General features: G+C 45.1%; 1 protein-coding gene and 1 long non-coding RNA gene across 3 annotated transcripts; both read right to left on the minus strand.

The window, feature by feature from the left end:
* Nucleotides 1-13,364: 13,364 nt before the first annotated feature.
* Nucleotides 13,365-39,820, minus strand: Rpia (ribose 5-phosphate isomerase A). The gene is made up of 9 exons (NM_009075.2): nt 39,531-39,820; nt 33,190-33,250; nt 31,206-31,261; nt 24,997-25,056; nt 22,754-22,818; nt 21,896-21,964; nt 21,075-21,216; nt 18,639-18,738; nt 13,365-14,293 (listed from the first exon to the last, which is right to left on the minus strand). Exons 1-9 carry the CDS (start codon nt 39,792-39,794, stop codon nt 14,199-14,201), a joined length of 912 nt encoding a protein of 303 aa, NP_033101.2. The 5' UTR covers nt 39,795-39,820; the 3' UTR covers nt 13,365-14,198.
* Nucleotides 39,821-54,635: 14,815 nt separating this feature from the next.
* Nucleotides 54,636-62,436, minus strand: Gm30331. 2 transcript variants are annotated; one of them, XR_869164.2, is made up of 5 exons: nt 62,155-62,436; nt 57,015-57,210; nt 56,755-56,881; nt 56,446-56,628; nt 54,636-55,405 (listed from the first exon to the last, which is right to left on the minus strand). It is a non-coding gene; the product is annotated as a predicted gene, 30331 (long non-coding RNA). The 2 variants fall into 2 exon arrangements; XR_377754.2 differs by lacking the exon at nt 62,155-62,436 and adding an exon at nt 58,869-58,960.
* Between the last annotated feature and the right edge of the window lie 9,653 nt (nt 62,437-72,089).

The following is a 72,089-nucleotide window of genomic DNA, read 5'->3' on the forward strand; positions in this document are numbered from 1 at the left end:
CACGTTCCTTTAGCCACGCATAACCAGGAGAGTGGGGCTCTCTGATCAATCAGTGAGCAAGTGCCAAACACTCCAACAGGACCCGGAAGAAACCGTGAGGTCCGGTGATGTTCAGCTTAGCTTTCTAAAGGACCATGACAATAACTTTCCCAAAGAGGAAGGACTGTTGAAATGAAAACAGAGATAATAAGCCTTTAAGGACAGTAACTGATAAGGCCATGTCTCCCAAATAGCCCACTCTGCTGTGGTCACAGAAATCCCAGCCTCTGCCTGGCCTTGGAGGTTTTGACGTGCTGGGCTGGAGCGCTCCCTTCTGGCCACTGCCTTGAGTGACACCAAGTTCTGAGGCCAGAGTCTCTCGGGTGACTTATCTAAAATTATCATTTTAAAGGCTTATTATTTAAAAGGCTTATTATTTAGATAATGACTTATCTAAAATGTCACCTTTTTGCCCTAGATTTCCTGGATGTTTTGGATTAGGAATTTGTGTCAACGTGTTCTAAGGTATCTTCTACACCTGAGATTCTCTCTTCTGTCTCTTGTATTCTGTTGGTGATGCTTGCATCTGTAATTCCTGACCTCTTTCTTTAAAAAAAAAAGGGGGGGGAGGGGAATAGGAGGTAGCTATCAATCCATCAAAGACTATTTTTAACATCATTTGATACATATTATTTTTACATAGTTGAGATCATGCTATGCAGTAGCCATTTTCCATCTGCTTCCGGTTTCACTCCCTACCCCTGGCCCCTGTCAAACTGGCTTCCACTATCCCACTAGACTGGCAAGTGTAAAGCGTAGAAGGGTCAAGCCAGGATATTTGCTCACCAGCCCTGCCTGGGGAAGGAATTTTCCAGTAGCCACCACTCTTGCACCCACCAAGTGGGAAATTTCTAGGCCGTGAGAGCTCTTGCAACCCTGACATTGCTCAGCTCCAGGTCCCTTCAGCTTAATGATGGGTTCTCTGCTATTTGTCACCTACAAAGTAGGTCCCACTATGACATTGTTTGGAATACCCAGAGTGGTATATGTTCCTAATCATGACAAGATCAATGTGTATATTCATTTAAAATTATTCCACATGGGTTGTCAAATATAGTACTTTACAGATGGTGTTATCTTGGTTTGTTGTTGTTTTATTTTGTTTGAGACAAGGTCTGACAAAGCGATGGCCAAGGGTGACCTTAAACTCCTGATCTTCCTGCCTCTACTTCCTGAGTGCTGGAATTACAGCCTGTATCAGCATACAAGGGTTTAATGTGGTGCTGGAGATCAAACCTAGAGGCACTCTCCCACTGAGAGACACACAACCCCAGTGAACAAACTCGATCTTAAAAGACTGAATAATAATTCACATCATTTAGGTTTCCATATTTGCTAAAATATTACCTTGGTACAAACATCTTCATATCTAAATTAGTATCCACCCTGCAATGTACTTGTACAGGACTGTTTCCTACAAGTAACTAAAAATGAATGGGACATTTTCTGTTTCTTGGTACATATTGCCAAAAAATATCTAGTAAGAAAAGTCAGAAGAGTTTACAACCCCACCGGCAAGCTGGGAAAGCCGTCTCGCCATCTCCACACCCCTGTTTATATTATTGTTGCTGAGACAGTAAGAAGGGCACCCTGATGCTGCTGCTGCTGCTGTTTAATTTAGGTGTTTTGTCTTCAATGTTAGCGAGGCAGAACGTTTTTTCAGGTGTTTCCTCTTTGGTAAACTCTCCTGCCTCTTACTAGAGTTCTCACTAGCTCTCTTAGAGATTAAGGTTATCATCAAATCCTTAGGTACATAGACACTGGCTGTGGTGGCATTAAACAGAGGGGAATTGTTAAAAGCATAGCACGGGATTCTACGTGCTAGAAAATTAGAATCAAGAGAGCCTGACAATTGGCAAACAGCCAGGTTCCCACTCTAAAGCACCTTTACAATCTGGCACTGCTGGCCGCGCTGCCCTGACTCGGGTAACTGGCATCGCTGCCCCTCCCACCAGCCAAATGCACAGTAACCATCCTTACATCTTTGTCATCCCCTGTATCAACATGGAAAGGCATTAATGGGCGGGTAGAGTCGGTTTTCCAGCTCCTTTACCTGTGAAGAGTACACTATGTAGGTGTGACGTTGTATACTTTGAGAAAGGCCCGTGAGTTCCATAACCACTTTCCTGCTATGGATCTGTTAAATATCCGCCAAAGGCCAAGGTGGAAGAATCCGTGGGAAGTGAAGCCTAGTGGGACATGGCCTTGAAGGAAATATTGGGATGCCCCAGCCCTCTCCTCTCCCCACTTCCTGGCCTCCATGAAGTGAACAGCTTCCTCATTCTTTGGTTCCTGTCAGGCCCAAAAACAACCCAGGGGCAAATGACAAAGAACTGAACCCTCTGGTCAAAACAAACCTTTCTTCTATGTTGATTATCTCAGGTAATTTGTCACAGCGCTAGAAAGCTAACTCTTTTGAGTCCATCTGCTCCATGCTGTGAGGAAGCCCAAGATGGCCCATGGAGAGCAGGAGGCCCAGGCAACCTCCACAGGCCCCAGCCCCTGCTTCATTTGAAGGACTGTTAGCAAATGGAAGTGCTCTAAGCAGTTGGTTTGGCGCGCTCCGGCGCTCCGGGGCATCACGGTAGAGCTGAGATACTCCCTTAGGACTCAAGCCCTGGGTAGGAGCAGCTGGACACACCCCGCTACTGCCAGGAAGCAGGGAGGATGGATATTTCAGCTTCAGTGGAGAGAGGAGATCTGTCCTTCCTTGAGTGAGTCCCCATTGCAAGGAAAACCAACAGAAGCTGGAGTTCCGACACTAAAACAACAAAACAATCCAAAATTCCTGTCGCCAAAGTAACTAGTGACACTGTGAGATGGCCCCCCCACCCCGGAAAAGTGCCACACAAGAGAAGAGTCCCTAACAGCAGAGCGTCTCTCACAACCCAGCATTCTGTGCTTTGAAAGTAGAAAGTTAGAATAAGCTAGGACCCCCTTCCTGAACCACTCACCTACCTGCCAGGAGCAACCATAGATTAAAAAACCATAGATGTAAAGAAATGAAGAAGGAAAATTTCAATATTGTAAATTGCAAATTTACACATAACATACATTACATGTGTACACAAATAAACCAAAGACAGCAAAAATCCAAACACAGAAAACCTGTACAACCAGGACCCTGTATTCACAATATCCAAAAGTATGCTCACAGTCAGCTATTGGATGGATCACAGGGCCCCCAATGGAGGAGCTAGAGAAAGTACCCAAGGAGCTAAAGGGATCTGCAACCCTATAGGTAGAACAACATTATGAACTAACCAGTACCCCGGAGCTCTTGACTCTAGCTGCATATGTATCAAAAGATGGCCTAGTTGGCCATCACTGGAAAGAGAGGCCCATTGGTCAGGCAAACTTTATATGCCCCAGTACAGGGGAACACCAGGGCCAAAAAGGAGGAGTGGGTGGGTAGGGAAGTGGGGGGAGGGTATGGGGGACTTTGGGGATAGCATTGGAAATGTAATTGAGGAAAATACCTAATAAAACAATTAAATAAATAAATAAATAAATAAATAAATAAAAGCTAATGGTTCAACAATTTATCTAAAAAATATATACATGAAAGAATATATATATACATACATATATATGTATATATATATATATATATATATATATCCAACAAAAAAAATGAACATGGGTAACTCTTAAATATGCTACAGAGGTTCCCAGAGGACTGGACATTTTGCTATTTAAAGGAATCACAGATGACGAGGCTTCTGCAAGCAGACATGACACATTTTATTAGATGCGTAGGAAAACCATCTCAGACGGTGCTGTCTTGCTTTTGTAAGCATATCGCACATATTCACAGAAGCTGAATTCTCAGAAGGTAAGACTGGTGCTTGCACAGTCGCATAAGTCTTTCCTCCTTGGACCAATTCCTGCAAAAGCCAGCATTGGGGACTAGCAGCCAGCTACAGAGACCCTGGTGATGGTTTCCTGCTGCCCACACACACATTTCTCTGAAATCAGCAGAGAGGGAAGATATGAATTTCTCCTTACAGCAATAGCTCTGGTGTCACATTTAATTCTAATTTTTAATGCACAATTCTAGTTGAATGTGGAAGAGAGAGAAAAGAGGGAGTGTTCATGCTTTTAACCCACTCACGTAGAATCCCGCATCTTCTACATCCTTCCTGAGGTCCCTAGCATTCTGACTTCTGCCCTTCCATGAGAGTGTTGAAGCAGGGTACTCACCCTAGGCAGAATTTTCCCTAACGAGCTGTTTTGTTTTCTTGGGAATTTCTGGGGTTCAAGGAACTGCTCTGCATGTTGTGTCTAGTCGGTATGCTTTTCCATCTCAGTACAAGCAGGAAGAATTCACTGTGTATCATCTCTGCCGTCCTTACAGGAGTGGTTTTCACTCCTGGCTCTCACTGGAGCTATCTGTATATGACATTTTCATGTGGGTTTGGCAGACCCTTTGGGTCTAATTCTGTGAGCTTACCTGAGCCCTCAGAGATCACATCTTCATCCCTTCCCTTTTTTCCCAGCTAACTTTAAAGCTCTGAAGTATAAACCCCAGGACAGTTTTCTGTACATGTTAGAGAACTTTATCGTTCAGGTTGCATGACGATTGCTTAAGGAAGTCTGCTAGACATGGCTGTCTCTCCTGGACCAGGCCAATGACATTTATGACGTACTCTGGTTCCACATCAAGAGTGAGTGATTTGTCCCCATAACCCTGTGACCCTTTTCAGGCTCCTTTGTGTGTGCGGTTGCAGATTTCCCTTTGCACTGTATTACGCTGACAGGTATGATTTGAATCAGATTTAAAAGGAGTCTAGGAAAAAAACATATTTCAGTTGAAGAAAACAAAATTATACTAAATAAAAACAACACTATACAAGAGGCCATTGACCATAGTATCGCAGTGTTGCGCGCGCTCAACTGGCCAGGAAGAACGACGCTGCTACAGGATCCTTCTGCACATGTTTATTCAGTCCTGATTCTTCTTGTTTATATCTCTCTTGTTTATATCTCCCCTGTTTATATCTCCCTTGTTTATATCCCCCTTGTTTATATCTCCCCCGAACCCTGGGCCTCTCACTCTTTTATACTCTCAGTTCCCATCCATGCACAGCAGGCCACGCCACCTCACCAGGCACGCAGCTTCAGCTAATCAGGGCAGCAGGGGCAAATCTCCAAATTGGATTCACCTGTATCCTGGTACACCTGCGCAGCACTCAAGATGTTTGTGTCTTATATGAGGAAGTCAGGTGCAAGTCATATGACTTAGCTGCAGTCCCTGGCGCCTTTGGGACTGCCGCCACACCCGCTCCCCACAATTCCCCCTTTTTTTCTTTTTTGGCAGAGAGAATGTCTGTAGATAGCCCCTCGCAGCCATGCCCCTTACCCGTCCTTGGGTGACAAACAGCATTGGTTTGATCCCTGTCTTAGGTTGGTGACATGCCCAGGGAGTCTTATCACTGACTACCTCTCTATTATGCCAAGCCACTCCTGGGGAGATTGTGTTTTGCTTGCGGCAGGTGCATCAAAAGGCCAGGATGTTACTTAACCTATGGCCAGATCTTAATTGCTGCAAGCAAGCCTCATGGGTGAAGGTAGAGGTCTGATCCCCAGTGTGCAAGCATAGGGGCCCTACACAAAACCATCCCTTAGGCTCATCACCCAGAGAGGTCTTGGCCAGCTCCCGTGTCGTTTTTCCTGGGGGAAGGGAACTAGGACACTGAACCTTCATGCAATCAGACGTGCCTTCCACAGGATGCCTACAGCAAGCTATCCTCTGTGCAGTGCTTAGCCTCGCACCCCACGGCATAACGCAGCATAATTTCTTTTAGAGCGGCAAACCGAATCTGAGGAGATTGTCCCGCCTCCACTGCAGCAAAAGCCTACGCTACCATGGCGAAAGTGCGGGCCGCACACTCTGCATCTAACACATGTGCCAAACACAAAACACACACACACTATAACAAGCATACATCCCAGGGCTCTCATCCCCGCTCATCTTCCCTGAAGCAAGGGATAGATAGCCAGAGGGGCTATCTCTTTAAGGGGAATTCAGGGATCAAAAAGCGTGGAAAATTTTGAATGTCATGTCGAGCTGGTATCGGCTTCTGGAATACCGAAAGGATCTCTCATCTTGGCTCCATTGTTTGTGCTTGTGGGAATATCCACCACATCCACAGGGGCAACTGGATCAGGAGCCTCATTCTTGCAGCGTCTCACCAATCTCTCCAGCACCCAAAGAGGTTCCATCTGGTCCTGTGGAAACACACAAACAGACCCTCTCGCCCACGTCAACACCTGATCTACTCGATCCTCTCCAAATCTCCAGACAGAAGGTCCACCTACAGGTGGCTGCTGAGGAGGCATAGGGAGGCGGCACAAAAGCTAATTCGCCTTCCTCCTCCACCTCGGCTCTTTTGTTTCGTCCTTCCTGACCACCTGATAACACTGTGTCTCCTTTCTTTTTCCTTTTTCTTTTTAAGCCCTTCTCTTCCTCCGACATACTTTCTTGTTGCTCTATAAGGATTTTCTGACCTGTCTTGACTGTCTCTACACACAGTTTCAAACAGTAACAGAGTCCATATATCAGAACAAACAAGAACAAAACTATCAGACCTACCCACAAAGGGTCAACGGGAGAAAAAAGCATAACTACACAGCGAGGATCTATTGATCACTACACTGAGTTTATCATAGTTCCTTAACTTGTCCCCAAGCCGGGAACCTTTTGTTACCTTGTGCCTGCTTCCTGGCAACTTTATGCTCGCCTCTATTTTATCCGAGGTCCTTCCCAAACTCCTGGGTTACTTTGTGCCTACTTCTTGGCAACTTTATGCTCACCTCTATTTTATCCGAGGTCCTTCCTAAACTCCTGGGGTCGCAAGTTTCACTCACCGTGAACTTACCCTGCCAGCAACCACTGACTGCTGAAAGTTCTGAACTCGGCGGGGGAGTCGGTTCCCAGTACGGGCCACCAATTGTCGCGTCCGCTCTCGACCAGCAAGAACGACATGACCACCAGTCCTTCTAACAGCAGTTTATTCAGTCTTCATCTTTCTTCTTTCTCTTCATCAGTACCATTCCCCAGCTGAAGAGTTCTGAATCCACGCTGGATCCTTCTCAACAGTCTGTTTTACGGGAACCTTTATCAACCCCTTCTTCCCCGTTATGCAGTTCTGAATCCTCCCTGTAGCAGGGGGTCTTCGCTTGTGCCTGAAGATGTTTCTTTTCCCGGGTTTCTCGTCCCGTCCCGGGTTTCGGCACCAACTGTTGCGCGCGCTCAACTGGCCAGGAAGAACGACGCTGCTACAGGATCCTTCTGCACATGTTTATTCAGTCCTGATTCTTCTTGTTTATATCTCTCTTGTTTATATCTCCCCTGTTTATATCTCCCTTGTTTATATCCCCCTTGTTTATATCTCCCCCGAACCCTGGGCCTCTCACTCTTTTATACTCTCAGTTCCCATCCATGCACAGCAGGCCACGCCACCTCACCAGGCACGCAGCTTCAGCTAATCAGGGCAGCAGGGGCAAATCTCCAAATTGGATTCACCTGTATCCTGGTACACCTGCGCAGCACTCAAGATGTTTGTGTCTTATATGAGGAAGTCAGGTGCAAGTCATATGACTTAGCTGCAGTCCCTGGCGCCTTTGGGACTGCCGCCACACCCGCTCCCCACATCGCAGTTCTATACAGAAATCCCAGTTCTGTGAACCACCCAGAGGAGTCAGAGCTGTAGACAGTGAATCCAGGTTGCCTGGAGCTTGAATGACAGGCAAGAAACTAAGGGAGAGCAGGGAGAAACCGCTACGAGGCACGGGGTCTCTTTGGAGTAATGAAAACCGTGTTAGTAACTGTGGTGATGGATGACAGATTGTGAGTATTTTTCAAACTCATTGAATTGCATAGCTTAAATAGGTGAGTTGTATAGTGTAGGATTTATCTCACTAAAGCTATAGTACATTAAAGATGCAATCCTTAATATCTAACACCAAAAAAATGATACAAAGACACAGATAATAGCCTCTAAACAGTGGAGGGACGGAGGGAGGGAGGGAGAGAGGAAAGGAAGGAGAGAGACAGACAGACAGACAGACAGACAGACAGACAGACAGAGAGAATGATGGTGATGAAGAGCTGGCTACACAGTTAAGAGCACTTTCTGCTCTTTCAAAGGACTGTTTTGGTTCCCAGCACCCACATCCTCACAGCTGCTATAAACCCAGTCCCAGGGGATCTAATATTCTCTCTTGGCTCCTCAGGTATCCACATGCTTGTACACATCCACACATAAAGCCATCAATAAATAATTTTTAAACAGAAAGCAGTGGACCACCAGGTACAACTCAGCCCAAAGTTTCCTCTCCCACTGTCCAGCCTTGTACACTGCCACCTTAATCCCCAGTCCCAGGTACTCAGGGTGAAATGGTTCAATAGCTACCGACACTCACTCAGAACTCTGTGTGTCACTAACTGCTCTAAGCTCTCTGTGCAGTCCAGCGAACCCTCAAACAACCCTAGAAGGGCATTTCAGGTAAAAGTAACTGGCCCAAAGGCTAGAAAATGGAGGGGAAAATGGGACGCAAACTTAGCTAAATATCTTCATCATACCTTCTGCCTCTCTTAGAAAAATAAGAGCTCCCAACTAGAGGGATCACTTGACTTAGAAGCTCGAAGAATGAAGCCTTCTCACCCAGAGTGAAGGTGTGTGTCGTCTCTTTGTCAGCTCTCCTCTCTCTGCCAGACTCCTCTCTCTGCCAGAAACACCATAAGGCCACAGGGGAATCCTGGGCTTATTCCAAGAACTCGGAGAAGTCCTTTGTAAGCCTCTGGAGGAGCCATGTCCACTGACACTCCTTAAGCTTCTAGAGGAGCCATGTCCATTGACACTCCTTAAGAGCTCTATGTGGCATTGTAGATCTCTACTCTCCAATACTATAGCCTGTCACCATGTGGCTAATGAGCCCTTGGGATGTGACCAGTCCAGAAAAAAAAAAACAAAGTAAGGGCTGGAGAGATGGCTCACCAGTTAAGAGCACTGACTGCTCTTCAGAAGGTCCTGAGTTCAAATCCCAGCAACCATATGGTAGCTCACAACCATCTGTAATGAGATCAGATACTTTCTTCTGGTGTGTCTGAAGACAACTACAGTGTACTTACATATAATAAATAAAATTTATACATTGTTTAATTCTGGAAATCTCCCTAAAATATTAAAAAACAAAGTAATATATAGAAGATGTAATAATAATTTTTGAAGGGCTGGAGAGATGGCTTAGTGGTTAAGAGCACCAACTGTTCTTCCAAAAGTCCCGAGTTCAAATCCCAGCAACCACATGGTGGCTCACAACCATCTGTAATGGGATCTGACTCCCTCTTCTAGAGTGTCTGAAGACAGCTACAGTGTACTTACATATAATAAATCAATAAATCTAAAAATAATAATAATTTTTTTAAAAGAATGTTAAGATACTTTGTTAAAATAGTTACCTTAGACATTTACAATTAACTATTTTAAAATTGGTCTCACCCCTCTTAGTGTGGTGAATAGAACATTATAAATAATGTGATTGACATTTCCATGGGGTGATGTCGTTGGCACTTGGAGCAGCCCTGGCATCCTGTGGGAGCTTGCTCTGTGTATGCTCCTCACAGGTTGGCAAAGACACCGGAGGGAGGAAGCATCCTCAGTACTGAGGAACATGGACCCATGTACAGCTAAATTCAGGGATCACACCTTGGGAACTCGGGGTCTCATCAGTGACAGGAGACCGGCCTCACTCTCCATTAAGACCAAAATGAGGATTAACACACTTGCCTCTTTGAAATACACGTGGAGATGCCAAACTATGGGTAGGGGAGCAGGGAGGACGGAGGGTATAGGGAACTTTCAGGGTAGCATTTGAAATGTATATAAAGAAAATATCTAATAAATTAAAAAAAAAAAAAAAGAATGTAGCTCTGTCTTCAGAGGACATTTCTGAGTCTGACTGCCAATGGACTGAGCCTGACAAGAGATGCCACCAGCCAGGGATTCAATCCCCTGAGACAGCTCTATCCTTTCCCTTCTTCCTGCTAAGTCAAAGTTTCCAGTGACCCAATATAAGAGGGTTTCAACCGGAATTTACTGTATTCTTCAATCTGCATCGCACACTGTCCAGGAAACAGTGGAATCGCCTTTAGAAGGAGCACCTCCATGCATGGAGTATGCCTCCATCTAAGCCCAGCTAAGCACAGTTTCATCTCTCAAAGCATGGCTGCATGTTTACTGCTGAGGCCCACTTGTGTCTGCCGCATTGCTATGCTATACTGACTGTTTTGCAATCCTGTGATTCAACCGAGTTACTAAACACACAATAACACTGTACCCAAACATCTGCCTACTGGGTTAGCAGAGCGAAGGCTGGTGCAATCCAAAATCTGGCTGCGTCAGCTGCTGAGTTTGACAGGAAGTAAGCAGTCAGGCATCTGAGGGCACAGGAAATTGTTAAGGCATAACATAGGGTATCTGAGACCCCACATCATCCACCCCAGGGCCCGGTTCACAGCAAGTGCACAATGCCAGTCCATCACAGGTATGAAGAATTGCTAACTCAAGGACCAGGCCCTCTGGATCTCAAGAAAAAGGAATGGATCTCAGCTAGCACAACTGGTCCGGCTCTGTCAGGCCTTGGAGTAAGCTACCAGCCAGCCTGATGTCTACCCACAACTAAGCCCTGGTCCCTTCCGGTGAACATAAACAATCCCAGTGGCCATGAGGCAAGGCCACTTTTTGATCATGACCAGACAAGCAAAAACCCCTCACATTCATATTTGGACACTCGTGAAACAGGAACTCCACCCAAGTCATACAAAGCACCAGGCAACAGCCCCTGATCCTGGCTAGTCATGGCTGCTTTCCTACAGTGGCAGCAGCTTCTAGCCTCCCTCCAGTCTTCTTCCCATGTTCGTAAGAATTTTAAGATGTCTGCCCAAAGATTCATTCCTGCTTCCTATCAGCTCTTGGTCCTGGGCAAGTCCTTACAGACTGTGACCAAGCACAAGAACAGACCCTCTGAGACTTAACACCAAAACATCTCAACAACGACCCCAGCAAGCCTTCATGTGGTGGGTCCATGACTTGACTTTGGCTAAAGGGAACTCTCAACCTCCTTTCCTGGGTTGTGTCTGTGGTGGCCCCAATTCATGGAAAACTCAGAGTGGAGAGACAGAGAGAAGCCATGGAGAAACAGTGGTTATGCATCACTTCTGTGACTGACAGACTAACCAAGGGACACTCTCTAACCAGATTACATGCAATATTCTATTCCCTTCTTCCAAAAAAAAAAAAAAAGCTCAACAATGCAGAAATAAACAGAATTATCCTATCCATGAGCACACAGGCACACACATGTGCAAACAGCCATTCGCTAACATGAGGCCTTGTAACTCACTACAACTAATAGGTACTATCAAGGGACATAAGTTAGGCAAAACCCTACAGTCACACAGACGTACAAGCAAGGCCAGGAACCAGAATTCTGCTCTGCTTTCCTGGATGTGACTGGAACAAGGTACTTACACTGAGCCCCTGGAAAGCAGGGCACACAAGGAGCTGCGGATGGTGGCAATGTTACATGGCAGTGCCTGGCAACAGGACACATTCCAAGAGAAACCCACTTTCCTTCCTCACTGTGGGCTCTGACTGAAGCCATCCCTGAGTCGGTTCTACCCAAGTCCCCATGATTTCCCCCACGGCATCCTGCCATGACTACAAACCTTTCCCAAAAGCCAGACTCAAGGCCTTAGAGATGGCTCAGGGGTATGCACTGTTCTTGCAGCGGGCCCAAGTTTGGTTCCCACATCCTAACACCCATACCACCCAGCTCACAACTACCTGCAACTCCAGGCCAGTCTCCAATACCCTTTTCTGACTTCTGCAGGCACCAACATTCATGTGTACATATTCATACACAGAAACACAAATACAATTTTTATTTTGTTTTGTTTTTTGACAGTATCTGTGTAGCTCTAGCTCTCCTGAAACTCACTAGGCTTAAACTCAAGAGATCTGCCTGCCTCTGCCTCTCAGTGTTGGGATTAAAGGAGTGTGCCACCATACCTAAGATATATAAATATAGCTTAAATATATTAAATAGTTTTAAGCCAAACTCCAACTTGTCCTATGTGCCCAAGATAAAGCAAAGATACTAACTGAAACTGGCTTAGCTCATTCGTCACTTAAAAGATCACATTTAGTAATCTAGTGGAAAAATCTTTCATTTTAATTCACTCTTTCATCAAAATGTATCTCTAGGCTGCCCATTGGTGCCTACCAGGTATTTTGTTTTTCTCTATCAGAAGAAAAACTTCACATTGGCATTCAAATACCCTAGTTCCGGCACAGGTGTCAAAGCCTGTGAAACCAACAGGAAATGTGTATGTGAAGTGGAGCAAACAGGTGTTTCTGAAATTGTTTATCCACACCACACTAATTGTTTGTTTTGAAAACTGACTATCGAATTTCTTATCTCATTCTGCACAAAAGTTGCTGACAAACCGATTAAAAAATAATAACTCCTAATACCAACAGCCGAGGGAGAATGCCTTTCTTCCTTTGCTTGCTTGTTTGTTTTTTAGACAGGGTTTCCCTGTATAGCCCTGGCTAACCTGGAATTCACTGAGACCAGGCTAGCCTAGAACTAATAGATACACCTGCCTAGGCTGTGATTAAAGGCATGTACCAGCACACTGGGCTGGATAATGTCCGTTTAAACCTCAGACCTGGCTAGCTTTTATTCCGAGACTTGATTAAGCAAGAATCTGGACACCAACACATGTATGTAACAGAGTTCCAACTTCAAAGCAGAAGGTAAACTGAAAAGCTAGCTGACTGCTAAGTATCGTGCAGTTAGCATGGGAGGAACCAGGGCTCACTGCACCGGGATGTGTGACAGGATGGACTCGTAAGGCCTTGTCAACCATCACTGAACTGGCCACGGCCTGCCATCCTCTGGGAAGTTTTTTCTAGGCACTCAGCTCTTTACTAGGCAGTTTATCTAAACTAGAGACTCGGGGAAGCGAGAAAATTCCAGTCTCTTCTAATGCTTAATTCCCATACAACCCAACAGAGCAGCTGGGAGTGAACAGGCCTGTGCTCAGCAATACTGCCCTCACCCAGACAGAGAAAACTAACTCCGCAGCAAAGGTAGGACACGCGAGACCTTGTTCACTAAAGGAGATCGTCTGTCAGAAACAGCAGGAGCGTTTGCCTAGGCTGTCTCGGGTTCCTGGAAGGATCCCACGCATCGAACATAAACTGAGCAAAACTGATTCCCATGAGTGCAAACTCGGCAGAGAAGACAAAGGATCCAAATGGCACAGTAACGTTTATTTCAACCTTCGAACAGCACAAAGTGACAGCTTCTGATACCAAATCATACAAGGGTCATCGGAGGAACAAAACGATATTCACATAAAGAAAACATTCAAACAACAAAAAGTAAGTGCTTCACATCTCAGACAGTGCTGTGCACTGCCAGCAGGCGCTTCCGCTTCCACCGGGGGCTTCCAACAGCAGCAGGAGCAAAGCCAAGCCAGGATCCAAGAGAAGGTGCATTCTCGCTCACCTGGAGTTTGTACCCACGTCACTACAGCCCCGCTGCTCCATTCACAATTCCCTACACCTGATCTTAAAATGTAACTAAGATTTGGGAGTGGTAACAATGAAAACACAAGAGTGTCACAAGAAAGTAAACAGTAAACAAGGTTTCCCATAAGGCATCAGGAGACCTGCACCAGCTTAGAAAAACGTTCTTTCTCAGCAAACCCAAAACTTCAGAAGGTTAACCAGCAGGTCCAGTCAAAGCTTTCAGAGACAGTCCTGATCTCTTATTTTTATTTATACGTTTTTTTTGTTTTTGGTAAGGTTTCATATAAAACATAAAATCAAGTTCTATTTTATAAAAAAACTGAATATTTTAATAGTAAAAATATATATATATTTAAATTTCTTTTTAAAAAGACACATAGCAATACTTCATAAGACTGGATTTGACTACCCCCACCCACCCACCCATGCCAGCCGTCCACTCTGGCACTGTGGACAGCTACATGAAGGTACATTAAGGCAAAGGCTCCTGGTGAGGCGTGTCCACTGTGCCTGGGCTGGAGACTCAAGGTGAGGACCCTGCTCCTCTCAGGGCTAGAAGGGCTTCTCCCGCACGTTCACTGAGCCATCCTGCATCCCAAAGTAGACTCTCTCTGCCATGTTGATGAAAAGGCCTGTGTCCACCACGCCTGTAGAATGAAGAATAGGTGCGTTAAAGTCCAGCTTCCCAGAACAAAGCAAGCATCAAGTGTTCCCAGGAGCAAATATCACAAGCCAGCAGCGGACAAAACACAATCTGAAAGAAACCGGGGTTTTCTTTGTTCCTTGCTGGCAGCTCTTCCGTCTACTACATCATGGCTTGCTCTGTGTTCCCAAATGTGCCAGCTTCATCCCAGCCCAGACCCTCTGCTCACGCTGCTCCCCTCGCCTGCGGCTCATCCTCCTCAGTGTCAAGGTCGGCTCCTCTTCATCCCCCCATGTGCCTGCTATAGAGACCCTCCAAGGCTATATCACTCCTCCCAGGTATGGTCAGTCAACTGCCATCCTTGAAAGGCTTCCTCCAAGTGGGAGATGTTCACAAAGCATACACCTGACAAAGGAGTCACATCAGAATACAGTTCCTAAGCCACTAAGTAAGTGACAACAGAAAAAGGAGCACAAGACCTAAACAAGTACTTCTTAAAAAAAGCAAAGCATTGAAGCTCACTAGTGACAGGGATGAACGACTGACACTCAGTCACCACGATGAGTAAGGGCAGGCGACCAGAATGTGGAGGCACAGACAGGAATATCCCTGAAGCCTGCTGGCCATCGCCCAGCTCCTGGTTCAATGAGAGACTCTGACTCAAAGAAGAGAGGACACATCTGGCTTCTGCACATACATACATGGGTGTACACACATGTGCTTGCATGCACTCATGTACACATGCACACACACGGTAGCATGACTATATCACCATGCTGTTTGCACACACATACTAACAGTGGAATGCTTAGCAATGAGAATTAACTAACTATATAAGGCCTTCACCAAAAATGTTCACATATACACATACATTACAGTGAGTTAACACTGGCCAACTATCAAAGAAAATGGGAGTGAACCTAGTATGGAGGGACAATGACCACTAACAGGGATCTGGCTAAGTAAACTGTTACTCTGCCACAAAATTGGAATATCACTGTTATTTTTTTAATTAATTAATTTATTTTATGTGCATGAGTACACTGTAGCTGTTTCAGACACTCCAGAAGAGGGCATCTGATCCCAATACAGATGGCTGTAACTACCATGTGGTTGCTGAGAATTGAACTCAGGACCTCTGGAAGCGCAGTCAGTGCTCTTAACCACTAGCCATCTCTCCAATTCTCATCCTTTTTCTTTTTAAGTAGGGTTAGGGGCTGGAGAAATAGCTTACCAGTTGAGGGACTGACTGCTCTTCCAGAGGACCCAAGTTCAAATCCCAGCACCCACATGGCAGTTCACAACTGTCCATAACTCCAAGATCTGACACCTTTACAGACATGCATGCAGGTAAAAACACCAATGCACATTAAAAGAATTTTTAAAAAAAGGTATCATTATCTCTTGTAAGTCAATATGTAAAAAGCTAAGGAGAGGGCAGAACACAACCTAATTATGCTGTTATTGGAGTTAAAGGAGTGAGGCAGGGGAGTTTCAACTTGTGTTTTTGTGGAAGATCATCTCAGAACAAGCCATACAATTCCTTTAGTAACACTAGCTGTCTCCAGACAGGGTAACTAGCTGCCTGATTGGGTGTCAGGGAGCGGAGGGTGGCATTTGCCACTGTTTACCCATAATGTTGAACAAAGGTATAAAGGATATAAGGTATGAAGGAACAAAGGATAAATTAAAACATCTGTGGACAGCCCTCAATCCACAAGCGAAATGAGAGCTGAGTCCCTGAAGTATGAAGGTCCTGGCACAACGCGCCTCACAGCTAGAGTTTTCTGAGGACGGACAAAGCAGTGCTCAACACTCATCCTGATCCACGCCTTTGTAGCGCAGCCCAGACGCTTCAATCTGGCCCCAGAGAAAGTCAAACCCACCTCAAAAGCTATAAAGAAATAGCAGAGCAGCAGTCTGAGGCATGATTCTAGAGCCTCAAATTAATGAGGTGCTAGGAGTGACTGATCCCCTCACCCCAAATAAAATCCAGAGGAAAGGGCCGAGCATGCTGAATGTGAGCAGACGCAGGACCCAATGAAACACGGATAGGGACTCTTTTCCGAGTGTCTCCATCGTGCAAATGGACCTGGGAAGAAACAGGAAAGCTTGCCCTTGCCCTGGGAGTTTGTCTAATTCAATAGGCAAAAGGCAAGAGAAAAGGAGAGCCAAAGACAAACCAGGAGTGGGCCTGTGGTAATAGTTCATCTTCCTCGCTCTAAGCTGTAACTCTCAAGTCTCCAGTATGTAGATTCTTCAGGTCAGGCTTAGGAAAGGCAAGAAAGGCCTCAAGAAGAGCAGGAGAGCCCCCTAGTGGGCACAGCAGGAACTGGCCTTCCACTCCACCACGGGTCAGTCTGCACTAACCAGGCAAGTGCACTCTGCCTACCGAGCATGGCCTCCACGCCATCATCCTCATGCCTTCTTGGCCTTTTAGTCAGAGAGGCAACACTAAACAACAGAGTAATTCATCTGTTTCACTTAATGAACGAGGCAAAGATTTTCAGGAGACTAAAGACGATCAGAGGCTGGACTTGGAAGAAGGAGCTGCTGTGTTACACTTATATTCAAACTGGCTTCACTCTCAACTAGCACAAAAAATAATCTAAAAAAAAAAAAAAAAAAAAAAGTAGTAGTGATACAAACACACCTTTAATCCCAGCAATCAGAAGGCAGAGGCAGGCAATCTCTCTGTTCAAAGCCAGCCTGCTTTACTGAGAGCTCCAGGACAGCCAGGGCACAGAGAAACCTTGTCTCAAAAGAATGGGGGGGGTGGTGGGGGGGGGGGGTGTCAGTGGGCACTGAAGTGAGGTTTCACGCAGCCCAGGTTGGCCTCAAATTCATTACGTAGCCAGGGAAGTCCTTGACCCTGATCATCCTGCCTCCACCTCCAAGCCGCGGGGTCTCGGGCATGTGTCCCTGCGTGCGCACAATCTACTGCTTAGTTCATGGTGACAGCAGTGCATCCTCTCCCTAGGGACTTTAGTCTTCCAGCGCTGTTTTAAGAGGTGATCTAGTACTAGTTTTGGCCCTTTTTACAAAGGAGAAACTGAGGCACAGTGCTGTTAGCTAGGGGTCCAAGTTCATACTGCTAGAGCAAGGCTGGGTCAGAAGTTCATCCAGGCCGTGTGCTCCCAGCATCCACTCAGCCACCACACTCTGAAAACTGATGTTTTTCTCACTGCCAAGGTATGATTTAGATTGCCGCTCAGCACTGCAACAATGATGCCTCTCAAGGCACCTCCTCCTGTAAATGCCCTTCTACAAGCTCTGACCTGCCACACTTAAGCCTGGATGCCAAGTCATCTCTATCCAGCTCACCCAACCCTCACCCCAGCGGGGAGGCCCTCAACTCCTACTGATTATCCCTTGGCATAAGTCTATGCTTATATCACACAGCCTCACAGAGTGAGCAAGCATCCAAGCCAGGGTCTTGGGGCTGGGGAGAGGGCTCAGTGCTCAAGTGAGCACACTGATCTTGTAGTGACCCAAGTTCAATTCTGAGCACCCACAACAGAAGGCTCACAACTAACTCCAGCTCCCGGAGATCAGATGCCCTCTTCTGGTCTCTATGGGCAGTTAAATGCACACACTCACACACATAATCAAAAATAACACAAATCTTAAAACTTCAAGGTCAAGAGGTGGAAAACCTAGAGCTCACACCGTGATGCTGTAGGTGTTAGGCAAACCACTTAGCTTAGCTCTGGATCTCTGTGGTCCCCTGTTAACTACCTCATCCAAGTAGGAATTTAATAAAACTGTAGAATGTTAAACACTGTCTAAAGATGTGATGCAATAGTAGTACACAGATCAACATCAATCTATGAAACTGCCCCACACCTAACAAAGCAGCCGCTGTCACTAGACTGTTGCTATTTCTCCAGCAGAAGCAGCACTTCCTATATCTGCAGGCATGGCTTCACACAGCCTTCCCCAGGGTTCCATCAGCTCTAATCTAGGCCCAATTCCATGTAATCATAGCCTATGACACGTAACCAGTGAATGTAGGTAAACTGAGTCACTTCCCCCATAAAGGTCGAAGAGGCTGCATCAGGCTCCTGGAGGGGGCAGGCGTCTCTCCCAAGAATGTTGAGCTTATTTCAAAGCAAGCACCTCTGACCTTCCATCAACTCCAAGGCTATTCCAATTCAAACAGACTATAAAATACATACACACCAACACTATTTATTACACAAACCAAGAAGAGGGAGGTAATGCAAGTTAAAAATCTCAGACATGGTATACACTGAGCCCATGTTCATGCTGCCTTCTGTGGCCTGCAGAGGGGGTAGTAATGAAGGGAAGTCACTAGGTGACTGTCCAGTGAGCGCCACCCAGCTTACCTGGAGTCATTTTGATAGCTGTGTTCACTTCACTCCATTTATGCACCCGGTCAAACTTCCAGTCCAGGATAAAATTCCCGTTATCCGTCACCACTGGCCCCTAGAAGACAATTTCTAATCACTAAGGATGAAAGCACAGGTAGGCAAAAGCAAGAAAGACAACAGGCAGATAGATGTCCCCCACTCTGCTTCCTAGAAGGTGCTTCCATAAAGCAGTGGTGAGCAGGCTCCTTGGAGTCCTACAGACTTGGATCATGTACGACTTAATGTCACACAGGTATAGAGTTAAGAGGAGCCACTGACTTCTCTAAAACTTGTTTCTTGAGTGTCAAAAAGTGGGACAGAGATGCAAACAGGAATGGCTCAAGGCAGTGACGTTTTCAACTTAGTAGAGTGAAAACCAAGAGAACTACATCTCAAAGCTTACTTAGCATAAGCACCAGCAGTACCGTAGCATAAGGCTGTATGACTTCACACATCACGCCTTCTCCATCAGCAAGAATCATTACAAAGGGTGGGCAGACTGACAAGAGGTCTGAGATGTGAGGGGACAGAACATTTCCTCAACACCACTGGACACTAGATTGTTTAGTGAAATAAATGTTGACAGAACATAGGCATAGGCAAGTAAGACTCCTCCGCAGCCTGGCATGCAGTGCAGTTAGGACTGCAAAGGTAAGCCAGGCCTGGTGGCGTCTGTCTCTAATCTCAGCACTTAGTAGGAGGCAGGGAGATCAGGAGCTCAAGGTCAACCTGGACTACATACTTCCAGGTAGCCTCCCTTCAAACAAAAATGGAAGGGAGGTGCTACGTAACCAGTTATCACAGCTGCTTTCTAAAGGGAAGTCAAGGAAGTATTGACACCAGGGTACAGTTATTGATTATTTATTTTCTCTAATACCCAAATTTTATTTCTAATAACTATATACACTTCGGTTTGAGGTCATTACATTTGGTTGTTTACTTAAGTGCAAAAGAAAAGTTCTTTGTAACTCACAGTCAGATGCTGAAGAGAAACATCTCCACAGGAGTATCATGTGCTCACACACACCCCCACCCATAGAGAATGCAGGTGATGTAGCTTAGTGGTAGAGTACTTGCCTAGTATTTCCAGAAGCCTTGACCCCAATTCCTTTTTTTTTAAAGATTTATTTATTTTATGTATATGAGTACACTGTACAACTGTAGTTGCTAAAATTGAATTTAGGACCTCTGCTCACTCCAGTTGGTCCTGCTCGCTCCGGCCCAAAGATTTATTATTATAAATAAGTACCCTGTAGCTAATTTCAGATGCACCAGAAGAGGTCGTCAGATCTCATTACGGGTGGTTGTGAGCCACCATGTGGTTGCTGGGATTTGAACTCAGGACCTTTGCAAAAGCAGTCAGTGCTCCTAACCACTAAGCCATCTCTCCAGTCCTTGAACCCAACTCCTAACACTGAAAAAAAAAGAGAGAGTGGGGCTATCTTGTACAGAAAGTTTCTGAAAAAAAATATCTTCCACTCGCCTTCTGTCCTTAGATTAACCAACTGGCACTTCATTGGCTTTGGAATTTAGTATAGACTGTTACTAATCCACAGGCAGAGTATCTTGGGCCATCTACACCTTTTGAAAGGTAAACCCTCTGAAATGTAGACACACTGTGTGTATGGTTCCCACCAACCAAAAGGCTAAGAACAATACCAGAGCTGGGGCAATGGTAGGGCTCACCTTTAATCCCAGGGGAGGCAGAGGCAGGCAGTTCTCTATAAATTTGAGGCCAGCCTGGTCTACAGAGCTAATTCCAGGACAGACAAGGCTACACAGAGAAACCCTGTCTCGGGGAGGGGAATGCTAGGACAGGGGTGAGGCCTTCACCATTTTTCTATGACCTGCCTACCTGGTGTTTACAATATATATGAAAAGCGTAATTTGTGGCCTTTGTTTTGTCTCTGTACATATTAAAAGATTGTTACCTCACTGGAATTTGGAATAACCTAAATCAATGTTCCCAGGCCAGAGTTATTCCTACTTGGCTCTAAACTAAAACTATCTCTTATCCTCTTTGAAATAAGAGTTGTACTCTTACATTGATAGCCTCAGAAAGGATGAAAAAAAGAAAAGAAAAATACCACACACACCACAGAACCTGAAAAACTTTCTGCCCCCTAGAACTTCCCAAAAGACAGTGTTTAGAGGCTGTTCACTGAGCAGTCCAGACCTCAAGTAACCCCGAGGGATGTCAGGAAAGAACCATGACTCCTTCTATGGGGGGAGATTAAGGGGTTGGACACAAGACACACACAGATACACACAGATACACACACACACACACACACACACACACACACACACACACACACACACACACACAAAGGTCTTAGGACCTAACTGACACAGAAAGCACTAGAGCAGCACACTGAGTCGGAGTGCTCAGAAACCTCCTTGGCCACTTACTGCCTTGTTGACAGCCATTCGAAGTTCCACCTCACCCCCAAACTTCTGGGCCACAGCCCGGCTCACTGGGACGTAGGCCATTGGGATGACTTCAATGGGAATCCCCTTGTGCCACCGATCCCCGAGGTTCTTTGAATCTTTCCTAGAAAAAATGTCAATCAAATTTAAGTAAGTTCAATACACAAAACCAAATTCAGGCAAGGGGTTAACGAGACAGCTGGAGGGGAAAGAGATCAGGACAGTACAGGGGCTTCAGAAACACGGGCTGCTTTACACTAAAGAGACTTGAATATCAAGGTAAAAATTATAAAATCTGCTCTGATGGTTGGCTGGCTAACTTAGGTTGCTCTTGCACTTATGGTATTTCCCGAGTGATACAAATGCAGGTATTTCTTCTAACATGCTCAGAACAGTGCCTCCTCTCTCAGGCTCCTTGAAAGAAAATCGGCCTGGTCAAAGACTGAGCATAACAGTCACGTGGAGAAGAGCCTGACCCCAGAGGAAGCAGGATGTGCTGAGTCACTACCTGTGAACCTCAGGGCTTGTCCTGAGGTTACCTGTGAAGACCTAATGAGTAACAACTCAGGCAGAGGAGCTCTGCCCACAGGGTGACACTGCTTCCTCCCTATCCCCAAACAGGAAGGCCCAGCTCCACGAAAGAGTGCTGGGTGCTACGGTAGTCAGCAGGAGTCACTGCCTGGAATCCTAGAGAGCAGGAAATCCTTCCTACATTCCTATACAGGCTCTCTCCTCTTCCATGGGGACCAAACTTGGGAACCCAGACACCTTCTCTGCTGGTAGGCAGAACCCTGGAACAGTACCTGAAATCAGCAATCACAATGAAACGACTTGCATAACCAGCCACGATCTTCTCCTGGGTCAGGCAGCCTCTGACAGGAAAGAGTAGGGTGAGATCATCTTCATTTGGGAAGTGGGATCAGACATGGGAGTCCCAAATGTATTCAATCCTGACACTTAAAGAGAAATGTGGCTTCGTTTCTAAAGAGCCATTCTCAATCCTATAGAGCTGCTTTCTAGTAGATGGAATACACAAGCATCTGCCTGTGTCTGGTAGAAGCCTAGAAAGTAGACAATGGTTCTATTCAGGCCAAGCACTTCCCCTCCAACAGGCATCTAAGCAGCACTGTGTTAGGGAGATGACTCTGACATGCCCTGAATAGATGACCGGTTTGGAGCACCTGCCCTGTGGACTGTGACAGCACAAGCCAGGGATACTGAATCTTCTGGCCTATGTCTACTGCTCTCTAGATAAATTACCTCACACCTGCAACAAGTATTACATAATACATTTAAAAAACTGAACACCCTGTCATTCTGATAAATGTTTCCAAATAAAGGGAGAGCACCCCTCAAGGAATTACGGACTTCAAAACTTTAACACATAAGGCACAGACCTAATAGTCTAAGCCAATAATGTGTTGTGTGTGTACACAGAACAGCATGACAAACCATCTCGATGAAAAGGCCCAGGTTACCTGTCAGCAGATAGACACTAATGGTCAGAAATGCTAGGCTGGATCAACAGCACATGGTATCAGGGTGCTGACAGGAAGAAAAACTCATGTGTATCAGGAACAATTGTTTACTCTGTACTCCATTTCGCTTCGCTAAGGGTTAGCTGACCGTCTCTTTAGCAACAAAGTCCCCACAACACTCACCCTCCACCCTTGATGAGATTGAGCTCAGCATCCACTTCGTCAGCACCATCGATGGCAAGGTCAATCTGGAGGAGGGAAGAGCTCATGAGCTGCTACTGTGCGCCCCTGACCGCGGTGAGAGCTCACCAGGCTCTCAGCAGCTCTGCTAGGGAGGCCCAGGATCTCCACGCAACTGCCCAAGAGACGAAGGCCCCAGAGCGTAAGGCGCTTTGCTGGAGACCAAGGGAAGGCAGCAGAGGGCCTAGTCCACTGTCCAGCTCCCAACCACTGCATCTGCTTCCTTCACTCTCCATGAACAACATGGCGTTGTTAGCATGCATTCCCAAGACAGGCTCTACCGTTCCCAAAGAAGTTAAAATACTGGCTCTGAGGCAGCAGATAAGGGCAAAACATTTAAGACACTGAAGTTTGGGGCTGTCCAAAAGACCGTAAACAGATAAACAGCAGGACTGGAGCACTTGATTCCAGGGGGGGAGCAAAGATCAATAATAAAAGAGCAGAGGATATAAGATACAATTTGCAAAACACATGAAACTGAAGAAGAACGAAGACCAAAGTGTGGACACTTTGCCCCTTCTTAGAATTGGAAACAATCACCCATGGAAGGAGTTACAGACAAAGTTTGGAGCTGAGACAAAAGGATGGACCATCTAGAGACTGCCATATCCAAGGATCCATCCCATAATTAGCCTCCAAACGATGACACCATTGCATACACTAGCAAGATTTTGCTGAAAGGACCCAGATATAACTGTCTCTTGTGAGACTAGGCCGGGGCCTAGCAAACACATAAGTGGATGCTCACAGTCAGCTATTGGATGGAGCACAGGACCCCCAATGGAGGAGCTAGAGAAAGTATCCAAGGAGCTAAAGAGATCTGCAACCCTGTAGGTGCAACAACATTATGAACTAACCAGTACCCCGGAGCTCTTGACTCTAGCTACATATGTATCAAAAGATGGCCGAGTCGGCCATTACTGGAAAGAGAGGCCCATTGGACATGCAAACTTTATATGCCCCAGTACAGGGGAACGCCAGGGCCAAAAAGTGGGGATGGGTGGGTAGGGGAGTTGGGGGGGGGGTATGGGGGACTTTTGGGATAGCATTGGAAATGTAATTGAGGAAAATACGTAATAAAAAAAAATATTAAAAAAAAAAAAGAGCAGAGGAAAAACTGATTCCAAAGACCGAACTAATGTGGGCACATATAGGCAATTTCAAATGAACAAGAAAAAATGACAACATCTCCAAAGATGACAAACGTTCAGTCCACTCTTGAATTGGAAACTATTTCTGCCCACAGAACTCCCCCCCAAGAGGTCCTTCCCAATGTCTCACTATGTACTCCACCGCATCAACTGCTAGACCCTGTCAAACCCTCACTCCATGCCTATCCCAGCATGCCCAATCACTCCAGAAAGTCTGGGCAACACCCATCTATGCCCACATACCCATAGCTACTACGTTCCCCTCCAAAGATCCTCTGCTGGCCCTGCCATGGAGCCTGGGCAGCCAACCACAAACCTAGCCTCTTACTGTAACTCGGCTCTAGAGCCTTAAGTGTTACAAGCTATAATTCTGCTTCTGCCACTTAAGCAAATGACATACCCTTTCTATATCTATCCCCGGAGATAGTTACAGTACTCACTGTCAAGATTAAACTTAGCCCCACACCTAATGACAGCTCAGGCAGTCCTGTGGTGACAAGGGATGCTACTCACTCTCCACAGCTTCCGTCTTTACTGGAATATCCTTGAATTTAACACTCTTTTCCACAAATATTGGAAATATTTAATTAGTTTTCAAGTGGTCATGACTGTCTAAGATATGACGTTTTCCTTAGCTTAGGTGTGAGTTCCACAGGCTGGCTCACTTATGAGAAGGGAATTTCAGGAGCCACAGACCAACCCTGGAACTGTCCACATTCCCTTTACTGAGCCCTGGAGGTTAAATCTTTGGGAAGCTAAATCTGTAGTGTGCCTACACTGTCACTTCTTTGCTTGTGAGTTTGGTCAGAATTAACACTCAAGGCCCCAGAACAAAAGTGAATATAATTTGCTAATGTTTTCTGGGCCTACCAAGATAGCTGGAGCCCATGAACAACTATAAGCCACCAAAAAAAAAAAAAAAAAAAAAAAAAGACAGTCAATCACTTTCTTTCTTTTTCTTTCTTTCTTTCTTTCTTATTCTCTCTCTCTCTCTCTCTCTCTCTCTCTCTCTCTCTCATACACACACACACTCACCTCTGGGTGTTGATCCAGGTCACTGAGGGTTAAGCCATACTGCAAGATAAGCTGCCTGGCCTAGGGAGGACAGAAAAAAAGCAAGCACGGGTCATTTATACTAAAAATATAGCAAAAGTCTGCAGAATTTACAGAATTCTTTTGATATGTCAAGCCCTAAAGACTGACCTAGGTTCCCTCTCATATCCCACACTTGCTTGCCAGTACGTGGGAGATCTAGCCCCATGAAGAGCAATGCTGACTGCTACTTCACTTGGAACCACACAGCACAAGGGGAAAGAAACAGTTCCAGAGGTAAAAGCTGCCCCTCCCAGACTTGGGAAACAATACCAGGGTACTTCTAAAACATCTACCAATACATTTGGGAGGCTGAGATACATAGCCGATTCAAACTTAGCCTGAGTTATAATAGTAATGCCCTGTCTCAAAAGACCAAAGACTGGGAATGGAGCTCAGTGGTACAGCATTCTCCTAGCACATCAAAGGCCACAGGTTCGATCCCAGCTTGGGCAGGGGCAGGGGGACCTTCAAGAATGGAAAAGTGGAGTCCCAGGGAACTAAGCAGATCCTCCCCACAGCTTCCTTCCTCGCCTCAGACCTCTCCCTCACCCACTGGCACCCAAAACCCTCTCCCAGAAAACCACGAGCTGAATCCTCATGGCAGACAGCGCTTTCCTCCCTCCTATGGACCCTGTTATCGCCCTGCCCTTCTACATCCAGGGAGGTGGGGCCCTACAGGAGCTATGGCCAGCAGGGAAACAATCAGGGTAAGATAAGAATGAAACTATGGGGCTGGAGAGATGGCTCCGTGGTTTAAGAGCTCTTCCAAAGGTCCATATGGCGGCTCACAACATCTGTAATGGGATCCAGTGCCCTCTCCTGGGGTGTCTGAAGAAAGCGACAATGTATTCACATACATAAAATAAATAAATCTTAAAAAAAAAAAAAAAAAGAATGAAATTCTGTTCAGCTCGACTTTGGTAGCCATCTATATGTCAACTTCCATAGTCTGACACCAGGTAGTTTATTTTAGCCATATTAAGCACAGCACAATTTTCTGGGGGGGGGGGGTGTTCTGATAATCATTAACTCAGTCCCACGAGCATAACAGAGTGCAAGGCATGCTTACACTAAAATTCTTTAAGGTACACCCAGCTTCTCCCATAAAAATGGATTCTGTTGAGATAGTGCCCAAGATTTAGGGTCTAGGACAACGGCTGAGATGAGCACAATGCCTGCGGGCGTCAGGACTGGCCAGGCCATAGATAAGGAGGAATGTAAACCACACTCTTTCCCAGCGGTCCTTCCTGCAGAACAGGGAAGCATCTTCTTCCTTGGACGAGACAAGCCGTATGTTTGACTTTTCCTGGCTTCTCTGGTGCTTATCTTCTGTAGAGGACTTTTAGCCCTCTATACTACCCTCTCCCCATTCCTGCATGTCAGCTCCCAATACCAAAAAACAAGTTCTACCTGAGATCTCCCCACACCCCTATAGCTACACCTGGCAGAAACACAAAAGCACTCCCTATCAGGCAACCACCACTCTTAATCTCCAGAGAGGGCAACAGGAACTAAGGAACAAAAAACTTATCAACAAAGACAAAACCAGACATCAGCACCTAGAATTACAGTCATCCCAAAACCAGATGCCTAAGCACCAGAGTAAAACACAGTAAACAGTAGTCCCCTTAGAGCCCAGCAACTCTACTACAGTAAGCCCTGAGAAAGGCAATATGGATGAAGCACAAGAGAAGGGCTTCAAAATGGCTATTATGAATGTGCTGAGGGACCTTAGAGAAGATATAATAAATCGTCTTCCTGTTAAAAGTCCTGAGAGACTAGGGATACAAGGGACATACCTCAACATAATAAAGACAACAAACCCAGAACCAACATCAACTTAAATGGAAAGAAACTGAAAGCAACTCTACTAAAATCAGGAACAAGGCAAGGTTGTCCCCTCTCTCCATATCTATTCAATATAGTACGTGAAGTCTTAGAGCAATAAGACAACTGAAGTAGATTAAAAGAATACAAATTAAAAAAGAAGTCAAAGTATATATTTGCAGAGGATGGCAGTATACACAAGTGACCTGAAAATTTCACCAGGAAACTCCTACAACTGATAAACACTTTCAGTAAAGTAGCAGGATACAAAATCAATATATACATAAATCAGTAGCCGTATATACAAATTAGTATCTTATATACAAATGAGAAACAGACTGAGAAATAAATCAGAGAATAAATAAACACCCTTCACAACAGACTCAAATAATACAAAATGTTAGGGTAACTCTAACCAAGCAAGTGAAAAGCTTGTATGATTAAAAACAAGTCATGAATAAAGAAATGGAAGACAATATCAGAACCTCATAAATTGGTAGGATTAACGTAATAAAAATGCTTTGGACAACCTACCAAAGGCAATCTAGAGATACAGTACAATTGTCATCAAAATTCCAACCCAAATTTTCACAGATCTTGAAAAGGTAATTTTCAGCTTCACATAGAAACAAAAAACCCAGGATAGCTAAAACACTCCTGGATAAAGACTGCTGGAGTTATCAGTATCACATCTCTGATCTCAAACTGAGCTATGGAGCTATAGTAATGAAAACAGTGTGGTTCTGGCATAAAAACAGGCATGTTGATCCACAGAATTTGATTACAGACCCAAACATAAATCCACCTAAGGACACCTGGTTTTTGATGAAGCAACCAGAAATACACCCTGGAAAAAAAGACAGCATCTTCAACAAATGGTGCCAGACAAACGGAATGGCTCCATGCAGAAGAATCCAAATAGATCCATATTTATCACCCTGTACAAAATTCAACTTCCAAATGAATCAAAGACCTCAACTTAAGGCCAGGCACACTGAATCTGATAGAAGAGAAAGTGGAGAATAGTTCTGAACTCAATGGCACAGCAAAGGACTTTCTGAACAGAACACAATTAACACAGGCATTAAGATCTACAATTAACCCGGGCGTGGTGGCGCACGCCTTTAATCCCAGCACTCTGGAGGCAGAGGCAGGTGGATTTCTGAGTTCGAGGCCAGCCTGGTCTACAAAGTGAGTTCCAGGACAGCCAGGGCTATAGAGAAACCCTGTCTCAAAAAACCAAAAAACCAAAAAGATCTACAATTAATAAATGGGTCTCACGAAACTAAAAAGCTTCAGTATGTCAAAAGACACCATCATTCAAAGCAGCAGCTACAGAATGGGATAAGATTTTTAGCAACTACACACCGAACAGAGGACTAACATCTAAAATATACTTTTTTAAAAAATCAAAAAGCTGGACATCAAGAAAACAAGTACCTGATTGTAAACAGAATTCTCAAAAGAGGGAACACAAATGGCAGAGGAGCACTTATAGAAATGTTCACCATCCTCAGTCATGAGAGTAAGGCAAATCAAAATGACCCTGAGATTCCTTCCACCTTACACCTGTCAGAATGGCTAAGCTCAATAACACAAATGACAGTGAGGATGTGGAAACACTTCCATTGCTGTTGGGAGTACAAACTTGACAGCCACTATGGAAGGAACTCAGTGAGGCAGATCCTCAGAAAAATGGTAATTATCTACCTCAAGATCCAGCTATACCACTTATGGGCATATACCCAAAGGATGCTTCATCGTACCTCAAAACACTTGTGCAACCATGTTCATTACATTCATGATAGACAGAAAGTGGGTGAAGGGACCAACAGATGAGGGGGTAAAGAAAATGTGGTATATTTACACAAAGGATAATTACTCAGCACTTAAAAAAATGAAATTCACAGGTAAATGAATGAAGCTAGAAAAAAATCATCATGTTAATATAGTTTCCGGCGTAAAGTGTTTTGTTCTTTTTTCCTACACGGCAGTTTTATTGATTCTCTGGGAATTTCACATGCATCCAATCACATTCCTTCCCAATCCTTCCATGTTCTTCCCCACTTGTGACCTCCTGCCTCAAGAGAAGTAAAAACATAAAAGATTAAAAATAAAGGAAAAAATCATTCTGAATGAGTTAACCCAGACCCAAAAAGACAAAACGGGTTGCATTCACTTATACATGAATGTGCCAAGCCTGGCAAGACTGTGGTGGGGACAGAATGACATGGTTCCTGCCCCTGGGACAGGGCCAATGGATGTGAGCTAGTGTCCAAGGCTGCCATGGGCATAAGGTTTGGATGAAAGTGTGCATATTTTACATTCCTCCTCTAAGGAATGTCCTCCCTGTTAAAGATGACTCCAGGATAATCAGAAATGAGGCAAAGGTGTGGCTAATGTTTTATGGTAAACACCGGGGCCTTCAGGACAGCCCTTAAAGCTGTGAAAAATAACTCTAAAAATATGAGTTCAAATATATATAATTTCTCAAAAAATAAGGATGCAATGAATTATAAGAGGGGCTTCATGAACTGAAGGAACAAAGGCAGTTACACTATGAGCCAACTTGTCAGAAAGACACTAGGGAAGGAGATAAAGGAATTTAGGGAGTGGTGACCCCAGGAGATCCCACCCAGCTAAATCAGTTTGTGTTTACAAGGGCAGATTCCTGAGTTCAAGATAAGCTGCAGACAGAGCTAATTTATTAGATCTAGGTGAGGTAGAAAAAGTCATTTCAAGACAGGCCCTACCCAGTTATCTTATTGTCTACGCTTAACAGAGGTAGACCTTTGAAATCTTTTTTTTCCTTTTTTTTTCTTTTTTTTTTTTTCTTTTTTTGGTTTTTCGAGACAGGGTTTCTCTGTGTAGCACTGGCTGACCTGGAACTCACTCTGTAGTCCAGGCTGGCCTCGAACTCAGAAATCTGCCTGCCTCTGCCTCCCAAGTGATAGGATTAAAGGCGTGTGCCGGCAGATCTTTGAATTCTTTTGCAATGTTAAAAGAAAATGTGTGCTTGCTCTTTCCTAAGAATTAAGGGGCTGGGATCATGAGATGCTGATTCATAGGATAATTAAAAGGAAACCTAGAGTAAATGAGTGGTTTGATCTGTAAAATAAAAGACTGGGTTTATGATCTGCTATCCAAAAATTTTTTAGAATAGCAAGGAAAAACTGCTTGGAGAATTGTCTTGAGCAGAACAGAAAGAGAGCTGTCTGGAGATCTCCAGAGAAAGCAGATCAGAGAGAAAGAAAGCAGAACAGAGAGAAAGCAGGCTGGAAAGTTGTCTCGAGGAGAGCACAGGCCACCAGCTTTGACCCTCAATTTGACTTCAAGTTGTTGGCCCCAAACACCCCTTCTCTCAGAACCCCTCTCCAAGCAGGAGCTGGTCCACAGCATGGGTGTTAGCTGTTAAGTCTTTGTTAAACAGATTATAGTCCATATAACCAGAGTTTAGGTCTAGAGTAAGAGACTGGGGATGGACTGGCTCACCCTAGGAAGGGGAAATAGGGCAATTACGAATGCATGGAGGGGGTGAAACAGGAAGATCAAGTGGAATGAGGAGAGGTGAGGGAGAGGGAAGAACAGATAAAACTATGGCTTCCAGCTTCTTCAGTGTTCTCAGCTCTCCCACCTGTACACAGCCACTGGGGGAATACTCAACTTTTCCTATGAACCCACCTGTAAAGCAATTGTTTCTCTCGGTTCTATTACTCTGGCAAACCCTCACTGAAACAGCCGTTGGTGGATAGAATTGTATAAAGTCAGATGAAAACAGAGCTTCTCAGTCTACTTACTCTCTCTCTTTCCCGCCTCCTCTGCCTTCCCCATCCAGTTCTGCTATTGTATAATCAAACCGTAAACTACACTTACATTACTATAACATCACAAATTCTTTTCGTGAAATTCCCTTCTTCCCTTAACAGGATAATAGTCCCTGTGGCTAAAGACCACACAGTTGTTCTCTGCATACTCCAAACTGAGCCTAACTCATAAGAAAACATCAAAGTAAATGAAACAAAATTACACCCCCCAGCTGGGCATGGTGGAATATGCTTTTAATCTCAGCACTCAGGAGACAGAGGCAGGAAGATGAGCCTACAGACCAGGTCAGCCAAGGCAACATAGTGAAATCCTGCCTCAAAAAATTATACCAAACACTTGGTCAGCTCCTCCCCTGAGCCTGGCTCCCTCAAGGAAACCATCCTGGATTAACAACACAAAGCTGGAGTACAGTGGAACCCAGCTGGGTTCTCAGGAACCCAGAAGACCTGACAGCGGCTAAGACACGGACAGGGAGGGACACATGGAACATGATGTACCTGGAAAGATGTGGGGATGCAGATGAGGTCCAGATTCTCTTGCTTCACTCTTTCAGCTGTGGAGATAAGAGTCACACTGGTATTGTTCAACTCCCCACATTTTATGGTCACACGTGCATTTCTAAAATCCAACCAAAGGGGAAAGACCAAAGGCCTATCTCCCACTGACAGCTGCCTCTGCAGACACTAGAGGGCCTGGGAGGCAAGAATGACCACAGAAAAAACCATTTCAGTGGTACTGCTGCTGTGTGTCTGCAATTTGCTAAGAGCTGTGTATTCAACCTTTTTAATCCAGATAGCCCAAGAGATAAGTTATGACTATCACCCCTTCTTTGCACATGAGGAAACAGGGTCACTGAGAAGTAAATTACCTTAGTAGTCACACAGCTACCCCTTATATGTCCTTATATTGTCTCCAGCAGAAGGTGTAGCCCAGATTAAAGGTGTGTTCCTTAAACTCGGAGATTGAATCTTCTGGAATCCATAGCCACTATGGCTCAAGATCTCCATACCAAGATCCAGATAAGGATCTCCAAGCCTCCAGATAAGGGTCACTGGTGAGCCTTCCAATTCTGGATTGTAGTTCATTCCAAATATAGTCAAGTTGACAACCAGGAATAGCCACTACAATCCACCCCTTGTCAACTTGACACAAATAATATCTCATGTTCACATGAAACAATAACAAGGTTGTGAATACGCCTAACATGATATAACTATCCCTCGTACAATCACAAACGCATTTGTAAATTTACAATGGGCATTCATATTACTTTATAATCCTCGTTTCTGCTGGAATGTGGTCCTTAGTGGTCTTTCTTCCCTTTCCCTTTATTTTTTTTTTGGGGGGGAAGGGGGGCAAGGTAGGGCTCAAGACAGGGTGTCTCTATTTGGCTCTAGATGTCTTAGAACTCTTTAGCCCAGGCTGGTCTTGAACTCAGATCCACCTGCCTCCCCCAGTGCTGGGATTAAAGGTGCGGGCCACCACTTCCCTTCTGGCAGCCGACTCTCAATCTTAGCTACAATCCTACAGTGCCTTTCCAGGGAAACATCAGAACTTCACTTTGTATTTATTAAGAAATATAAGGACCTATAGGCCCCAGAGGATGATTAAAGGTTGGGAGAGATACGTATTAGTTTTAAACTTTTAGGAAATCTTAATGAGTCTTAAAAAGCTGTCTTCTTTAAATGTCGAGTCTTTTAATCAAGTCTGTCTCTTGGAAGGTTTAGAGGTTACTCCTATGAATCTGCAGTAATTCCTGTGGCCTAAAATTCTCCATATACAGGGCTAAGGTAGAGAAGTACTGAACACTAAATCTCCCATCAGCCACTTCCCGATCACAACAGGAACCTGGGTTTTGCCTCCTAGGCCCTGACCCTTGGCACCTGCCAAAGATGGGCATTTGGGCAAGCCACTCCCAGGCTTTGTTTTTACCAACAAAGAGCAGGGCTGCAGAACCTGTTGAGCAGCCACCGGAGCTGATAATGCCTGAGCCTTTCCTAAGTACAGAGAGGACCCAATCAAAGTGAAGTCATACCTACAAAAACCAGCCACCAATTGCAGGGACCTCATCCTTGTCCTGTCACAGACAGGACACTGTGACTCAATCTGTTTGTCTGAGAAACACACAGGTTTCCGAGGAAACCTGAGACCGATACAGAAACCGTGATGTGTGTACACCATCATAGTCTGCTGGGGCCTCACCTAAGTCAACTTCTCCCCTCTAGCTATGCACAATAAACACGGGCATCGTCTCCCCAAAATCAGCTAGAGTGGACCGAAATCCTCTTTCCTAAGAGCAGAAACCCTCAGCTAACCTCAGATGGACAGCATGCTCTTCCCATCTCCACAAGGCTGAGTGGGGACTAAGACAAAGGCCACACCTGAGCCACCACACCTGAGCCCTTTCCCTCCCCTGCCTCCACCTCCTACTCCCATGAGCATACAGGAAACACTCAGTACAGTCTGAGGACGAGAACTTACCTATTCGCTGCACAGCGTGGACAATTGTAGAACCACTTCCAATTCCCAGCACTTGGTTATTCTGCCAAAAAGAGAGATGGAAAAGCAAGATTCGTTACTACGGTAGTTTTATTACTCTCTTGATCTAGACTTTTAGAAATCATCATGAACAACAGTTCATAGCACAGGTGCAAGGCGGGTACCTACTTTACAGACACGTAACCTCTGAACCTCAGAGCTGTACTTTATCCTGCTATCCCGCAGACAGAGCCCTCCTCGTTCCTTTCCGACACTAATACCATCCCATTCACCATTCCTCCATATTCACACCCCAAATGAATAATTGGTGGCTCAAGTATTTACACCATGTAACAACCCCACAGTAACTGAAGCTGGCCTCACAGAAATAGCCTGCAAATAATAGTGGAAGATTCCTGGCCAATCCAAGGGAGGGTATGAGATGGGAGGGGAGGGGAGGGGGGAGGGTCACGCTGGGCGTGGGAAACCAGAGCCTGGGCAAGCATGGAAAGCTGGGCCCGCCCTCTGGCTTCATTCTCACACAAGCTCAGCTCTTAGGACACAGGAGACTGTCATCTTCACAACTGTAACCCAAGAAAGTTCAGGGATACATCATGCCTGCCAGTCAGAATTCTGCCCAAGTCAGCAAAAGAACAGGATAGGAGGGGGAGGGGAGGGGAGGGAGTGACTTCAGAAGTAAATCTTCCTTCTATCCAGCTAACACAAGGGGCCCTACTTTTCATGGGAAGAAAATGAAGGCCTAGGAAGTCTTCGTGTGCAGAGCATTCCCATAGCAAAACTCTGGGCTGGAGGCCTGACACTGTGAGGACTAGCGTGTTCAATCCAGCCCCAATCCCAGAATGGAGGTATAATGGTGAAAGGATTTTACTCAATGTAGCTACCCTAAGACACAAAGCAAGCATTTGGCCATCCCCAGGGCACGGGTGTGAGCTTTGATTTTTGCTAGGAGGGAGGGAAGGAGCAAGAGAGACACATAATTAAGCAATGCTGGTCAGACTTTGCTCTCTGTTGGATCCCTATCACAGTTAAGATGCCTGCCTCAAAGACATCCTTCTGGCTGGAATAAACCCAGCATGAAAGGACTACTACTTACAGGGTGACTTCATCACACAGCAATTACGTCCCTAGCTTCCAACACTAAGGCTGCCATCCTAAGAAAGAGAAGATACCTATGGCCAGATGATAGGACCACAAAGAAAAACCAACAGGACACTGTCAAAACCAATATGGAGCTTGGCTCCTAAGCAACTTCCCGGAACACCCTACTTCAGGCTATGGCAAAACCACCACCAACAGAGCAGCAGCTGACATTGAACACTGCCTGGACTAGCAGTTCTCAGCCTGTGGGTCTCAACCCCTTTGGGGTCAAATGACCCTGTCACATGGGTCACAAATCAGATATACTGTATGTCAGATATTTACATTATGATTCATAATAGCAACAAAGTTACAGTTACAAAGTAGCAATGAAAATAATTTTACGGTTGGGCATCACCACAACATGAGGAACATGAGGGTCACAGCATTAAGAAGGTGGAGAAACAATGGCCTAGAAGACCCACACTTGCCTTCCACCAAGAACTTATACCAACAAGACCTACATATCTTAATAAGCCAAATTTCACAACCATCCCTATTACCTAGAGACCCACTAGCTCACTTGCAACAATGCAAGAAAAAAACTGAAGATTTTGAAGTAAGCCAAGATTAATAGATTCCTTCAATAGAATTGTAGCACCTGCCTGTATTATGCAATCCTACAAGAATGTGTGCAATTTTACAGCTCTGTAAAGACTGACCTCAACCTGTAGAAAACTGTTAGTATATCTTGTCCATAAAGTTTAATTCACTGTGTTCTATGAAATGCAACTCATCATTACCCTATATTTATTATACAATAAATTTTAGTCCTTAAAAATTCATTTCATTTTATTCACATCCCATTAATTTAATATGTTGAATAAAATATTGATATAAGAACAGCTAATGTCCTTATCATGTTACCTTACAAAGAAAACCCTATCTACCACACACATACACACACAACCTCACTTTAAACAATTCAAGGAGTTAGATTGCTGAAAGAACACAGTTTCTCAAATTTCTTGGAGTGGGACAACTATTAGCAATTCACTTGGCAAGGGAAAGGCTATTGTGAAACTTCGTAGGAGGAAGAAACTAAGCCACAGTTAAAACCCCCAGTAATGTGCAAGGGTGGCCCCACGGCTCCAGGGCCCAGCATCCCATGCCTCATTTGTTCCTTCTCAAAATTAGACTAAATCTAAAACTAAAAGACAGAAAGAATGACCAACAACTACAAGGAGTTTAGAAATGTAAACAAATTAAATCCTGATGGCAATCACACGTAACACTAAAAATGTTTCTAGCTGGGCCTCTCCTACCTACAGCAGACTTTGCCCATCATTGTCTGTGGGCTTCTGTGGAGGGTGGGTGGGGGGCTCTTTTCAGATTATTGCATAAGGAAGTTCACAAGGCAATGTTAAAGGCAGTAAATGGTAGCACTGTGCAAGCTGTGGGGTTTTTAAAAAAGGGACAGAGGGAAACTGTACTTTTGCAAGGAAATCCTCACTTAAGCTTTAGAAAGTCACAGGCACTTTTTGTTTGTTTGTTTTTGTTTTTGTTTCGAGACAGGATTTCTCTGTATAGCCCTGGCTGTCCTGGAACTCACTCTGTAGACCAGGCTGGCCTCAAACTCAGAAATCCACCTGTCTCTGCCTCCCAAGTGCTGGGATTAAAGGCATGCGCCACCACACCCGGCAAGTCTCAGGCACTTAAACCCAGGGATTTAAGGCAGTCATTCTTGGCCAATCCAGTCTGTCAGGAACTGGCCTGCAGTCTTGCCTGTTCACCAAGTAGCTGGGTTGACTCCACCTGCCAGAGCCTTGACATTATCGCTGTGGGCAAACTTCTTGCTGCCTTCACAATTGTATCTTGATCAGCAGCAGCTCCCAGGACAACAGACTGAGGGGCTTCCTGAGGTTTCTGTTGAATTCTTGTAGAGATCGAATTCTCAATGCTGACAGCAAACAGGCCATCACCCTTACTTGCACCAGCAAACGGGTGGAAGACAGGAGGTTCTGGCTACAGAACACATGGTAGGATTTCTTTACCAACAGACACAGCCTGCACAGGTGGCTGCAGGAGAGGGATGAGCACTAGGAAGGGAGGGCACTCAATGTCTGTGTGTTGTTTGCTTGTTTATTGAAATAAGAGAGTCTCACTGGGTACTCCTGGCTGCCTTGGAACTATGTAGACCAGGATGGCCTCAAACTCAAGAGATCTGCCTGCCTCTGCTATCAAGTAATGGGATTAAAGGTGTACACCACACCCAGCAATTTGCGTTTTAAACCTGGTAGAAGCCATCACACCCAGCAATTTATGTGTCTTTTAATCTGGTAGAAGCCCAGGTTAACATATTCTTCCAAACTCACCAAATAAACCAAGAGGCTCAGCCTACCTACCAGAGCCAACTTTACCGATTTCACCTGCCAGGATGCCATCGAGAAGGCAGTGCACCTAATAAAGTCATCAGCTGTCCCACGAACTCAAAATGCAAGGGAGTCAAATAAAGGAACCTAACAAAGTATTTAAGACAGCTAAATATCAAGATGTGAAGTATCCAAATAATAGTGAACACCTCCATTTCTTAAAGCCTAGGTAAACGTAACCTGACCTTCACATTTGACCTGAGGCCAAATCTGATTACCAGACTCCTCTTTAGCTCACATCAGTCCTAGGAGGCATGTAGCACAAAGGTCAACTCAGTACATCAGACAGGCTCTATTCTAGATGAACTGCAGGGTCTGCCAGATCTTGCCACCTTCAAACAAAATAACAGGTCCGGGAGTGAGTGCCATAGCCAAAGCCAAATTGGTGAATCGCTACCTGCAAACTGGCCTGACAGCTGATAACCCTCCTAAAAGGCAATGCTAAACAGCATGCTATCAAGTCCAATGTGGTAATCTCATGACTCTATAAGGCTGGCTTCGATGGGCTAAGGCTCTTGGTGTATTTGGTGAGTTTGGAATAGTATGTCAGTAAAACAGGCTTCTACCAGATTAAAAACACAAAAACTGCCAAGTATGGTGATGTATCCCTTTAATCCTAGCATTAGAAAGGCAGAGGCAGGCAGATCTCTGTGAGTTTGAAGCCAGCCAAGTCTACATAGTAAATCCCAGGGCAGTCAAAAATACCTAATAAGACTCTGTCTCAAAAAAAAAAATACTAATAATAATATTAATACTGTCTGCCCACTAGTTTCCTCAGGCTAAGCCAATCTCAAATCAAAGCCCAGGCTCCACAGAGAGCAAAGGATGAAGAAACAAACCATGAAGATAGCAGAGCTGTATACACTAACCCTTCTGAGGTAACTACACCTTTAGAATCAGGCAGGTCTGGACCTGGTGACAAAGATTCAACTGAGAATTCTGAGTTCTCCATCTACCCTGGAGTAGAAGTAGCCACGGTGGAACACCAGCGGGCTGAGGGGACTGGAAACCCCACACTCAGAGAGCCTACGAAAGGGCCACCAAACCCACAACCCCCAACGTCCATATCAGTGTTCCCACTCCACACAACTTACTGACCACTGCCTAGGCAGCCCTCACTGTACCCAATGCTGAATGTATAGATAGCACTAAGTCTCCTCCCACAGCTCACAGGGACTTGGGCAAGAGAAACGCACAGAAAAACTAGAACATAGGTCACGCTGAAGTGTCTGGGAGTCCAGATCAGAGGGAGCTGGGTGTGCCACCTACCTATAATGCCAGCCCTTGGGAGGCAGAATCAAGTGGGTAAAGCTGAGTGGTGATACACACCTTTAATCCCGGCACTCGGACAGAAGCAGGTAGATTTCAAAGCTAGCACAGTCCACATATCAAGTTCCTCCCTTGAGATGTGCTAGCCAGCCAGTCAGAGGGGAAGGGAGGGTTTCAAAGCCAACCTGAGTTTCAAAATAGGAAGAGGAAATCGTTGTCTCCTAGTCTCCTTAAGAAAAAAGCCAAGGGAAAACTGAAAGTAGTAAAGTCCTTTGAATATGGCTGGAACATGAGGGGAAGGCTTGCAGATTTTAATTTAGTCAAATACATAACGATAAGGCAAAGGTCAAGGAGACGTGTACCACTAAACATTAACAGGATAACTAAGATAATGGGCTCTCCTGAGGTATGGATTTCATTTATCAATCTATTAAGTCACTTCACAAAGGCATTTTGAAATCTCTCTTTACTGTCCCAGTTTTACCCCTGTGGCACTGTGTTCCAAACACAGAGCCAAATTACACATTTTAAATTCATATTCATACCTCACACCTCTTAATTCAAGTATAAAATCCTATGCTAACTAGATGAGCAAAAAGCTACCCTAGAACAGAAGGGCATAAGAGCCCTGCCTGAAACAAAAATGGTGTTCTTCTATAGAACAGGCAAGCCTGAGGTTATCAGACCCGGCCCCGCCCACTCAGGCCACCCTCACCCTAGGCAGGAAGATAAAGCTCTAAGAACAGTGTCTTTGCAAAGTAACTTTGGGCAGCATAGCTTTAACAAGTGAAAAGAATTCCCTTTAACGAAGATACGGATTCTGATAACGCGATCTAAGAAATAGAAAACAAGACCAGGAAACTTCACCACAGGGCAACAGAAGTAATACAATTAAGATAATTAACCTGCTACATACGGGATAGCAAACCCACCTACACTAAGAGTCCACTCAGAGCACCACACCAGCCACTTAACAAATGTGGACACAGCCTTACTAACTTCAAAACATCTGGACCCCTCCTAAAAAGCAGCACCTCCAGATGTCTGGCCACCCGGCCCTGTCAACAGTAACCTGATGGCTTCTTTGTAAAGACAGCACTCTAGCTCCTCAGCGGGAGGAGCTGAAAAGCCTGTTTGGAGTAAAATTTCAAAACACTTTGCAAAACAGCCCTCCGCTGGCTTCGCGGTAAGTGAGAAGTGAAGAACAGCAGCCTCGGGGCTCACCATTTTCAATGGGCTGATTAGGAGGCACGCATTAACAGCCTGACAAGACTCTAAAACAGAGCACAGCCAGGCTCTACTGTGCACCCAGTTCCAGCCGGACAGGGAATCTTTGTAGAAAAGGCTCCAGTTGGGGGAAGAGTTGACACCCACCCATTCGGGGTCTAGAAGGCCTTTCAAGGGTTGGGAAGAACAGCGCGAATTCGGGTACAAGGCTCATCCTCTCCCCTCTCTCGCAACCCTCGCCCTTTCAGGAGTCAGGCGCACCCTGGCAGTGCCCTGGGCGCGCAGCACGAAGCCATCACGCCGTCACCAGCTGCCCACCTTCACGTGGTTCTCCACCGCCGTGTGGCTCGCCAGCTTCTTAGCCTCCTCGGCCTTGGACATCGTGGAGGGGGCCGGGCCGCCCGCGCTCGAGCCTCCCTTGTCGCCGCGGGTCTCCGAATGTGCACGCCCCGGCAACTGCACGTGGGAACCCGAGAGGCCCCAGTTGTTCCCGCCCCCGCCCGAGGCCGCGCCCCCGGCCCGCCCGGGCAGTGGGGCCAGGACCCGCCCGTAGAGGGTGCTGAAGGGCCCGGGGCGCTGCATCCCGCCGCCTCGCTCCAGCCTCTCCGGCCGCCCCACCCCCAACTCCTCCGGAAACCCGCTCGCTTGCGCAACCTGCCCCGCGCGTATTACTAAATGCGTGTTGCTGGGAAATGTAGTCCTACGGCGACAGTGGTTCCTAGGCCCTTCTGCATTCGGGACTACAAGTCCCACAATACGATCGACCCTAGTGTGCAAATCGCCCGCCTTGACTCCAGACTTTCTGTCCGGAAGGTCCGGGTAACTGCTGTCTAGGAAGCTAATAACTCCCTACCTTGGGGTCAAGTGTTTACACCTTTAGGTGAACTCCAAGAACCTTTCCGGCTGTACGCGTATTCTAGAAAAAGAGAGAGACACTATTAAAAACCTGACCTTGTTTGCCCAGCAAATGAGAACGTTGCTGTGTTGTAAGCGAATCCTCAGGCAAGTGGTTCTACCAACACAACGGCCTTTTTTTAAAAAAAATCTTTTAATTACATTGTATTATTTAGGTTGTGCTTGTGGAGGCCAAAGAACAACTTGCAGAAGTCCGTTATCTGACCGTCTTGGTAGTGTCAGTCAGTACTTTACCGGCAGAGCCATCTTCTTACAGTGCTCTAGAGTCACTCATTGATGACACACTTGGGACTCCCAGGTCTTCTGATGTCTGTGCTAGACCTTCACAAACCCAAGGTTACAAGTTCAATCAGTAACTCCCGCCTTGGACATTGTTCTGCTCTTGGTATTGGATGCAGGGTGTCTAAATGGAGCCCGGTCACGAGCGCACAGGCCAGTGTACCTTATCGGGCTTCCCCTTTTCTGCCTTTAGTTTGCTGCAAGTTCTTGGTCTCATTCAGCAGTCCCAGTGGCCTGAACTCACTGTAGAGTTCAGTCCAGGCTGGCCTGGAACTTGGAGCATTTTTCCTGATATGGGATTACATCACCAAATAGGTCTGGAAGTCCTTTTTGTTGTTTTGTTTGTGTGTTTTGAGACAGGATCTCTCTTTGCAACCATGGCTGTCCAGGAACTCTGTAGACCAAGATGCCCTTGAACTCACCGAGATCAGCCTGACTTTCCTTCCCCAGAGCAGAGGTTAACGGTGTGTGCCTGCAAAAGGCATGTGCCAGCAACCCCCAAGAGCTAGAATGTTCCAGGAACCCTTAGGAACAATAAAGACCGGTCACAATGCTTTTTTGCAACTTTTATAACCTGAGTTTTATCTTTATCAGACTGTAATCCTGCCCAAGGCACTCAGAAACCACTCGATAGTCTCCTTTACCAAAAAAAAAAAAAAAAAGAAGAAGAAAATTCTTCAGCCACCATTACAAATGTAACTTCAGGACCCACCATAATCAGGTGTGCCGCTATTGATTGGACACTTACATGAGACTCCCTCTTGAGGAGACCACATCCATACAAGGGTAGTATCGTAGAATTATTATTGTTGCTGTGATGAAACACCATGACTAAAAGCAACTTGGGGAGGGCAGGGTTCATTTGGATTATATGTCCTGAATCACAGTGCACTGAGGGAAACAGTGTCAGGAACCTGGAGGCAGAGGTGCTGTTTACCGGCCTGCTCCTCACAGCTTACTCAGCCTGCTTTCTTGCAACACCCAGAACCACCAGGACAGATGGAGCCCCACCCACCATGGGCTGGGTCCTCTCATACCAATCACTAATTAAGAAAATGTCCTACAGGCTTGCCTCCAGGACGATCTTATGAAGTCATTTTCTCAGCTGAGGTTCCCTCCACTCAGATGGCGAGCATGTGTCAAGTTGACATAAAGCTGCAAAACAGATAGTATCTCCCTTCATATTAACCCCATCTTTAAATATGAAATAAAACCCCTTTATAATAAACTGAACTATGACTTGGATCCTGGATCCACCAGAGTAGACGTCTCTGGAAATAACTCTGACTCCTGCAGTCACTCAGCACTGTGAAGCTGGGTCTCTGCCACATGCCCCCCTGACATTGGCAGCAGGGTCTCACTAAGCTGACCATCCAGCCTTGGCCTCATTCCGTAGCCCAGGCATCCCTTGAACTTTCAGCCCATATGCTAGGATGTAGCTAGGATTACACCACTAGTTCAGAAGGTCTTTCCTCGATCCTTTATTCTTTACTTACTTTGTGCTTAGCATTCATCCTCTGTGCAGGCTATCAGGCTGCTGCTCACACACAAAAGATCCTCAACGTGTATCTGAAGCAAGATAGAATAGCACACATTCCATGCCTCAACGCTACACTCTGCCTTCAGTCATTCAGAATTCCTGTCCTTTAGTAAGCACCATTAGCTATAGGACTAAGCACGTTATCAAAACTTCACTGTTTGTAGGGCATGGGAAGCAGAGGTACGTGGATTTGAGGGAGTTCCAGGCCAGGCTGCCTAAATAGCAGAGTTCCAGGTCAGCCTAGGCAACATAGCAAGACCCTGGCTTCAAAAACCAAAAGACAGGGCCTAGAGAGATAAGCGCTTGGTGCTCTTGTAGAGGGCAGACTTGAGTTTCCAGCACCTCACATCATGCAGCTTGCAAACACATATAGCTCCAGGTCCAGGGGATCGGACATCCTCATCTGACCTCTCACATGATACACAGCCATACATTTAGGCATCACACACATAAAAGATAAAAGTAGACCTTTTAAACCTTCACACTATTTGTATCTCAATGACACTGAACTCCACTCCCCCTTTCGGAGGCTGCCCTACAAGTGTCCTTCCTTTCACCTGTACCCTTCTCTTAGTCTGCTTTGTTGTAATCCCCAAAATCTTAACAGTTCTGTAGTTTTTCTAAAGCCCAAAGTTTCTTCTAAAACTAAGGCATTCTCTGGGAGCCCCTGCAAAACAAGACAGTTTATGTTACAACCACCGTAGACGATAGAGCACTTGACCAGCACGGTAGATCAATCCCTGGTAGTGGAAAAGAACAAGTTATAAATTACAATATAGAGGCCCATTGGACTTGCAAACTTTATATGCCCCAGTACAGGGGAACACCAGGGCCAAAAAGGGGGAGTGGGTGGGCAGGGGAGTGGGGGTGGGTGGATATGGGGGACTTTTGGTATAGCATTGGAAATGTAAATGAGCTAAATACCTAATAAAAATGGGAAAAAAAGAAAACTTAAAAAAATAAATAAATAAATAAATTACAATATACAATGGCCCAAAGTGAGCATTCCCATCCCAAAGTGCAAGAATGGGGACACAGCAAGGAAATAAACCGGACCAAACCAAGACAGAAACCCAGCAGGGCAAACACCAAACCCTGTACCAGCATCTGGGGTTCTTATCGGTATCACCAGACTCCAACATCCTGGGGTAGCCCTGACCCTCTAGGTCTGCCACCTAAAGCACATGCAGTTTCTCTCTTGGGGCAGCCCCACTCATTGCCTATAGCTTTCATTGGTCGGCATCCTACAGTCTTGGCATTTTCGGCATAATGGGGTCTCTACTGCAACTTAGTCTTACTTCATAGCTCCCCTCACTAGCCTCTACAGTGTGTTAAGTCCTCATGTGCTTTAAGTTTGTTAAAATGGATGTAGAGAACAAGGAGGCTCTCCTGTCTCCTTGCTGTCACCATAGATCTAAGAAGCATGTTTATCTCCAGTGTCTGCCAAAGCTCCATGACCTAGGTCAGACTGGACCCCTAACTCTGTGACAGGGAGAATGGGAAAGAACTAAGAATAGTAAAACTCTTGTGCCACCAGATGGTAGCAGCACATACCTTTAATCCAAGCACGTGGGAGACAGAGGCAAGCAGATCTCTGAGTTCCAGTCTAGCCTGGTCTCCAGAGCAGGTCCCAGGACAGCTAAGGCTACACAGAAAAAAAAAAAACAAAAACAAAAACAAAAAAAAAAAACCTGTCTCAAAAAAACAAAAATCAAAACAAAACAAAACTTTGTGGCCTTGAGAATAGCTAGAAAGTGAACCATGTCCAACAGAGTTTACATGCCTACCAGAGAACCCAGAACCCAGAAGGTCGTCCATGGAGAGAAAACTGTGAATTAGAAACCCCAGCTACAGCTGGGTGTGGTGGCGCACTCCTTTAATCCCAGCACTCGGGAGGCAGAGGCAGATGGATCTTTGAGTTCGAGGCCAGCTTGATCTGAAAGGAAGGAAGGAAGGAAGGAAGGAAGGAAGGAAGGAAGGAAGGAAGGAAGGAAGGAAGGAAGGAAGGAAGGAAGGAAGGAAGGGAGGAAGAGAGGGAGGGAGGGAGGGAGGGAGGGAGGGAGGGAGGGAGGGAGGGAGGGAGGGAGGGAGGGAGGGAGGGAGGGAGGGAGGGAGGAAGAAAGAAAGAAAACCTAGCTACGCTTCAACAGCGTTCCCCCAGTCTATGATGTCTTCTGGGTGCTGTAAGACCTGGTTGACTGGTCCCTCACCACCACCAGCCATCTCTGCAGGGTATTGTGAGTGGCCCAAATTGATTATGGCTCACTCACTGTCTGTCTGCTGCTTCTCTATATCCACCACTTGGTATTTATTCTTTTATGTTTCTTGCTATATAGTTAATAAATGCACTCCTTTGAAACCAAAAGTACAGCCACCACAGGTCATTGTCCAGACTATACAGAAGAGCCTTTCAGGACCCCTTGCATGGAATCCAACCAGGCTACTTATTGTCTGATGTTAATAGCTTCAGGGCAAGTCTCTATGACACAATAACTCGTTTTTCATGCCCACAAACCCACATAGATAACACTGCCAGGCTCTCTTAGCTACTTGAGACATAGTCTGGCCCTCTTACAGTACCAGAACTGGAGTGGCCCCTGTGCCTTAGTAGCTGAACTCCTCCAGGTAGTTGCTTTCAAGCAGAGACCACCCTCTGTTGCATCCTTGGCTCACTCCTTTTAAATGAACTTGCATTTTCACAATGTGAAGCTTGACACGGATGATGTCCCACCCTCGGAGTACCATTCCTATTGTCCCAGTACAGAGCATAAACTCTGTCTGTGATGGTGCTGATCTTGATAACTGTGGTTGGTTTCCCCGGCCTGCCTAGTCTGCTATTTTAATCTCATACTCCCTTCCCTTTTTTTCATATATTTCTACTGAGGGTCACTATAGATCTAACAAAGAGCAGTTACCATGCTACATCCTGGATGTTATGCTGTAAAAATTTCCTCACCAAACAACTTAGTCCATTGTTTTTTAATTCAGCCTCGCTCGTTTTCTCAGGAAACGGACAGGATGCAGAGATACTTTGCCAGAATGCAATGTGAATGGCTTCTAGCCCAGTTCCCAGTAGAGTTCTTAAGATTCCCTTGAAAATCTCATGATGCAAATTTCTCTCAGCATTCTGGTTTTCCAGTTTCCTTCCAGAATGACCCATTCACAGCTCCGAACTCTTCTGTGTCCCTGTGGCAAACCAGTTCCAGAAGCCAGGAATCACACAGTCAAGTAGACAAAGCAGTAACCCCATCATATTACTGGTCTTCTATAGAAGTCACTTGTTATCACAACAAAGTCAGCCTAAGGAAGAAAGAATTTATGTTAGCCCACAGTCTGAGAGGACAAGACCCATCATGGCAGGGAAGCCTTGGTAGCCACTCCTTGATCCACAGTACACAACAGAAAGCAAAGGAAGGGTTAATACCAGAGCTCAGCCCGCTTCCCCCTTCTTCCCTTATTCACTCTGGGAACGTGGATACGTGGCTGGTGCCACCCACATTCAGAGTGGATCTTCAGTTAAACTCTAGAAACATCCTCATAGATATACAGCGAGTTATCACACACATCAAGTTGACAATGGAAATCAACCACCACAGTCACCAACCACCCAGCCACAGTCTTCTCAACTCTACCCATTTAGAAATTGTGGGTGGAAAAGAAATTGTCAGTCTGATCTTTGGAACCTTTTTGTCCGTTGGCACTTGACAGCTTTGAGTGACGTGAGGTGGTGCCCTCTAGTGGTCAGCTCTGCACAAGCCTCTGGCATCAGGACTGGGCTCTCTCCTTACTGCCCCCGCCATAGCTGCGCTTTAATATCTCTGATGCTTACCAGCTCAGCCTACACTATTACATGTAGCAGGAAGTGATTGCTAAAACCTAATGCTACAACACCAGTCGAGATAACAGAAGAGAGTATCTCCCAGAAGACTTTGAACCACTTAAAGGTTCTAACAAAGTAAAATCCTTTTTTGAGATAGGTTCTCAGCATGTAGCTTAGGACTGCCTCCCACCAGTGATTCTCCTCCTCTGCTTCCTAAGTGCTGTGACTGTGGGCATGTGCCACCATTCGCAGGAACAACGTGGCCTGGTCTTGATGATGATGATGTTGTTGTTGTTGTTGTTGCATGATGCTTTCCTTGTTGTTTTCCCCCAGTGCAGCTGCAGGACCTTGTCCACACCCAGCAAGCACTGAACCACTATGTCTCATCCCTAGGCTTAGCCTTCTTTATAATCTTAATGGCCACCAAACCCTCCCCTACAGCACACCAGCTTTCTTCCTTCCTTCGTGGGATCCAGTGGACCTGGGTTAGTTACGATTCCAAGGAATTCTTGGAAAAGAGTCCACAGAATAAGAATAAAGGACCCCAGGAAGTTGAGCACACAATTCGGAACCATTGCTTTTGGTGAGAGGGAGGGGTGCTTGGGTCTGCAGAGGCTTTAGCGATGCTCTCCTGAGGGCTCCCAGGAGAACCAGTTTGAGATTCGCTGGTCTAAGTGGGCTGCACTGCTGAGATGAAGGCATGTCTGGGGAGACACATGGCCACCATTGTGAGCCTATCTAGGCTTCAGTGAAAACAAACAAACAAAAAAAACTTATCCCTTGGTTTTCCCACATCCATCTCTTCTTCTTTCTCCACTTGTTTTCTTCAAAGCATGAAAACTTGGAAGGTGATAAACTAAAAAAGAAAAAAAAAATGTACCTAGTCCTGCAGAGAGACTTGATGTGCCAGGTTTGGGGAATTCCCAAGGTGGGGGGGGGGGCTCCTCTCCCTCAGAGGAGAAGGGGAGAGGGGATAGAAGAGAGACTGTGGGAGGGGGGACTTGGAGGGGGATAGGAATCATGATTTAAAGTGAATAAGGAGGGAAGGAAGGCAGGAAAGATGGAGGTAGGGAGGAATGAAGGAAAGAAGGAGGGAGGGAGAGAGAGAGGGAGGGAGGAAAGAAGGAAGGAATAAAGGAAGGGAGGGAGGGAGGGAGGGAGGGAGGGAGGGAGGGAGGGAGGGAGGGAGGGAGGGAGGGAAAGAGGGAGGGAGGGAGGGAGGAAAGGAAAACTTGGAAGGTGATCTCCAGGGAATATTGTGCATAGCTACAAACCAGACTTGAGAATCCTGACAGAGACTTCAGTGGTCTTGGCTCATGCGTATGTCTGGAGCTGGAGATGGCTCAGAAGGTAAAAGCAACAGTGGGAACCCAGACACCTGTGTGTGTTCCCCAGGTCCCACACAATGGAAGCAGAAAACTGACTCTGGCAAGTTGTCTTCTAACCTCCACACTCAGTATAGCAAGTCTGTATGTGTGCATGCGCTGTGTGCACACTAAAATAAATAAATAAATAAATAAATAAATAGAATCAATTTGAGAGAAGTAACAGCTTAAGCTTGTGTGGCTTCTCTAGTCTCACACTCAGAATAGTCCTTGGAGCTTCAAACCATGGTCTGCATTGCTTCGTCCCTGTTTTTTTTTTACAAGAGCAGACTTTGGTCAGATGGCCATTCCACCATATTTGTCCTACCCATCCACGAGCCAGGATGCTCTGTTCTAGTGTGATCCATTATCACTTCCCAGAGTTGTAAAGTGTTTGTGACCGAGGTCTTTCTCATCCTTGCTTAGGCTTCTTTCAAGGTACTTTTGAGACCACTATGAGTGTTTGCCTGGTTTCTTCCTCAGTATGCTGTCACTGACATATAAGACGACTACTGGGTTTTGTACATAAACTTTATGTCCTGACACTTTGCTAAATTTGTTTATCCGTTCCAAGAGTTGTAGGCTAGAGCCATTAGGGTCTCTTACATATAAAACCATTTGCAAATAAGGAGACTTTGAATTTTTCCTTCTCTGTATCCCTTCCGTTGGCGTCTCATGTCTTACTGCTCTGCCTTACATATCCAGTACTAAGCTGAGTGAGGGTGGAGAGAGTGGACATCTTTTCATCTTCTCGATTTTAACGGATATTTTTTTTTAATTTTCTCCCACTTAATATAATGTTAACTACAGGTTTGTCACATACAGCCTACATTAGGTTGTCTTGCGCGCGCCGGACTGGCCAGCAGTAACAACACTGCAACAGGATCCTTCTGCACACGTTTATTGGGAGAGCTTGATTGCAGAGGCGAAGAGACCCCGAGCCCAGAACTGGTGCTGCTTATATAGGCCTAGGAGAGGCGTGTCTCACACCCGGATTGGTTATGCACTACGCCTCATTTGCGTGTTCCTCATCTGATTGGCTACTCTCTCTCTCTCTGTACCTCACAGAGCCTCATTATCATACCTCATTTGCATGTCTCACATCTGATTGGTTATACTCTCAAAGCCTCATTATCATGCCCAGGCCAGGCAGTGTCTTTGCAAAAAACTTTACTGCATATGTACACATTGGTTGTTTGTCCAAACTTATGCGTGGTGGCCAGCAGTAGTCAGTGCCACTCTGCAACGGCACATGTGGCTTCCCACAAGGTTGCACAGTATTTTCCTTCTGTTCTAAGTTCTTTGGGACTTTTAACATGAAGAGATGTTGAATCTTGTTAAAAGCTGTTTCTGCCGGGTGCTGGTGGTGCATGCCTTTAATTCTAGCACTTGAGAGGCAGAAGATATCTGTGAGTTTGGAGCCTACAGAGCTAGTTCCAGGACAGCCAGGGCTACACAAAGAAACGCTGTCTCAACAAAAAAAACAACAACAACAACAACAAAAAAAAAACAAAACAAAAACCAAAAACTCCTTCCGCATCTATGGAGATAAACATGACCATGTAATTCTAGCCACAAGACGATGTAATTCTGGCTGCATGGCCATTTATGTACTTTATAACATTCATTTTCTTTAATGTCAACTAATCCCTGCATTTCTGGAAAAAACCAACTCAATCAACCATAGTGAGTGATCAGTTTTTGGGGGTTTTGCTTTTTGGTTTTTTTGTTTTGTTTTGTTTTTTTCTTTTGGTTTTTTGAGACAGGGTTTCTCTGTGTAGCCCTGGCTGTCCTGGAACTCACTTTGTAGACCAGGCTGGCCTCGAACTCAGAAATCCGCCTGCCTCTGCCTCTGCCTCCCAAGTGCTAGGATTATAGGTGTGTGCCACCACCGCCCGGCTGAGTGATCAATTTTATTCTTCAATTCAGTTGGCAAGTATTTGGCTTAGGACTTTTGTGTGCGCTCATCAGGAAGATTGGCCTGATTTTTATACGTTTGTTTCACCTCTGTCTGCTTGGCTACCAGGGTAATACTGGTGTCATAAAGACGTTAATGTCTTTCCTAAGTTGTAGAATGGCTTGAGAAGCAGTGGATGCTTTGAAGAGATGGTAAAATTTAGGAGCGATTCTCTCCACATCTAACGTTTTTCACTTGGGACTGTTCCCTTCAGTGTCCTTGGCTGTTCCCACTTCTCACAGCTCTGTTTATCTCACCTCCATTTAATTTTTTATAGATCACCTACGACTAGAAATTTACCCATTTCTTTTACATTTTCCAATTTAGCAGAATATATGCTTTTTAGGAAAGACCTAATGATTTTCTGAATTTAATTTGTATTTATGGTAATAGATCCTTTTTCATTTCTAATTTTAATAAATTCTGTCTTCTCTTTCTTTATATTGGTTAGTTTAGTTAACTGTTTAGCTTTTCAAAGAAACAACTCTGTTTTACTTATTCTTTGTATCATCTTGGTTTTTGTTGTCATTGTAGTTCCCATTTTATTAATTTCTTCTTGATCTTAATAATTTCACTCTGTCTGGTGTCTTGGGGGTTACCTTAGTCCTCTTTATCCAGTGCTTTAAGGTGGATTACTAAGTTATTTGAGAGCTCTCTGGCTTCTTACTGTCTTTCTTGGGACTACTGTGCTATAAGCATTAGTTGTGACATGTTGTGTCTCCATTTGATTCTAGGATTGTTTTTTATTTACTTCTTGATCTCTTAAAATGTCTGCCCATCATTCAGCTGTGTGTTGTCTAATCGCCATAGTGTGCGTTTGCTCAAGAGTTTCTCTTGCTGCTGGTGTCAGTCGGATTCCATTGTGAATCGATAGAACACAGTGGATTGCCTTGATTTTCATGTTTTCTTAAGATTTTGCTTTGTGCCCTAATACATGATCTATCTTAGAGAACATTTCATGAGCCGATGAGAACCAAGTATATTCTGCAGTGCTTGCGTAGAATATGTCGTAGATGTTTGTTAAGCCTATTTTTGTCTATGTCATTTAATTCAGATATCTATTTCTTGTCAAAATGGCCTCTTGGTTGCTGAGAGTGAGGTATTGAAGTCACTCACCACTACCATGCTGGAGTCAATCTGTGTCTTCGCATCCAGCAGTCCTTGCTTTATGAAATATAATGTCCTTGTGTTTAGGGCATGTGCATTCACAACCGTGATGTCCTCTTGATAGATCATCCCCTTGATCAGCATGAAGAAGCCTTCTCTTTGTATTCTCACTGTTTTGACTTGAAGTCCACCATCAACCATTAGAGCAAGGACATCTGCACGCTCCCTAGGCTCATCCACTTGGAGCATCCTTTTCCATCACATCACCCTAAGAGAGTGTCTGTCTTTTCTGGTGGAGTACTAAAGTGGAAGTTTCTGCTGTGTCATGTGATACAGACTAATGTGGTGCTCTGCTGAGGCAAGACCCAGGAAAGGACAGGTGATGTTTGGAGAGAGTGGAAATAGGACTCAGCAGACAATGACGGTGTGCAACGCTTCCTTAGTCTCGAGTCTTCACACTGATCTTCACTTTGTTGAGAGGGACACAGCAGAGAGCTGCTCCTGGCGTCCCCCTGGCTGGTTCTGGTTGCTCCTGCTGACTCAGAAGCCTGACTGTTTATTATTTTGCCTACCCTACTTAAAATACCCAATCAGAACTTACTAGCATATCCTCGCTCATTCTAACACAGACCTGCTGTTGTTCCTTCTTAAAATCCTGTGGGTTCTTTCTTTTTCTTTTTTCTTTTTCTTTTTTTAATCATTAAGAGTGGCATGTTGCATTTGTTTGTTTGTTTGTTTGTTTATTCTTTATATATGAGTACACTGCAGCTGTCTTCAGACACACACTAGAAGCATATATGTCTTGATATTCTCACCGGTACTTTCTTACTATTTTATCTTGTCCTTGTTGGGTGGGTCCATTTCCTCTAGCTTGTCTTCAAGCTCAGACATTCTGTCCTTCCCGTGATCCATTGCTGAGACTTCCCACGGAGGTTTTTATTTGACGTCTGTGTTTTTGTTTGTTTTAATCTCCAGCATTTTATTTGCTTCTGCGTCCCTGCCTCTTGGTTGAATGTCTCCTTCACGTTATTCATCTCCCTCCTTATTCAGCTGTTCATTTGTGCCTTTAAACATATTTATAATAACTATTTTGACTTCTCTGTCTAGGGTTTTACTAACTCATTCTCACTAGCCACCATTTTTGCCAGGTGAGTAATCTTTAGAGACGTTATATTGCCTTTGGCTTTGGGGTGTGTGTGTGTGTGTTTCTTACAACACAGCCTTATAATTCATGTATATCCCGACTTTTTATTTGATTTATGTTTTAAATTCTTTCATCTGACATTTTTGTTATGTTCAAGTGGGACCTGGATGTGGTAGAGTTGAGTGTGTAGTTCAGAAAATAACTCCCCAGTCCAGAAGCTCAAGGTGCCTCGCAGAAGCACCATCTGACTCCCTGGTGCCTTATTAACCGGGAGAACAACCACAACTGCGGGGATATCATCACCATGCAAACATCACATTGGCCCATTAACCCCTCTGACCTCTTTGACATCATCAGCTGTTAGCGGATAAAGAGTCAGGAATAGTATGGATTATACTTTGATTTTAGTTTAATAAATAAGATTAAATTAGAATGGGAATGGGAATAACAGTGGCTATAGATAAGAATTAATATTTGATCAGTTTTGAAAGTTGTTTGAAAAAAAAAAATCCAAGGTAGGTTTAAGTAGTAGAGACTGGAAAGTTGGGATACTATTAGGGTCCACAGATTTTGTGTATTGCTAAACATATGGGAGATTACTATTAAAAAGTAAACAGCTACTAGGTGGATCAGATTTTGCATGCTTATAGATTTTTAAAAATTACATTGTTGTTGCTTTTCTATACTTTACAAAATTACAAATCAAATAACCTGGAAGGATGCCCTGGAAAGTCTAGGCAACATAGTTGTTTTCAGGCACACAAATATTCTGTGCAATGCCAGCTTCAAGGTTCCCGAGCATCTGTCTCTCTAAAGCTAGAAGCAGTTAGCATATATGGTTTTGTTTTGAGTTGTTTGTTTTCTGTGGGGGTGTTTGTTTTCTGTTTGGTTTTTGTTTTGTTTGTTTTGTTTTGAGATCAGGTCTCACCGTATAGTTCTGTCTGTCCTGGACCTCATTATGTTGACCAGGCTGGCCTTGAACCCCCAGAGATCCATGGTGGAGTACATCCTGCTTTCCTACAGGACTGAGCTGGAGAATTCTGTAGTGCAGGCTACAGCAGCAACTCTAACATTATACCACTAGGTGGCAGCAGCAACCACCATATCTTTCCTCTAGACAACAAAAACAAACATAAATTTGCAATCTGGAGGTCAATTCTTTCCCCACCCCCATTCTCTCCTCCCATCTCCATCTCTTCCCTCCACGCCTGCATCCATGAACCCAAGTCCTCTGGAAGACTCTCAGCCAAACTAGTTCAGTTCTTCACGGAGAACCCATGTCAAGAAGCACATTCTATACAGCTCCGAAAAGAATATTCATGAAAACAGCACTCACTCTTTCTTCACATAAGGTGTTAGTATTTTGTATCCTTCTGCTATTCAATTTGTACAAACGCTACTGCTTTTGTTTGAATGCTCGTTCCCTCCAAAACACATGCTGAATTTTTATTTATTTATTTATTATCTATAATATTTATTTGTTTGTTTGTTTGTTTGTTTTTTCAACACACGGGTTCTCTGTGAAACCCTGGCTATCCTGGAACTCACTTTGTTGACCAGGCTGGCTTCAAACTCAGAGAGCCACCTGCTTCTGCCTCCCGAGTGTTGGGACTAAAGGGGTGCACAACCACGCCCGGCCCCTTCATGATGAAATTTAATTGTTTCTCCACTGCCAATATCGAGCCTTCTGAGCACATTTTCTGACTAAAACAATGGAAAATAGCACTGAACTCACCCACACAGTTGCATTTCGAACTGAGGAATTCTTTACGGTTAGGGACGGCAACTCTGCCTTCTTGTACCACTAGGTGGCAGCAACATCTCAGTTGTGGCTACCATAAACCTCTGCATGCCCCTCCCCCCCCCCCCCCCCCCCCCAATCAGGTGTACAGAAGCTGTGCTCCCTGGAAGATCTCTTTAGCCTGGATCAAGTAATTGTCAGCATCCAGTTTCAAATTTCTTTTCTCTTCACTAGTTTTCTCCATCTCAGAGCAAGAATCCCCTTTCAGAGAGGTTTCAAGTAAGGACATCTTTCCCTTTGAATATAGTAACAATATTAAAGGGTGATAAGTTTAGTAGGCGGTAGGTTATAAGGGCATAATCCTCATTACACTTAGAAGAGAGGGAGAGGTTGTGTGTGTTGGGAGGGCGGAGGCGTAAGGACACCAGGTGTCCTTCTCTATCACGCTCCACCTTAACTCCCTTAAGACAGTCTCATGGAACCTGGCCAGGCTGGTCACAGGCAAGTCCTAACAATTCTCCTATCTGCCCGACACATCCCTGGGGTTATAGGGCGCCACACACGGCTTTTATGCACATCCTGGATTTGAATTCAGAGCCTCATGCTTGCACAGCAGGGTCTTTCAATGGTTTAGCCCAGTCCCAAAGAGATTTTTGGGTTTAACAATTGAACGGAATGGAATGTTGCTGCCACCTAGTGGCTGAAGGCCAGGATTGTAGCAGTCAACCGAAATCAAAAGAGTTTCTATGGTGAGACCTAAATTAGGCAGTAAGGGACTTTTCCTTGATGAAAATGACACGCTGGTCACAGAAAAGCCAGAGCAGAGAGAATATAGTTTAATTAACAGCCAGCTAGACACCATCCAAGGTTCAGAGCAGTAACTAACAATGTGGGTCAGGGCCAGCAGCAGCCAGGGTCAGTGACTAACGGAGCAGAACTCAAAGATGAGCAGTGGGGGGCTTCGACACATGACTGCCCCTAATTATGCAAGAGCACATGAGCAGCACGTGAGTGTCTGTCCCTGGCTGGGCCAGAGGAAGGAGCAGAATGCGTGTCCCCTCCCTTCCACCCTGCACTGGCTTAGACATGATATGTCCATAGAACAAATCAATTCCAATGGAAATTACTTCCATTTTCTGGGCTTTTTCCCCAAAGTCCTATAAAAAGCTCCTAGAGCCAGGCATGATTTCTGGTGTGTTTATAAAAAGATGGGGGGGGGTATGTCCTAGTGGATGTGTGTGGTGAGGTGTTGGGGAAGGGGGTGCCTCAGGGGGCCCATGCCAAGGCATCCCTTCCCACTGAGGGATCAGTCACAGGATGGTATCGCAAAGAATAGAGTTTATTCAGGGCATGGGGAGGGGAGTAAAGAGGGTAGTAGAGGCAGAGAAAGGCCAAAAGAGAGAGAGGAAGAGGAAGAAGAGAAAGGAGGAGGAGGAAGAGGAGGAGGAGAGGTCAGCCATGAGTATGTGGAGAGAGGGGGTAAGGGCAGGGTCGGGGACAGAGTAGAAGCAAGAAGGGAAGAGCAAGAGAGCAAGAAAGGGAGGAGGGGCAAGCAGCCCCTTTTATAGTGGGCCAGACCTACCTGGCTGTTGCCAGGTAACTGTGGGGCAGAGCTTAGACAGAATGCTAACAGTTACCCCTCTTTTTCCTTCATGTTCTCTTTGTTCTTTAACTTTCCTTACAAAAAACAAAAAAAAAAAAACAAAAAAACAAACAAACAAAAAAACACTTCTTGTTTGCCCACTTCTCCCTGGTCCCCACTTTATCCCTCGTTGATGTGAGACAATGAACTTGAAATCACTATTGCAGGCCAACTTCTGTCACTGGTGACTGACCGTCTGGTACCTGAGTCCCAGGGGTCAAGTATATGTGGGCTGAGAAAGACCCCATCATTCTAAAGTCCTGCATAAGTGGGTGGTATTCCATCATGTGACAATAAGCCATAGCCCTTGCCAAACGCCAGACTTATCATAGACGTCCCAACCTCCTGAACAATGAGAAAGAAATGTATGTTGTTCATGTTCTCTGTTCTTGTTAGAGCAGCACAGAGCAGGTTGGGGGATCTGCAGGCCTGGTTTTATGAGCCCTGGCAGAGAGTGGTTTAAAATACACAACTTTAAGGCCTTTAGAGTACAGGACCAGAGCAGGATGACAGCCCCCAGGGAAAAGATGTATTAAGTGTCATTCTCTGTGTGGTAAAGGGCAGATATTGGAGATAGAAGGAAGGAGAGTCTTGAAGCTTTGGTCGGAAGCCAGTCCGGAGGAGGTTTCTTCAGAGGCTTCCCCGCGTCAGCACTCTCTGAGCACCCAGCATCTCTCTGAAAGCCTGTGGAGAAAGCCACACCAATTGAGAGCTTTCTGTTGAGGAAGCCTGAGCGTCTGAGCTTGTTATTGAAAGGAAAGGTCTCAGCTCAGGACCCGCAAGACCAAGCTCAGGGCACAAAGGAGATTTCTTTGTCATGGAGGAACAAAGGGCAGGTGTAGGGGACAAAGACAGAAGCTAGAGGAAGAGGAAGAGGGGGAAGGGAGCAAAGGAGAGGGGAGAAAGGGTGCGGGGTGGAGGGGGGTAAGGGGGGAAGCATTTGTCCAGGGTGGAAATAAGGGACTGGATAGAGAGGAGACAGACATGGCAGTAGGAAAATGGTAATTTATAAAGGTTCAGTGGAAAGCCCCATGTTAGGATAAGGTAGTTAATTTTAATTGGGAGTGTTAATTAGGTGAGCAAAAGGGGGCTTTTGATCGCTGGACTTCAATACTTTATAGCCAGACCCACATAGAAGACCTCAGGAGAAGGAAGTGACCAAATAAGGGAATAGACCTTGGTGGCTAGCTTTAGGTCTGTAATTTAATAGTTTTGTTTTGGTTTAGTTTGGTTTGGTTTGGTTGGTTGGTTTGGTTTGGTTTGGTTTGGTTTGGTTTGGTTTGGTTTGGTTTGGTTTGGTTAGTTGATTGGTTGGTTAGTTTTGTCTTTTTGCAATGCAAAGGGAATGGGGAGAAGGGCAAGGCCTGCAAGAGCTATGCTTGGCCTGCTTGAGCTGGCCAGAGTCCAGTCAGGTCTTCCATTCCCTTGGGTCTCTTGCTCACCTGCCCCAAAGTTAAAAGGGGATGGGCCTACATCTGTGGCTCCTGTCCCTTCATTCTTGCTGGTTCTGGCTTTCCCAGGGTAAGGTGCTCCTTCTAGGGAAGTCTTCAATATGAAAATCCTTCATTTCTAGGTAACAAAACCTGGCTCAAAGTGGCCATAGGGATGGCTTGGTTCCCCAAACCAAATCATTTTCACCTCAGCTTGAATAGATTTCAAAAGACATGCTTTTGCTCAGCATCGACTCTGCCTCTGGGCTAGCTCCAGCTTCAGATGGACTTTACCTCTGTGCCCAGACATCTGCCAGAAGCATCTGCAATGTCTCCCAGTCACCAAGCAAAGGCCTCTGCTTCCCTCTGTCAGCCTGCAGCTCCGAGCCCAGGGTTGAGGTAGTTTCAATACCTTTGTGTCACTGCAACACAACACTGTCATCTGCAAGGCTCACGCTGGGGAATCATGCAACGGAGCTACAGAAACAAACAAACAAAAGTCAGATTTCAGCTAAGGTCACAGTTCTGTGTTGGTCCACATCCGTAGCTGGGGTCGTGCAGGTCGGGCATTGGACACCTACCTAGGTTTCCAACCAGACTTACCCAGAATCTTCAGCGGATGAGAATCATTTCGCATTGGCAGGTTTTCTTTAGTCTGAGACCCAAATCCTTGAGCTAGAGTTACTGCATTCGCTACATTCCTTGTTGTGAGGTAGACCTGACATAAGGGCTGGAGGAAAGGAATGTTGTTTGGACTCACATCCCCTGTCCATCCTCAGAGGCATGGCGGTGGGAGAGGAAGAGCTGGGGGCGGGGGGGGGGGGGTCCTGCCTGTTCACATGGGAGCACCAGGGATTGCTTACACTAGAACCAGAGGCAGATAGAACCTCCAAAGTCCAGTTCCCAGTCATGTACTTCCATCAGTAAATCCCACACCCCAGGGACGTGTGTCCTCTCTAAACAACACCGTGAGCTGGCACCAAGAGTCCGAACATATGAGCCTGTGGCTGACACGTCACATTCCAGTCAGAACAGTCCTCTTCCTTGGGAGCCCATGAACTGCAGGAAGGAAGTGTGGGATAAAATTAGGTAGCCCTCCTTTGCTTTCGTCTCACAGAAATTCTTTTGCTCTTTTTAATCCTTCTCCTGCCCCTTTAAGATCTCTTCTTCCTTTTTCATGGTCCCCGTTCTAGTTGGGGAAGGATTCTTAAGTGGGCGCTAAAAATAATCTGTAAAAGAAAGACTGATAAATTGAACTTCACCAAAATTAAAACTTTTGCTCCATAAAAGACTTTGTACCTTGTTGTGTGAAACTAACTACAGATGTAGAGATAGAGATAGAGATAGAGATAGAGACAGAGACAGAGACAGAGACAGAGACAGAGACAGAGACAGAGATAGAGATAGAGATAGAGATAGAGAGATAGCAATACAGCTGGAGTATAAACCATATGGATCTAAAGGATATGTGATCACTAGGGCTCAATAGTAAAATCAACACAAAAGTCAATTATAAAATGGGGGAACACATGTCTTAGTTTCATGTTGCTATGGCAAATACCTTTCTAATTAAGAGTCTCTTCCCAGGCTAGAGTTTAAGAGCACTGACTCCTCTTCCAGAGGTCCTGAGTTCAATTCCTAGAAACCACATGATGACTCACAACCATCTGAAATGGGATCCTATGCCCTCTCCTGGTGTGTCTGAAGACAGTGACAGTGTACTTACTACATAAAATAAATAAGTCTTTGTTTGGGTTTTTTGTTTTTGTTTTGTTTTGTTTTTTTCAAGGCAGGGTTTCTCTGTATAGCCCTGGCTGTCCTGGAACTCATTTTGTAGACCAGGCTGGTCTTGAACTCAGAAATCCACCTGCCTCTGCCTCCCAAGTGCTGGGATTAAAGGTGTGCACCACCACCGCCAGGCAAATAAGTCTTAAAAAAAAAAAAAAAAAAAAAAAAAAAAAAAAAAAAAAAGAGTCTCTTCCCAGATTGTCTAGGTGGCACATGACTTTAATCCTAGCACTTGGGAGGCAAAAGGAGTCAGATCTCTGTGAGTTTGAGGCCGGCCTGATCTATAGAGAGAGTTCCAAGACAGCCAGGGCTACTTAGAGACCCTGTCTTAAAACAAAACAAAACATTTTCAACTAGAAAGCTGGCTCAGAAGTTAAGAGCATATCTTGCTCTTACAGAAGGCCCAAGTTCAGTTCCAAGAACCCACACTAGGTAGCTCACAATTGCCTATAACTCCAGCTCCAGATGTTCTGATGGCCTCATCTAGTCTCCATGGGCACACACACACACACAAATTAAAATAATTCTTTAAAAACCCCCACCACCAACAACTAACCAGTATAACATAAAAATGGCCTTCCATAGAAGAGGACATAGTGGTGTCAAAAAAGCATGTGAAAATATGGTCAACATTACTAGGCCTTAGGAAATGTATATGAAGACCTCAATGAGAAATTATATCCACACTGTGTGTGTTTAATCTCAGCACTTGGGAAGCAGAGATAGGCAGATGTCTCTCAGTTCAAGGCCAGCCTGGTCTACAAAGCAAGTTTCAGACCAGTCAGGACTACACAGTGAGACTCTACTCTCAATTAAAAGAAAAGAAAAAACAGGAAAAGAAAAGTAAAGAAAAAGAAAGAAAGAAAGAAAGAAAGAAAGAAAGAAAGAAAGAAAGGAAGGAAGGAAAGAAAGAAAACATTATTGCATACCTATTATCCTAGTTACTTTTCTGTTGCTGTGATAAAACACCATGACCAAGTTCTCTGAGGCCCTTTTCTAGTCTCTGTGGACACACATTCTCTCTCTCTCTCTCTCTCTCTCTCTCTCTCTCTCCCCTCCCCCTTCCCTCCCCTCCCCTCCCTCCCTTCCCTCCCCTCCCCTCCCCTCCCTCCCTTCCCTCCCCTCCCCTCCCCTCCCTCCCTTCCTCTCCCTCTCCCTCTTCCTCTGCTTCTCCTCCTCCCTCTCCCTCTCCCCCTCCCCCTCTCCCTCCCTCCCTCCCTTTCTCTCTCTCTCTCTCCCTCTCCCCTTCCTTCCCTCCCTCTCTCTCTTTCCCTCTCCCTCTCCCCCTCCCTCCCTCTCTCCCTTTCCCTCTTCCCCTCCCCCTCCCTCCCTCTCTCTCAAACACACACACACACCAACTTATTAAAAAATTTTTATTTGTGCTTCCAGTTCCAGGGAATCCATGAGTGAAGACGTGGCAGCAAGAACAGGAAGTTGAAGCTTCACTTCCTGTGGTGCCAGCACCAAGCAGGATAATATCTAGAAGCGAGAGCTTGTGAGGGAGACCTTATGTATGGAATGTTTAGTTCATAAGACCATCAGCAGATTTTAGTGTAGGGTCTCTTTCTTTACCTCATCACAACTTCATATGCAAACATTCATAAGTAGCATAAAATATTCTTTGTCAGATTTTTTTCTATTTTAGTTGTAATAAATAGTGCAGAGACTGATAAGTTTTCCAGATATTACAATCTACAATTTAACCAACATGCAAAGTGGGCTTTATCAGCTCGCAATGCTTACCACAGCCACCAGGTGGCAGACCAACCCCTGCTGACTGGCTGATTTGGTCCACAGGAAATGATGACTAGATATTTTTAAATTGTGAGCTTCTTCTGTTTCCCCCGCTGTGAAGACTTTCTGAAGCAATACAGTTTCTTTAAATTTTCTGGCCCAAGGGTTTTGAAAACGATCCAACAGTACATTTATTTAAACTTGGTTCAATGGTCTATCAAATATTTACCAAGTTACCACAATTAGTACCTTACAAGGATTTGGGGCCTGGATTGTATAAAATACCAGCTGTCCAGCACATTTGAGTTGAGTGAGCATAAGGTAGGTGTGTGTGTGTGTGTGTGTGTGTGTGTGTGTGTGTGTGTGTGTGTGTGTGTGTGTACTGCAGGAAGTTTCTACAAACATTCATGATTAAGTCCTTAGCTTTTCCAACTTGGGGAATGCTTTGAAACACACTGTGAACACCCGGAATTCAGTTTGAATTCCAAACTGACTGTTGAACTTCCTTCAAAAATCTTTGGTCACAGAATAACTAGCTTGATGACGTTTTCTTGAAACCTTCTCAGCTTGAATCTAAAAGACTCACGTCTCACAAAACTACAAAATAAGAACAGTTGGTTGGCCACAGTATGGGCTTGGGGTGTGTCTCTCCCAGGCTAAGGACCTGTCAGTGAGAAGCACGGGGGTGGATTTCAGCATGACTTTCTCCTCTCTGGCTGCTAAGCCTGCCCTGTCATGAGAACAAGCCAAGAGGGGCTCTGTGTGCCGCTGTCAGATGACCTAAAGATGCCCTTTGAGTGCTGGGACAATATCCATAGGCAAGTCTGAGTTACCAGAGCCTGAAGAAACACCACTGTGAGAGGGGAGGAGGGACTGCAGCTGATCCTTGAGAGAAAAGGAGAGGAAACACTGTGGGCAAAGAGAGCAGCCAGCAGGAAGGAGACAAATGAAATGTAACCTTCCTCAGAACCAGAAATGCTGGGGGTGGTGGGTAGGGAGGTGGGAGAGGAGACTAACAGGGCAGTGGAGTCTGGCAGGTGGGAGGTGGGACTGACATGTAGGGGGTGAGACAAGACAGGTGTGGGGACACACTTCTTTAATCCCCCCCACACTCAGAAGACAGAGGCAAGCAAACCTCTGAGTTCAAGGACAGCCTGGTCTACACAGTGAGTTCTAAACGGAGAAACCCTGTCTTCACAAAACAAAAACAAAACAACAACAACAACAGAAACCCCACAAAAAAACAACAACAAAACAAAATGAAAAACAAAAAAAGGTGGAGACATGTGGATTTCTGTAGTTCAAGGGCAGCCTGCTGTACAGGTCGAGCCACCGCCATCCAGGACCACACAATAAGGCTACACACTCAGACTTGTTTCCAGCCCTGAAAAGGTCACATTTTAGAGTCGCACAGAGCCTGCGGCATTGCTGGGGAGTCTGGAGAACAGTGTATGAGCTCCTAGAGACACTCAACTTACTTTGCACATCTAGGTTGGATGTAAGGATGCAGGCAGAGATGTGGAAATGAAATTTGGAGGACAATTGGAGAAGAATTGGCCAGTTAGTCCATAAAGACCAGATGTGGGGAAGACGCCTTTAATCCCAGCCCTTGGGAAGCAGAGACCAGCAAAGCTCTGTGAGTCTGAAGCCAGCCTGGTCTCCATAATGAGTTCCTAGACAGCCAGAGCTACATAGTGAGAGCCTGTCTCAAAACAAAAAAATAAACAAAAATAAAAAACAAAACACCCACCCTGTCAGTCTCGCTTTGAGAAATACACAGTTAGCATGTTAAGAGTAGCCACCAACGTTAGGAGAATTCAGCAAAGGCAGAAACCCTGGGCCCAGATGGCTGTCCCCTGCAAGATTCCTCTCAGAAAACTTGGACACGGGAGCATAGGGAGACGGTGAAGAGAGGAGGAAGCTGGGGCTCGTCAAGGTGTGTCAGCAGACAACCTGTAAATCAATAATGGGCACACTGCAAAGACTACACACGTTTCAAGGTAAACACGGCTCTGGGACCCGGGGCCAGCTGCCTCTGTATCAGTATGTTTGCTCTGGCAAGGAACAGAATGGGAACAGACACAGACAACCCGTGACGGTGACTCATGGTTCAGCTACTGACATCACCTGAGAAGGGCAGCAGCTGGGAACAGGGGTGAGCTGCCACCCAAACATCCACGGGAGAACCTAGACCCAGCCTGGGCTAACCACAGCCTCGTTCTCACTTCCTCCTTCAGTGAGGTACAGTCGCATTTCACATACCTGGGTGCTGGGGGCACAGATGTCTAGAAAAACAAACCTGACCTTGGCAGCTCTGGTCAACCTGAGACAAAGCTGACCTGGGAACGTGCCTGCCGTGCAAGCATGGAGACCCGAGCTGGCATTTCCAACAAACACAACGCCTGGATGCAATGGCGCACATGTAGAATCCTAGCACTGGGCACCTGGAGGCAAGTGGATCGCCAGAGCTCAGTCACCCACCAGTCTAGCCAATCAGTGAGCATCAGGTTCCGTGGAAGATTGACTCAAGCTTTCAGTGGAGACCCATAGAGAAGGACACACAGTGTCAACCTCCGGCCTCTACTTGCAGTCCTACAGAAAACCCCAGGACTCCCGCTTTCTGGAGTCACCCATACTGGGGTGGGACTTTTGAGTCAGAGCGGCTCCTGTGAGCAACTCTCAACCCATATTCCTGTGAGCAACTCCAATACATTCATGGGTTCACCGAGTTGGACTTTGATCAGTATTTTGGTCTGTTACTGATTCCCTACATGGAGTGATTAGACATTTGTTTACATCTCCCTGGCAACAGAGTCTCACACAAGAGCTAGTGATGTGCCCATGAAGAAAGGGATGTCAAGACAAACATATTTTTAAAAGTCAGTTGACAAAGATAACCGAAAACCCTTCTCAACCTGGGCTACATGTAGCCCAGAGAGCTCCAGAAAATCCCATAGGATACAAATGCCCAAAAGATCAAGTGCTATGTAACTGACTGTAACATGACATGTAACATAACTGGTGGCCAAGAATTTGGAGTTTATGCCTTTTCTCAGTTCACTAGCCTACTCCCCCTTTCCAGCAGTGGATTAGGAAAAAAATCTTAATAAATTCTCCCGCTGTTTACTAATAATGATGCATCCCAAAGCCGGGCGTGGTGGCACATGCCTTTAATCCCAGCACTCCGGAGGCAGAGGCAGGCGGATTTCTGAGTTCCACCCCAGCCTGGTCTACAGAGTGAGTTCCAGGACAGCCAGAGCTATACAGAGAAACCCTGTCTCGAAAAAACAAATAATAATAATGATGGTGATGATGATGCATCCCTGGTGCAATTCTTTGTCCTGGGCCACAAGAACCCCGAGCTTCGACAGGTGCCCCAGGACTGTGACTAGTGCCTAAAGCAATTTCTTATCTGGTGTATTAGTGAATACCTTGCTTAAGAAAGAAGAGTTCACCTTTATTAGCTCACAAAGAAAGTACTTGATTCAGAGCCATTTAAAGTATTCAGCGTTGTTGGCATGCTATAAGGACACATAGACGGAACATTCGGGAGGAACACCTGATCTATACACCAAAGAACCTGGCCCTCAAGAGCGTTGCTCTGTGCAGATGCTGCTCCTCCCTGCCCCCAGCGCCAGCACCTGTAATAAAACCCACAGAGTAAGACAGGCGTCTCTTATCTTGTCATCGTCCCCATCTAAGCCAGTCACAGGTTCAACTGTCACCTGAGTGCTTATGGTTGGCAGAATAACAGATTCAGAGCCCGAGATGCAAGGTTGAGTTTCTTGCCTCTACAGCACAGGGAAAGCATGCTAATCAAGGCTGGAAGACATGTGGAAGAAGCCAGTCCACTACATCCAGGTCATGCCCTGATTGTACGACCCACTAAAGGTCTTGCTTCCCTAACCTGATACTCTGGGACTCGGCTAATCCAGCGATAGCCGTGGGCCAACAGCACCACACCTGCCTGGAAGCTCTTAGAAACGCAGGTTCTTGGACACACACACACACTTACACAGAATCTGCATTGAGTACGCTCCTCCGGTACTTGTATAACTACTCAAGCTGGAAAAGCAATGGTCAGATTGATGTTATGGGTGTGGACCTTTTAATAGTCTAAAATGCTGTAACATAGAACAACCATTCAAGGAAAGAAGAAACCCTGATTTGGGGCTTTGTAGTCTGGCCTTGGGACCCACAAACCTCAAGCCCTCTCACACTAGCTTACTGGGGTAGCTCTCTAGTTCCCCCTTTAGCCTGATTAAGGCCCTCAGGCAGTCACAGTTATAATACTAGTCCAAGGATTTGCTGGGGGTGGGGGTCGGTATAGGGTGGGCAGACCATGAATATTAGAATGGTACAATATCCAAATTACTGTAAGAAAAAAATAACAAATCAAGGGGATTACAAAATGGACTGTACCCTTTCTCTGAGTTTTACGCATGGACATTTAGCACAATAACCCTGTACACTACTTATGTCCATTAGCATACCTCAGAAATGAGTTGGATATTTGTAGCGTATAATGTTTCTTAATTGGTACAAATGCTTTCAGGCTGGCCATATTCATAAGAACATGCCACAAAATTATGACTTAATACTTCTGGGCTCAACTGGGGCCCAGTGAATATGGGGTGAGTTATATTCTAAAGTAGGTAAACCCTTGGTTTAATTCCAAGACAAACACATAACATTTTTTTTAGACATAATAGCATCCAAGAAATATTCGTTGAACCAAATATGTGCTGTTATGGATACGATAGGCACATTCATGTGCTGTCTTTCTTCTGGAGCAGACTTAGAAATAATTGCTAGCTTTGTGTGCAAATGGTTTTCCATTCCACGTTGATCAGATCCCATCTAGAAAGGCTGAGAAGTACATCCACATAGGCAAATGGTATTGTCCATGCCCTCAAATGTACGTGCATGCCTTCCTATCTCTCTGGCCTTTACATCACATGGCCTTTCTGCCGTCCATAGTGTCTGTGTTCCTCTCTATAAACACTATCTGTAATCTGAATTGGAAAAGTGAACACTTCACTATGGACTGAGATGCCCACGTGGTTTATTGTGTAGAATGTATAAGTAATAGCAAAACCAGTTTGAGTGATGTGTCACCAGGCACTATTTAGTGATTCGCTGAATAATATTTGGGGTCAGAATCACCAAAAGATTTTAGAATTGGTATCTTTTATGTGAAAACACTGGGAAGAAAAGGTAGAACTCAGGGCTGGAGAGATGGCTCAGCGGTTAAGAGCACTGACTGTTCTTCCAGAGGTCCTGAGTTCAAATCCCAGCAACCACATGGTGGCTCACAACCATATGTAATGAGATCTGTTGCCCTCTTCTGGTGTGTCTGAAGACAGCTACAGTGTACTTACAGATAATAAATGAATAAATCTTTTTTTTAAAGTAGAATTCAGAGTGATTAAAAAAAACGAAAGAAGTGAAATTTAAGAAATTGGTAGATGAAATGGGGGGTGATGGTCTTCATGAACCTATGGTTGAGAGCTTATATACGTCCAAGCAAATCACGATGGCCAAGAAAACTCTTTGTGGGGCTGGAGAGATGGCTGAACGGTTGATGGCACTGGCTGCCCTTTCAGAGGTCTGAAATCAAGTCTCAGCACTCACATGGAAGCTCACTTGTGATATGATGCCCATACCTGCTTCTGGTATGCAGCCATACATGCAGACAAAGCATCCATACACATAAAATATCTAAATAAATAAATCTCTTAAAAACAGTAATCTTTGCCTCTTTACACATAATGGAATGCTATTCAGCTCTGGAAAAGAGTGAACCTGTGGTCTGCAGTGACATAGATAGAATACCTTATAAGTGAAATAAATCTAGCTCAGAAAGACAAATACTATAAATTCACCCTTAAATTGAAAATGCCAGTCCCATGAGTGACAGAATAAAACCATGGACACCAGAGCCATGGCAGAGAAGGGAAAGCACAGAAGGATAGGGGTGGGTGGGGGACAATAACTTCTTTTTTCATTACATTTATCTTTTTAACTTCTACTAGTATCTTTGTTGTTGACAATTTCATTCATATATCATACAATGTATCTTGATCATATCTATGCCTCTTGGCTTTTTTTTTTTTAATTCAAGGTCTTGTTAATGCCTGGTTGTCTTTGATTTTGCTACATAGCTGAGATGACTTTGAACGTCTGATCCTACTAAGTGGTACAGTTATAGGCAAGGACCAACAAGCACAATTCATATGATGCTAGGAATCAAACTGAGGGACCTGCCCATGTTAGATAAGCATCTTACCCACTGAGCTATATCCCAAACTCTATGAAAACATTTAAGATTTTAAAGGTGGGGCTGGAGAGATGGCTCAGCGGTTAAGAGCACTGACTGCTTTTCTGAAAATCCTGAGTTCAAATCTCAGCAACCACATGGTGGCTCACAACCATCCCTAATGAGATCTGATGCCCTTTTCTGGTGTGTCTGAAGACAGTTACAGTGTACTTACATATAATAAATAAATAAATCTTAAAAAAAAGATTTTAAAGGCATATTCCCTGCCCTACCTGGACACAGAGGTCAAGTCACAAGTCACCTGTCCTACCCTTATGCTCAGCATACAATGGTGCCTTCCTAGCTCCATTCTCTCTTCCATATATGGAATGGTGGCTTGTCTGGCTGCCTTCCTGCTACTGACTGGTAGCCAGCTCCTAATCTTCTATTTCTCTGTTGGCCTTCTATGAGTTTTTAATAATTAAACTTAAGGCCTCTGATATTTGACTAATAAAGGAACTCTTTGGGAATGGAACTTCTGAAGGGAAAACTACAAAGTTTGCTGCAAACTGAGGCTGCTTTGATGGGTTAAGGACTGTTAACCCTTTACACTTTACAGATCACCTTGGCTGGACCAGAGGTGTTTAGTTAAGGTGTGACCTCCATGAAAGTCAGATTTCTGAGAGGGACAGTGCCCCAATAAGAAAGTCATTCCACAAGACCCAGGAGTCTGAGGAGATGGGCCCAACTCCACAGACAACTAAAAAGACAGTTAAGTTAGCTAAGGCAATTATAGCCATTTGGTGTCAGACACTAATCTAAGTGCCACTGTGAAAAGATACCTTCAATCAGATTAATATTTAAGGCAGTAGATGTTAAGCAAACCAGATTAACTATAATGTGTGTAGGCTTCGTACAGTGGACAAATCTGAAGGACCGAGGCTCCCAGAGGAAAAGGAGGAATCTGTGTCCAAACTCTGACTTGACACTAACATCTTCCTGGGTTTCTTTCTCATTCGGCAGATTGCTGACTGGCTAGCCTTAATCATGGGGGTTGGAGACAGGGATTGCCAGGCAAAGGCTAGCCACAAAAGCCTGACAATATGAGCTCAATCCCAGAAACCATGTACAAAGACAGATGGTGGTGGGGCACATCTCTAATCCTATCCCTCATAAGGAGATATGGGAGGCAGAAACAAGAGAATCACTCGGCAGTTTGTAAGCCAGTTCATGGGCCAGCTACTCTATAATATGAAGTATATAAAAAGAAACAAGGAGAGACCCTGCCTCAACGAGGTGGAGGGTGAAAACCCACTCCTGAAAGTTGCCCTCTGACTACAGTATATCATGGGACTTGGTCTATACTCATGCACAAATGTACACATTAAAAAGTCAACAACCCAGATGTCCATCAACAGAGGAATGGACAATAAAAATGTGGCATACATCACAATGCAATGTTATTCACCTGGAAAGAAAAATAAAATTTTCAGGAAAATGGATGACTTAGGAAGTATACTATTAAGCAAGGTGATCCTAACTCAGAAAAAAAGTATATTCTTTTTCCTATGTAAAACCTACCATATAGTGTATACATATAAACAGAGATAAGTGTAAAGCGAACCCTAGAAATCTAGACAGGAAACCAAGAGTAAGTAATGACAGATGATGAGAAAGGATGGGGAAGGCAAAAGAACACTTAAGACCCAAAAGAGGAAAAGCGGCAAGGGACAGACAGACAGGAAGCTAAAAGAGGACATTGGGAGTGGGGAGGGGTAAAAGATAGGAGAACCACTAAAATTTTGTTCAAAAATGTCATAATGACATCTAACTCATTATATGATAATCAAAAATAAATACTAAAAAGAATAATCATGGGAAACAATTTTCTAAAATCTCTCTCTCTCTCTCTCTCTCACACACACACACACACACACACACACACACACACACACAGAGGAATCCAGCTCTTTCCAGCACCCATATTCAATGTGCTGGTGTAAAGCCTCCTGCTCTGAGACAGTGAAGAATATCCTAAGAAGGGAAACCCTGGCCGGGCGGTGGTGGCGCACACCTTTAATTCTAGCACTTGGGAGGCAGGAGGATTTCTGAGTTCAAGGCCAGCCTGCTCTACAAAGTGAGTTCCAGGACAGCCAGGGCTACACAGAGAAACCCTGTCTCGAAAAACCAAAAAAAAAAAAAAAAAAAAAGAAGAAGAAGAAGAAGAAGGGAAACCCTGATGCTGTGCCCTACTTCTCTCCTGGCCACAATATTTCTGCAGTGCTGCCCGGAGTGGAGACAGCCTGGTGCAGTCACCTGGAAGGAGCCATGAATGAGAGAACGCAGTGAGGTATGGCAGAAGCTTGCTGGGCAGACCAAGTGAACTGGGGCATTAGGGACAACTGCTCTTTCAGTGCCTTTGTGCCCCAAACCAAAGAAAAAAATATCTAGAGCCACAAACATTGGCTCCACTGTAAGGTGACAGGAACATTTGCAGAGGGAAACCTCTAGAAACACAACACTGTTAAACACACTGCATATTAAGTACCATGATATTTCTATTAGTGGATTTTTTCACTTGTGTGATTCTTTTTTTTTAAATATTTATTTATTATATGTAAGTACACTGTAGCTGTCTTCAGACACTCCAGAAGAAAGCATCAGATTTCGTTACAGATGGTTGTGAGCCACCATGTGGTTGCTGAGATTTGAACTCAGGACCTTTGGAAGAGCAGTTGGCAATCTTAACCGCTGAGCTATCTCACCAGCCCTTGTGTGATTCTTATATGTGTATAATGTATCTCAGTCATATTCATCCACTCATTCCGAGTCCTTCCACCTCCTCTAAAGTGTCTCTCATCTCCCTCCCAACTTCATCTTTCTTTCCTTTTTATAACCACTAGGTCCAGTCAGTACTGTCCACAGGCACGTGTGTGGTCATTACTGGGGCATAGGAACCTACCAATGCCAGTGTTCCCCAACCATTGGCTCCTCGGTGAGGGGCAGGTCCTCGGGAGTCTCTCCTTGCATGCTTGAATTTTTTGTTTTGTTTGTTTTGTTTAGCCCTGGCTGTCCTGGAACTCACTTTGTAGACCAGGCTGGCCTCGAACTCAGAAATCCGCCTGCCCCTGCCTCCCGAGTGCTGGGATTAAAGGCGTGCGCCACCATGCCCGGCTACAGCATGCTTGAAATTTTAACTGTGTTGATCTTATGTGGTCCTTCCTTCTCCTCAGAGGCTGTTGGCCAGCAGCCCTCAAGGACAAAGAGAGCAGAAGTGAATATGACAGCAAGACAAGTCTACTTTATTGTTCCAGGGACAGGGTATATAAGGACTTTCTTAGGGATATGGGTAGAAAAGACTAATTAGTCATAGCATCAAGCAGGTGGGAAGGGCTGCTTGGTTATAATGCAGCACCTAATTATCATGTGGTCATAAAGCCAGAAGAGGACATGTGTGCTGAGTTATGCAGCCTTGCAGAGAACTCTGTACAAGGTCACTTTCCAGATAAGGCCAGCCACCTGTGTTCAGGGACACTCTCCAGACAAAGCTAGGCAGAGACAGGGAAGCCCCACAGAGAAAGGGAGTGAGCTCAGAAAGCCATCCAGTCGTGGAGGCCTGAACCCTTAGTAGCAGGCTTCTCCATCAGTCTTGTGCAAAATGGCCACGCTGACAGTGAGTTCATGTGTCTAACAGCTATGTTATGGAACTTTTGAAAATACTTTTTAGTACTACTTGGACATGCTATTTAGATTTGCCTGCTGTTCAACCTATTGTCTGACACACTGCGGCACACTCAGAGCTGCCTATATTGTTGAAGAACAGGAGTTATTTCATTGTGAGGTTGGCCAGAGATCTAGAATCAAGTTCTCAACACTCCGTTGGTGAAGCAAACTAATGTTTTTCTTGTGACTTCTCAGAGACTTGAAAAACAAATGTGTTTTGTGGATTACCAGGAAGGCTCCAAGACTTGTAATAACTTAACTATTTAAATTTAACTAATATGTAGACAAATAAAGACACAGGAGGCAGGAATTGAGATTAAACCTGCTAGCTCAGAGAGGTAACTTTAGTCTCTTAACTATATACAAAATACTATTTTCAGACCTGATTCAACAACTAAACTGCTAGCTCTTTAGAAATCTCTTTCTATAGGCTCCTCGAAACCCAAGAGAGCTCTTTTGCTCTCCTTCCTGATGACTGTTTTCGTTTGCATCCTGCCAGCTGCTTCTCCGTGGTTCCTGCACGCCCAAAGTGAAAATCTCTCTCTCACCCAGAGCTCCTTCCATGAAGCTCTTCCAAGCCAAAAGAGTGCTGAAAGAGACCTTTACAGTGGGGTAGCTCGAGGCCATCTAACTGACTTTGCCTTTCATCATAGAGCAAAGACCACATGACCTCCATCTAGCAACAAGCCTTAAAATAGACAGGAATTTTCCATTCTTTAGAATTCTTATCTATGTAGGCTTTTAGAGGCACACCCAAACTGCACAATTTAGGACATACCTAACTGCACCTGATAAATGCAATGTGTTTCTAGGCTTTCATGTTTTGCTAACAATTTGGTTTTCTATGTATAATAACCAAATATCCTGTAACATCAACCAGAATAGACAGGGTCTCTCAAGCTTATTTGTCCATGGGAGGTGTATAAGTTTTGTGGACTTACATTTCATGTAACACATGAACTGATGGCAAAGCAATGGTCTTTCAAATATAGTTTTCCTGGGCTGGCAAGATGGCTCAGTAGGTGAGGGTGCTTGCCACTGAGTCTTGTGGTCTGAGTTTGATCCCTGAGACCCACCTGGTGGAAAGAGGGCTGACTCCTATAAGTTGTCCTCTGATTTCCATATGCATGCTATGGCATGCACAGCCACAAACACAGGCGCACACACACACGTACACACAAATTAATTAATGTTTTTAAACAGTCATTTTTCTATTATCCTCCAGGTTTAATCCTTTCTGCTTTCTTTGCTTAGAGAACAAGACTTTAGTCTGAGAGTCCCCGCTGTGACCCTTCCCTCTCTCCAGCTGGATCTCCCACAGTCTCCGTTTGGTTGCAGCAAATTTGCTGGGTCTGGGGCCCAGGTCAGTCTTTCACTAACAGAAAGCGTTAGTGGCTTTGCTGTGGCACTAAACACTTTCTGTCCAGACATCCTGTTTTGGTGTGTATGACAAAGTGCTGTCAGAATGCTAAAAAAGAGGTTTGCTGGTGAGATGGCTCAGCGGTTAAGAGCACTGACTGTTCTTCTGAAGGTCCTGAGTTCAAATCCCAGCAACCACCTGGTGGCTCAAAACCACCCTTAATAAGATCTGACTCCCTCTTCTGGAGTGTCTGAGGACAGCTACAGTGTACTTACATATAATAATAAACAAATAAATCTCTAAAAGAAAATGCTAAAATGAAATAATTAGACCTGTTCAGTTCACTGAGAGTCTGACAGTGGTAAAAGCTTATCCTACACTAAGACATCTAAAGGACTTTTCCTGAAGTTTCTTTCTGGTTTTGGTTAATTATATGCCAAATTTGGTTAATTATATGTTATACAGAAAAGCAGTTATAGAGTTCTCCTTCAGCCACCAAAGAAAAATTATAAACAAACGGCAACAACCTCAAAAAGAGGCTAAAGCTGTAGCTCAGTTGACAGAGTGCTTGCCTAACAGGCCTGAAACCTTGGGTTCAATTCCCAGCACCCCGTTAACCAGGCATGGCGGCACACACCTGTAATTCTAGCACTGGAGAGGTGGAGATGGGAAAGGACCAAAGCAGAAAAATGGGAGTCCCACACCCTCAACACACACTGAGAAACAGCCAAAAGCTTGCGTAGAATGAAGTGGGCAGGGTTGGTGGGGAGCTTTATTAGCTGTGAATACCAGCAGTCGCTCCTCCACTGGCCTCGTCCCAGAGAGATTTTTCTCTCCCACCAAGGAACCCTCACCTGCCTTTGACATCTTCCTTTGACATCTGCCTGCCTGGCCGAGCAGCTCCCGTGGTACCAGGAAAGCATTCCCTGTTGTCAGGAATGTGGGAGGCCAGTGTTGTGTATGAAAATACCCGTCTTTTCAGGTCTAAAGGTAGAGTTTTCCTACTAAACAGCGGTTCCCAACCTCCAAACTAGCGGAAGAGAGGTGAGGATCAAGGAAGTGGCCAGGGGGAGG

This window comes from Mus musculus, chromosome 6, assembly GCF_000001635.26.
Source record: "Mus musculus strain C57BL/6J chromosome 6, GRCm38.p6 C57BL/6J".
In the NCBI taxonomy this organism is placed as follows: domain Eukaryota; kingdom Metazoa; phylum Chordata; class Mammalia; order Rodentia; family Muridae; genus Mus; species Mus musculus.

Excerpts from the sequence above, each read along its gene's own strand:
- Rpia (NM_009075.2), bottom strand. The coding sequence starts at position 39,794 with ATGCAGCGCCCCGGGCCCTTCAGCACCCTCTACGGGCGGGTCCTGGCC. Across the intron at positions 21,965-22,753 it reads AATCTCATCAAGGGTGGAGG|AGGCTGCCTGACCCAGGAGA; the intron begins GTGAGTGTTGTG and ends CTTTCCTGTCAG. Across the intron at positions 21,217-21,895 it reads ATTGTGATTGCTGATTTCAG|GAAAGATTCAAAGAACCTCG; the intron begins GTACTGTTCCAG and ends CATTTTTTCTAG.